Below are 65,954 nucleotides of genomic sequence, written 5' to 3' on the forward strand. Positions count from 1 at the left end.
AAAGCAAAAAAAATCAAAATAATTTAAATAAGACTTAAAAGTGGCAATTGATGGAGCTGACCTCACGTGGAATGGGAGACTATTCCAGAGTTTGGGACCTACCACAGAAAAAGCACGATCTCCTTTTCATTTTAAATGACAACGAGGGACCTTTAAAAGCCGTTGGTTTTTCTCAGAGGACCTGAGAACTCTAGAAGGAGAGTAGGGAATAATAAGATCACTGATGTACTTGGGGGTAAGGCCTGATAGGGCCTTGTAAACAAACAAGAGAACTTTAACATCAATCCTGAATTTAACAGGAAGCCAATGTAAGGATTGCAGTACAGGGGTAATATGGTCTCTCTTTCTCACCCCCATTAAAAGCCTTGCTGCTGCATTTTGCACTAACTGTAAGCGGACTAGCATAGTCTGGGGGAGACCAATATATAGAGAATTACAATAATCAATCTTTGATGAGATAAAAGAGTGAACCACGATTTCCAAATCCCCACTGGATAGAAAATGCCTTACTTTAGCAATTGATCTCAGGTTAAAAAAAGCTACCTTTAACAACGGCACCAATCTGTTTCTTAAAATTTAGTGATGAGTCCATAATTACCCCTAAACTCTTTACATGATCTTCAATCTTTATGGACAAAGAACCTAAATGATCAGGAAAAGTAGGTGAGATGGGAGAACCTACAATCAAAACCTCAGTTTTACTCTCATTTAATTGGAGAAAGTTGCTAGAAAGCCAAAGTTTAAGGTCGCTGTAACATTCCTGTACTCTGTCTAACGAGCAGGTTTTATCTAAGCTCACAGGAAGATAAAACTGGAGATCGTCTGCATAACAATGGTATGCAATACCATACTTCAGAAAAATAGAGCTTAGAGGAAGCATATACAGAGAGAAAAGCAACGGTCCCAAAATGGACCCCTGTTCTACCTTCATTGCCCGGGAATGTGGCCTTCGAAGGATTCAGCCTCGGAATTGGGATGTCTCCGGTTTCTGATGAATGAATCGACTTCTGTCAGCTTGTTGAATCCATTTTTATTTGGACAATTTCTACCATATGATGACTGAAGCAGCAGCGCATCACACGGTTTTCACGGTAACCAGATCAACATTGGGAACAGAACTCTACAAAACTTAAGTGAAAACATCCAATGATCATCCAATGGGATAAAAGCTTCTTTTCCCTGCAAACGATACCATGAAGAATGTTTATATTTAACCAAATCAAAAACAAAAGGTAAGCAGGTATCAGTGTTAATTTCAGTATTGTTACTGAAATTTCAGTTAATAATAAAAATAAAAAAACGCCATTAAAGGCTACAACTTTTAAAGTTAAAAAACGATAAGGCTTCACTATTCTAGGAGAATAGTGTGGCAGGTCCAATGAAATTCTTCCTGGCTGCATGTGGTTGGTTAGTCCACTCGTTGAGTTTCGTCCTATCAGTGGGCTGTAGCAGCATATATAAACGGGCTGGCTATGGTGTCACGCGTCACCGTCCCTTCCCGGCTCGTCATTCGGTCGCCATCCAGAGTGGCGTGCGAGCTTCCTGTGGCTGGCAGTTGATTGAGGTTGTCCCTCCTCTGTCAAAGGTTTGAGTGAGAAGTACGGCCAGTATGAGTGTTTACACTTCAATACGGAAGTGCTTAGTTTCCGCTGGCACACGCTGTCCTCCCGATCGACTGGACGAGCACTCAGTCTGCATGTATGCGTTTATCTGCCTGACTGGTTTGGTTCCCAGGGATCGCACCCATAAGGTGCATCAAGTACGGATTGGTGGCGTCTGCATGGCCAATTAGCTTTCTTGCGGTTGGACTGCGTGGAACTACTGTCCGAAGGGGCTGTTGCTTTGCTGTTAACAATTGGACTGACATCGTTGTCTTTCGTGTTTGTGTATTACGTGTGTGTGTGTGTGCGCGTGTGTGTTTGTGGTTTATATCTTTTTCTTTTGTATTAGTTGTCTTTGTATTTTGATTTAGAATTTGTAAGGTTTAAATTGAAAAGTGTGAACCCCTCGATTCCATTTGTTGTCTCCGTGAAGTGACAATTCTGAGTGTTTCAACTGTGACAATTCTGAGTGTAACTTCATTCTGTCGTTACAGGAGCTGAGTGCGTAAAGCAGGGGCGGATTGCTGTTGGTGGTCTTTCTCACGAGTGCTGTGTCATGAGTGGCGTGTGTACTTGTGTGTGAGTGTGTGTACGGGAAAGGTGACTTGCCGTGGAGGCCTTATGTGCCCTTTATCCCCTGCTCTGCCTCAGCTCCTTTTTCGCTGACTTCTCAGGTCGCTCTGTGTGTGTCTTGTTGAATAGTGACATTGTTGTGTCTATATTAATTGTTGTTGATTGTGTTTATTTTATATAAAGTATTTATCTTTAATAAAATGTATATATTTTTTGTATCCACGTCTCCTGCCACTTTACTGTGAACGAACCTGTGTTGCCTTTAATCAGAAATTCCATTGTATTGTCCCTGGCAAGATTCCAGGGTGGCATAGTCGCTAGCTGATCACCTCCAAGTCCCTCTGTCCGTGCTGCCACAATAGCATCATTGATAACACAACATTTTGTTCCCTCAACCAAGGTTATGTCAGTAACTGGAGACTTTATCAAGGAAACCTTAACATGTGAATGACCTGTAATAAATAAATAAGTAATGCATAAAATCAATGACGCACTTAAACGCGCTTATGCAATGCTAATTTGCTGAACTTTCGCTTAAAAGTTAGATGCTTTATAACTGTTCATGTTTGGAAAAAAAGTTAGTTTGATACAATTTAAATTACCACCATGTGCATTATTTTTCAGATATGTACAATCAATTTGCACATAATGTTATGAATGTATGCAGCTTGAAAACACCTAGGCTATCTGAAAATGATTGCTCTATTAATCATTGCCTTGTATTTTTGATAACCAACTTAACTTAAACTGTACATATTTATATATGATGTTTATATTAGTTTGTTCAATATTGTACTTTTATATTTATTAGAGCTCAACATCTTTACACATTGGAAATAAGTATCTTGTTAATGCTTGTTAGACATTTATCACATTTATCATAGAATTTACTAATAAATCATAGGGCCCTATGATTTGGCGATGTAGAAAATGCAGATGGAATCGTAGAATCAAGTGTTATATGTATTAATTTGATTACCACCTTAATTTGTATTAAATCAGACATTTTTAAATAAAAAATTAAAACATACAACACAGAAGTTTTCAATAATTACACATGTTTTTTGATTATTGGCATTTAATTTAAACATTAAGCTGGAGTCGAGAAAAATACCAATTCAAAAAAGGAATACAGAAAAATTTAAACTATTTCATATGGACCTACAGATCCCAGCAACTGGATGCATCTGTGTGAATCATGAATCTTGCTAAAGTGAATCTTTTAGCATGAAATTCTACTGTAGCCATTGTCCTCATTCTTTAATCTTGTATACAGACCAAGGAAGGTAATCAACTAACATTAAGATGTGTGACTTTTGCTAGTTCTCACAAATTAGTGTCAGGCTAAAAATAAAGCACAGGTTGACAAGACAAGGCAGGTTGTGAGTTCCAAAGTAACTAATCGAAAGAAGTATGAAATGCTATATCACTGATCTTGTGGATGCTTGTGGAATGTTTTATTTAGGTTTCAAAATAACACAATCTGTATTTTTAAATAGCACATCTCTGTCCCTCTCATTTATGTTTTATTTTAACACTTTACCAAAAATTTTTTTATGATGGTTATACATAGTAATATATTTTCACAGTGCAACAACAAAAATATTATTGAAATAGTCAAAGATTTTGTTATCGAATTTAACACAATTTCTAATAATTTTAATGTTTGTATGTGTTAAATAATTGTAATGAACCTGGTTGCTACTGTGTGTTGTACACTAGGTGGTGATGTAATGCCACTACCTCATTTCATACAAACCTTATCCATTATCTGAGAATCATTTTTGGAGAGAAATGTACTACTAATATACTTTTTATTATTATGCATGCAATGCATTATATAATTGTATTATATATTTTCCATGTGTCCACATTAAATCTAAAGTATGATTACCATAATGAGTGTGTTCTGACACGTGTTGTTTAACTCCCAATACTTTAAAATGTCTATAAATGCCAACATCAATGCATCGTTTTCATTATCTTCATGGCTCAGCAAATAATAAAGATTTTATCTGCAGCCAGTACTAATTCAGATAGAAAATCAATAAATGATTTCATAAAGTCTCTTTAGATTTTGGTATCTGTATCAGCCATCGAAAAAGCTTTATTGATCAACCAGTATTGTTGAATGTATCCATTTCTTGTTAAATTGATAAATCAGCTTAAGCAACTGAGAGCTTCACGGTAGAATCTGCCACATTGCGTCCCATTAATCCATCCACTAGCCACCTGTGAACATCTTTATGTCACTCTAGAAATAGGTACTTGAATATCGATTTTGCAAGATAAGGTTTGTTGGATAAGATTGAATATCTTTTCACGCACTGAATATATTTGTATCTTCTGTGATCTCCTTTGTGTGTTTGATAGGCATAACTTATGGATGTCACAATTACTTCACAAGAAATTTGAAAACAAGTTTTGCACAAATGGAAAGGATGGTTTTCTGTGATTAATGAAGTGGATGTTTAAGTGAGGACAAAAAAAAAAAGGGTTTTGAGACTTGTTTAAAATGTTTGTTGTGAACCCATTATTTAAAAAAAAAACACGACCCTGGTGCGATTGCTCTGTTAGTGCGGTTCATTTGAATAATCATGAACGCTGCCATCTGAACCCCGGTGCCACCCTACAAGGTGGCCGAGACCGCTGAAAAGATGGGTCTGTCCTCTTCCAAACGAACTCTGGTGCAGTTTGAATGAAATATGAACACAACACAGATCAAAGATATGTAAACGAACCAAAAACAGGACATGATGCCACAAGATGCGACCCTAAAAAGGACAGAATGCTCAAGCACTCCTGTTTTTTCCTCGTCATAGTTACCCATCACAGTTCGGTACAGGTATCAGAATCGCGTCTCTTCACAGGAGATCTTTTGATAAGATCACAGCAGATCAGATGTTTGTGACGGAGGGATTCCTGCCGCTGTTTTGACTTTTTTACACATTTTATAAGCTTTTCACGAGTTCTCAGCTGTTCAAAATACCATCATATGCAGGCTATGCACACACAATGAGCACATTTATCCCAGCACACAGCATTGCTTTTGATGTTTGGTAAGTTCCGACACGAAATATACGTAATAAAAGCCGACCAATCAGGTTGTGAACATATCACTATGCCTTTAGGTTCGGTGTCTTTAGGTTCTATGTTAAAACAACAGTGTGACCACTAAGAGGACCAAGACAACACGTTTATTGATTTTTTTTGGTCCAGACCAATCGAAACAAGCACACCGAACTACATGTGTGAACACACCCTTAATGACTGCCATAAACTGTATCACTAGTTGGATTAAAGTTAAAAGTTAAACTCCACAATTGTATAACTGAGATGATTGTATAAGTGACACTCTTGTATAACTCTATAACTGATTGTATAACTGACACTCTTGATAACTGATTGTATTACTGACATAACAGCCGTGGTGGTTATAAAGAGCTTTTCCCACTCTTCCCCACTTGCAACTGACAAGATGAAGGTCCTAGAGGGATTTCTTTCTTTAGGTTTGTTGACTGTTTTTTTGAGCTCCTGTAATGCAAAGCAACAGAAGTTCAGGAATCCTGTCCATCAGAAATCAGCTTCTGCAATCTCATACCAGAAGGTCTGGGAGAAATTCAGAAGTCAAAGCGAAGCTGAGCGTGATGAGTTTCTGAGTGGCTCGTTCCCAGTTGATTTTGAATGGTCCGTCTCCAGTGAGAGTTTCAAAGTGGAGGGTGGATGGGCTGAACACGGGAAGGGTGAGACCATTTGGGATCGTTTTAGCCATGAGGGCCATGTCTTTGACAAACAGACCACTGATTTGGCCTGTGATAGTTATCATAAGGTGGACTATGATGCGTATCTGCTTAGGGGAATGATGGCACCTAATTATCAGTTCTCAATTTCCTGGGCTCGCATTTTCCCCACTGGACACAGAGAAAGTTTGGTTGAAGAGGGGGTTGCTTATTATGACAAGATGATTAACACACTTCTACAATCCGGCATCGAACCTACTGTTACCCTGCATCATTGGGACCTTCCCCAAGCTCTACAGGACTCAGGAGGCTGGGTTAATGACTCTATTGTGGAAGCTTTCAAAGAATTTTCGGACTTTTGCTTCTCTCGTTATGGAGACAGAGTCAAAACATGGATCACTTTCGGCAGCCCCTGGGTAGTGAGCAACTTGGGGTATGGAACAGGGGAACATCCCCCAAGTATGAAAGACCCAATAATAGCCTCTTACAAGGTGTGTTTGTCAATCAGAAAAAGTACCATCTATTTTATGATTTTATAAAGTATATATTGGCAATGCTTTGCTTGTTTTCACAGGTGACGCACAATGTTCTGAAATCTCATGCTGAAGCCTGGCATATTTATAATGATAATTACAGGAAACTGTACAATGGAAAAGTGGGCATTGCTCTTAACTCCGATTGGGCAGAGCCAAGGAATCCCGTAAGTGATCAGGATGTTGCAGCAGCTGAGCGTTATTTGAACTTCAAGCTGGGCTGGTTTGCTCACCCCATATTTGTAGATGGTGACTATCCAGCCGTGCTGAAGAAACAAATAGAGAAAAAGAAAGGTGAGTGTGGTAAAGAGCTGGCAAGACTCCCCGTCTTCACTGAGGCAGAGAAACAAAGAATCCGAGGCACAGCTGATTTCTTCGGACTTCATCACTACACTTCCCGACTGATTAGTGAGAGCTTGGGTAGATGTGACGCTGGACCCAATAATGTTGGGGACTTCGAGGCTTATGCGGACCCCACATGGCCCTCCACAGCTTCTGACCAGATCCAGTCTGTTCCATGGGGGCTTCGGCGGTTATTGAACTACATTTATTTAGAGTACACATCCATCACAAAGGTGCCCATCTATATCACAGGAAACGGAATGCCAACTGAGTACTATGGTGATCTGCTCAATGACATTCAGCGTGTCGACTATCTCAAAGCTTACATTAATGAAGCAATGAAAGGTAAGTATTTTAAGGGAACTGGTCAGTGTTTAAAACTATGATTATATTAATCTTTTTAGTGATAACAGTTTGTGTGAAATCAGAGAGTTGGTGACCTAAATCTAAGATCTGTAAGGTATTTCTTGGAGATTCAATTTTTTTAAATATTTTAAGTATATATTATTTTGAGGCCAAAAAATGCCTTATAGGGAAGCCGTGTATAGGGTCTCTGATATCTCAAAAAGTTTATTGGCCACATTTTCTTATCAAGATAGCCTGGGACAAATGTCTTTTTGCATGGAAACATTGCTTGTGTAGACCTACTTTTAAGCCACTTTCAAGATTCTCCTAGTTAATCAATACTGATAAATGATAAAATATTGTACTGTTCTTTTGATCATAACAGGGACTTACACATCACATTTGAACTATTAAGCTTAAAACATGTCCTTGTCTTTTCATGGATGTAATTAAGGCTCCAATGTCACCCACATCTACAAATATTTGCACCCTGAGAAGACTTTTAACGGTGTAAACTTGAAGGAATCAGGTTTGTCTATCCAAAAATCATAATTATTGAAATATAATATAATAAACATGGTGTTTATTGGCTTGGGAATAATTAATCCTTCAGGGAGCTGAAAATATATGAAAATGTTAGATTCTGCAATAATTTTACAGACCTTAGTTTTAGGTCACCAACAACATCTGATTTGACACTGACTGACCATAAAACAATCTTCTACCAATGTAACAAAACCCTTGCCAAACCTTAACATCCAGACTTTATATAGTAATACAATATCACTATCTACTAACTACTTCTTTCTACTACAGCTGTGCATTTGGATGGTGTTGTCATCCAGAGGTTTACAGTCCAGTCTCTGATGGATGGTTTTGAGGGTCCTCAAGGCTACAGTCAACGATTTGGATTGCACTATGTGAACTTTGAAGATCCTGACAGGCCAAGAATCCCCAAAGCATCAGCATATTACTATTCAAAGGTGATTGAGCATAATGGATTTGCTGAGACTCCAGCAAGCTCCAAGATGCAAATCTATGGAAATAAAATTGAGAGCACAAAACTTCCTAGTCTGCCACCATCTGAAGTTCCTTCAAAATCCAAGGTTGTTTGGGAAAAGTTCTCCCCTCAAACCAAGTTTGAGAGACAGCTTTATCACTATGGAACATTTCCAGAGGGATTCCAGTGGGGTGTCTCTTCTTCAGCATATCAGGTTGAAGGTGGCTGGAATGCAGATGGAAAAGGACCAAGTGTTTGGGATACTTTCACTCAAAAACCTGGTATGATCCCAAACAATGACAATGGTGATGTTGCATGTGACAGCTACAATAAAATAGATGAGGATCTATACATGTTGAGAGCCCTAAAATTGAAGACTTATAGATTCTCCTTGTCGTGGTCTCGAATTTTTCCCAGTGGGAAAAAATCTTCTCTTAATCAGAAGGGTGTGGACTACTACAACAGGCTCATTGATGGTCTCTTGGCAAACAATATCACACCCATGGTGACTCTCTACCATTGGGACCTGCCACAGGCTTTACAGAACATCAACGGTTGGGACAACCCCGAATTAATTAACATATTCAATGAATATTGTGACTTCTGTTATGCAACATTTGGAGACAGGGTGAAGTTTTGGATCACATTTAATGAACCCCAGACAATTGCATGGTCCGGATATGGACTAGGTCTGATTCCACCTAACGTAAACCAACCTGGAGATGCTCCATACAGGGTTGCACACAACCTCCTGAAAGCTCATGCACAAGCTTATCACACCTATGATGAGAAATACAGGGCATCGCAAGGAGGTCTGGTATCCATTAGTCTAAACGCTGAATGGGCAGAACCCCTGGACGTCAACATCCCTCGAGAGGTGGTGGCAGCTGATCGAGCCCTTCAGTTCCAACTAGGCTGGTTTGCACATCCCATATTTAAAAATGGTGACTACCCTGACGCCATGAAGTGGCAGGTTGGCAACAAAAGTGAACTTCAAGGCTTGACAGAATCCCGCCTGCCTTCTTTTACTGACGAAGACAAAGCCTTTATCCAAGGAACAGCTGATGTATTCTGCATTAACACATACACAACCAAAGTCGTGCGCCATGTGACCAGCATACTTGATGTTGAGTCTTATCAGACTGACCAGGACGTTGAGAAGGACTTTCCAGATGGCTCTGAAAATACTGCCGTTAATGACCAGAAGGCTGTTTCTTGGGGACTCAGGAGACTTCTTAACTGGTTAAAGGAAGAGTATGGAGACCCTGAGATTTATATAACAGAAAATGGTGTAGCTACAGTCCCTGCCATGACGGTTGATGACACTGATCGAATATTCTTTCTTAAGACCTACGTTGATGAGGCTCTTAAAGGTATGTTAACTATAGTTCTCATTCATGACAGTGCATACACACGTATTTGTTTGATTACGAAAAGCTCTTTTTTGGACATGGTTCCAAATTTTGCATGAAATTATTTGCTCATGAATACACAAATTGTACAAAATGTATTAGAGAAAATAGCTTAATGTTTGTAATGGTGTTAAATTGTGCATTTGACACATTTACATGTATTGTCTTTTTTAGCACACAACCTGGATGGAGTACGTATTAAGGGTTATATTGCTAGCTCTCTGATGGACTCCTTTGAGTGGCTAAATGGCTACTATGTTAGCTATGGACTTCACCATGTGAACTTTTTACTTTCAAATCGGCCAAGAACTCCAAAGCGCTCAGCTCACCTCCTTTATGATATAATAAGAAATAATGGCTTTCCACTGACAGTGGAGGAAGAAATGTTATATGGACATTTTCCAGAGGGATTTATGTGGAGCACAGCAACAGCTGCATATCAGGTACAATCCATTTTAACAAATTCAATTTTTAATCATATTTTAAATATATTTTTAAATCATATATTTGCTTAAAATTATATATGTTTCATGTTATGCTTTAACACCACAGATAGAGGGAGCCTGGAGAACAGATGGAAAAGGTCTCAGTATTTGGGACAAATATACACACACTCCCTCAAGAATAGCTAATGACGACAATGGTGACATTGCCTGTGACAGCTACAACAGGATCGCTGATGATGTCGATAATGTAAAAAAACTGAGGGTCGGCCACTACCGGATGTCTGTTGCATGGCCCAGAATTATGCCAGATGGAACAAACAGGAAAATTAATGAAGCTGGACTCAACTACTATAATAGGCTTGTGGATGCACTTTTGGCAGCTAATATCCAGCCACAGGTAGACTATTTTTTAAATAATTTGCATGCTAGAAATGCACTCTGGTACTGGTAGCCTAAATAATTTTACAAAATTTTGACAGTCTATTAATCATTTTGATCTGGCAGGTGACCTTGTACCACTGGGATCTCCCACAAGCACTCCAGGATGTTGGTGGCTGGGAGAATGAAACTATTGTCGATAGGTTCAGAGACTATGCTGATGTTGTGTTTAACAGTCTGGGGGACAGAGTAAAGTTCTGGATCACTTTAAATGAACCCCTCAATGTTGCTTTGGCAGGATATGGCCATGGAACTATGGCACCAGGTATCATTCGCCATTAAAATTATTATTTATTTTTTTTTAAATGTAATTAAGCCCACCAATTTCTGTGTTCACAGCTAATAATGCAAAATAAGGTTTTTGATGATGGTCTATCTGTGTCCAGGTATAAATTCCAGACCGGCCACTGCACCATATGTTGCGGCACACAACCTCATCAAGGCTCATGCTGAGGCCTGGCATCTGTATAATGACAAGTATCGTGCAAAATATGGTGGCCTTATCAGCATCACTCTAAACTCTGACTGGGCTGAACCAAGAAACCCATACAAACAGGAAGACGTGGATGCTGCCGTGCGTTATCTTCAGGTACAGATTTGTGATTCATCCATACGAACAGTGTGTAACCATGTGCATAAATCCACAATAAGCCACTCCTCTTCTTGAAACAGTTCATGCTGGGTTGGTTTGCTCATCCTGTGTTCAATGGAGATTACAGTGATATCATGAAAGACAGAATTCGAGAGAGAAGTTTAGCGGCTGGCCGACCTCAATCAAGGTAATTCATATGTTATCTTCTTTGTGAGGAATTTAAAGCTTTGTATTAAAAAGTTTTCACATTTGCATTTCACATCTATCAGGCTTCCAGAATTTACCCCTGCTGAAGTAGCGAGGATTAATGGTACTTATGATTATTTTGGATTCAACCACTACACTTCTGTCTTAACCCATTACTTGGACTACAAAGACTACGAGGACTATGATGCAGACAGGTAGCCTTTTAGTTTTATTCGGCAAAGTCATTCTGTGTCAGGTCCAATTTGTTTAAAACCTACATCAATGTTTATTATGTCAAGTCAGATTTATTTGTATAGCACTTTTTACAGTACACATTGTTTCAAAGCAGCTTTACAGAAAATTGTAGTGTTCATGAATAAAATATCTTTATGTCTTAGACACATTTAGAAGATTATCGCTGTGCAATAATATAGTTTACATTTTGTAAAGATATTATAACGCAGTTGAGATTTCCTATATAATATATATATAATATATATTGCAGATATATATTATGAGCAGATATTATATATTATAAGTGAGCAGATATGCATACAATGTATGTATGCAGATAAAGAATTGACACAACTTTTTGTAAAGAGTTTGGCAATAATATAGTTACATACTGCAAAAAAATGTTAAATTATGTTGCCATCTATTCCAGGGGTGTAGGAGTTGTATCAGATCGTACATGGCTGGAATCTGGATCCTTCTGGTTGAAAGTAAATCCTGCGGGATTCCGAAAAATTCTGAAGTTCATTAAAGATGAGTATGGAAACCCTGCTGTTTACATAACAGAGAATGGTGTATCAGAAAGAGGGCCAATAGATCTGAATGATGTCCCCCGTATCCACTACTATAATACCTATATCAATCAGGCCCTGAAAGGTAATCAGATCGAAAAGGACAGCATTAAACAAAAGATTTCTGTGATGCGTTTCCATGCATTATTAATATTATTGTTTGTTTTCAGCGTGCTTGCTGGATGGTGTGGACATCCGTGGCTACACTGCCTGGTCACTAATGGACAATGTGGAATGGGCGGCGGGTTTTGAAGAAAGATTTGGCTTTTTCTATGTAAATCGATCAGATCCCAGTTTACCACGTATTCCTAAGGAATCTGTCTGGAGCTATGCTAAAATAGTGTCCTGCAATGGCTTCATTAGCCCAGGAGAAAGTCCCCATAAATGTCAGATCCTTGAACCTGAAGGTACAATAAATCTATCTATCTATCTATCTATCTATATACTGTATATATGTCTGTCTGTCTGCTTGTCTGTCTATAAATAACTGAGTCTTTTCTGGTTTACAGAGACTAATCCTGCACCACCTCCTGGTGAAGAGCTGTTTTTGGAAGTGTCAGGTCCTGATGCTGATACAAGAAACAAAAAACGTCCAGTAGAGGAACACATTAACCTTGATAAAACGGACAATTTCTGAACATGTGCTTTAAAAGTCTTAATATACATACATATATAGAAATATATATTTAATTACTTAAATTTACAAGTTGTGTAAATATAATTAAGTGAAAAATTATGTAATTCATAAAGCTGAAAAAAACAAAACAAGAATTTATTCTTTACATAATCAGATGTTACTGGTAACTTCAACATTAACGTGTGATTAGTGAAGATATGAACCAATGAGGAGCTATCCTTAACTACGACTGGAGTCATAAGGATTTCAACCATTTTCTGATTTTTATTAACTATTTTATTTCATAACTACTTTTCTCTCCAGGACTACAGTATGTAGAGTTTGTTTCTGGTGGGACACTCATTAGTGACTCTCAATCGGTGCAGTAGTTGTGTTGCTACGGTAATGCTGGCATTTTAATCTAATTAATGTTGACTGCTTTGATAAACCGAATTAATAATTAAAGACATGTTTGTATGTATGTTGTATTGGGATTTTTCATGATTAACTGTATTTTATGTTGTTTAAATGTATGCTTCTACTAGCATTAGCTTATGGACGTGCCCTATTTTACATTTAAAAATGCCTTGTGTCTTAACAGATATGTTTGGGCTTTATTTGAGTCCATATGTTTAATTGTATAAATAAAAATAAAAGAACTACAAATAATTTGCATCTTTGGTTTTTGTACCGGTGGTGTAAAGGAATAAGGATGTGTATGTTACCTGAGTGTATGTTTATTCATATTTTAGTTAATGATTTGTAAGTGCATTATTGTGTCATTACTTTATTTTGAAGGCCACATCATACTTTACTCATTATTAACCATACACCAACATCATCTCATTGCTTGTTAATGCATTACTTTACTTGAGGGGGCACGGACCAATCACAGCTCATGACAAGGAGCCCACCCCCTCCCCATACAGCTGTGATCCACAAAACGGCATTTTAAAAGAACACGCCGACTTATTGAGACTTAAGCTTATTCACCATATCCCCCAGAGTTAGATAAGTCCATACGTACCCTTTTCATCTCTGTAAATCATTGGAGTAAATCACTCCGCCCAAGTAGCAGTGCTTCATCTTCTGAGAATATAGTTCCCAGTAAGTATACGGTTAGAAGATGGCTGTGTCTCATGTGACCTTGTTATTTGTACACACTGTACCATACAAATCACAACATGATTCAATATTCCATATTCTATTCAATATTCCGTTTCACTTGGAAACATGTCACAACACTGGAGAAAAGTCGTTTGCAACTTCCGGTTCACGGTGACTTTGAAGCACGCTCTTCCCCGTGTTATGCAAGTAGAGAAGCTTAGTGAGATACCCCACTCTGTTCTCAGAGAACCCGGGGTTACATGAGTAACCTAACGTTCTCTTTTAATCAATCGCTCTGTATCTCATTATGGGAATAAATATAGCCAACTCCCGAACTGCATGCTTTCTGAAGCCGCCGAACAGACCCGGCAAGAAAGAAAGATAACCTTTCAATTCTCCAAAGAGCCATAGAAGGCGCACTGATATCCAGATGGTAAAATCTGCTAAATGTATGAGGGGAAGCTCCGCACAAATATCTCCCACTGAAATCCCCTTAACCCTTTGGGGTCTGAGGTGTTTTCTGGGCCCTGGAGGTGTTCTGGCATGCCCTGACATTTGTGCTTATTTCTGTTACTTGTAACATTTTCTTGTTGAGGAGATTAAAAGAATGGCTTTTTGATTGTTTGGATTTATTTACAACACAACATAATCCAAATATACATAACAAAGGACCAAAAAAAGCACATTACTGAACACACTGATCTAACAGAACTGAACAGTCACACACCTTTGTGCCATTCCTAAAACAGTTCCTGTTCAACATACCTATCATTTTTATTTTACCATGTTCATGTACAGAGACTTGTGTGAATGTTTACTCCTGTGAAATGCAGGCAGTCTATAACCATAAATCATTAAAAAGGAACACTTAAGTACACTACACACACAAAAAAAATAAAAATAAAATGTTCTCATGCGTTTTTGAAATGAGATTGGAGTAAAAACATGTATCCTAATGTTTGGAGCATTTTGATTCAAATGCACAGCGTGCATGGGGCCAGGGCGAATTCAAATGCTCACACAGATTTAATTATAAAAGGCAAACCATAAATAATCCAGGCCAGAGATCAAGGCAATAATCCTTTAAACATGGAAGGGAAACCAGGAACATACAAGAAAAAACCCAGGTAAACCACACACTTCACCAACAACAACTCATAAAACCTAACTGTAGAACATAAATACACAAAGCAATGAGTGGATATTAACAGCTGGAACTAATGAAGGTGACCATGGTGACTAATATGACAACACAGAAGAATGGAAATCAAACACAGGAAAGGAACAGACACAATGGAAAAATCAGAATAGATTTCAACATTAAAAAGTCCTTTAACAAGACAAAACAAAAAACGTACTCGGTTACTAACGTAACCTCGGTTCTCTCTAGAAGAGGGAACGAGTACTGCGTAAGATATCTTACGCTAGGGGAAAATCCTTTTTCCGCGAGATATTGAAGCCAAAAATTATCCTAAATTTTGTAATAATGCAAAACGCGTTGCGGCAGCATGCAGACATAGGCGAGACAGCTCGCGCGCCTATTGGCTGCTCTGCGGCAACTGCAGCAGCCTATCGAGCGAGGCCTGGCGTGACGCCAGACCCAATCAGGGCACTTCGCGCCCGCTGCGTCACGTCCCGCCGAAATGGGCGTGGTCTAGGCCTATAAATACCGCTCGCAGGCAGCTATTATCTGGTTTTTCATCATCGAAGCAACCAGAGCGTGTGCATGCACGGCAAGATACGCAGTACTCGTTCCCTCTTCTATTGAGAACCGAGGTTACGTTAGTAACCGAGTACGTTCTCTTACGAGAGGCCTCTCGTACTGCGTAAGATATCTTACGCTAGGGGACCCAATGCAAAACGCCGTGCATGCTGAGATCTGACACCAAAGACCCAAGGGCGAAAGCCCGGGGTACATATAGTGCACAATCACTCAGGGAACTCACAGGGAGTCCGGGAAGAGGGAGGGGCGAAGCCGCACTCTTCCACATATGGCAGCGTCGCTGAGACGCGAATTTCATCATACAGACAGGGCGGGGTACGGCCTGAACTGATGGGGGAATGTGGGTCTTACACAGTTTGCCCAGGCACATCTCGTGCTGCTACTTTTTTTACTGTCGAACATTGAGCTGTGCCCAGTAGACGCAGCATTCTGAGCTGCTCGCATCAGGTCAGACAATACTGGTAAACTTAGACCGACAGCAGCCTGGCCTGCAGGGCGGGAACCTCTAGGTTATAAAACCTTATAAATGTAGACGGGGAGGCCCAGCCTGCCGCCATACAAATATCTTGCAAGGCAATCCCACTTGACCAGGCCCACGAAGAGGCCATGCCTCTCGTGGAGTGCGCTCTGACACCCAACGGGCACTGCATGCTCTTGGAGGCGTATGCCAGCGCTATAGCATCAACTATCCATCTGGATAGGCTCTGTTTCGACGCGGCTAGTCCCTTAGAACGTCCGCTAAACGAAACAAAGAGCTGCTCCGTCTGTCTGAAACCAGACGAGCGAGACACATAAGCTCGTAATGCCCTGACTGGGCAAAGGAGGCTCGCGTCTCTTTCCTCATCAGGGACCGGTAGGGCTGACAGGGAGATAACCTGCGCCCTAAACGGTGTGTTGAGGGATTTCGGAACATAACCGTGCTTAGGTTTGAGTATAACTTTTGAGTCATTAGGCCCAAACTCCATGCACGCCGCGCTCACAGAGAGCGCGTGCAGATCCCCTATGCGCTTCACCGAAGCGAGAGCCAGCAAAAACACCGTCTTGAAAGACAGGTGTTTCAAATCAATTGACTGTAAAGGCTCAAATGGCGCACCTTTCATGGCTTCCAGAACCGTAGAAAGGTCCCATACGGGGACTGAGGGAGGTCTGGGAGGATTCAGTCTCTTAGCCCCTCTAAGGAAGCGGATGACTAAATCGTTCCTTCCTATTGACTGACCAAGCGTTGTTTCTGAGAACGCTGCTATAGCCGCCACATAAACTTTGAGCGTGGAGGGGGCCCTGCCCCCATCCAACAGCTCTTGTAGGAAGGAAAGCACCTCCGCCACACCACAGTCTGTGGGTGACACACCACGGGCTGTGCACCAGCCCGAAAACACTGACCATTTCGAGGAATAGAGTCGTCTCGTAGACGGAGCTCTAGCCTGCGTGATCGTGTTTAATACTCCTTCAGGGAGTCCAACATGTACCCGTTGATGGCCCAGACATGAAGGGACCATAGTTCCGGGTGAGGATGCCAGATCGAACCGTGGGCCTGTGAGAGGAGGTCTCTCCTCACTGGTACTGGCCACGGGGCAGTACTCGCTAACTGCATCACGACTGGGAACCAAGGTTGGTTTTTCCAGAACGGTGCCACCAGCAGTACTGAGCATCCTTCTTCCCTGATCCGTTCTATCACCTGAGGCAGGAGAGAGACGGGGGGAAAAGCATAGAGCGGGCGGCGGGGCCACACATGGGCCAGCGCGCTCCTGCTCTTGGAGAAAAATTCCTGACAGTGAGCGTTTTCTTGAGACGCAAACAGGTCTACTTCCGCTCTGCCGAATTTCTTCCACAGCAGTTGGACTGTCTGTGGGTGTAGAGACCACTCGCCTGCCGGAACATTGTTCCTGGACAGTCTGTCCGGTCCTATATTCAGGAGCCCTGGCACGTGCGCTGCTCTGAGCGAGCGCAGGTTGCACTGAGCCCATACCAGGAGGCGTTCTGCCAGCCTGTACAGGTTCTTGGACCTGAGGCCGCCCTGGCGATTTATGTAGGACACCACAGACATGTTGTCCGAACGGACCAAGACGTGGCGTCCTTTTATCTGGGGACAAAAACGCGTCAGCGCGTTGTCTACTGCCAGCATTTCGAGGCAGTTTATGTGCAGGAGCTTCTCCCGTTCCGACCACTGGCCGAAGAACGGTCTGCCCTCGAGCAGCGCTCCCCATCCCGAGGTGGACGCGTCCGTGGACACCACTTTCACCCTCGAGGAAGTCCCCAGGCTTACACCTGATTGGTACCAGTCGTTCGCTCTCCAAGGTTTCAGAGCTGTGACGCACTTCTGATTGACTCTGAGGCGAAGCGAACCGGATGCCCACGCTCTGCGTGGGACTCGCGCTTTCAGCCAAAACTGCAGCGGGCGCATGCGGAGCAGGTCCAGCTGGAGCACTGACGATGCTGAGGCCATGAGACCTAGCATCTTCTGAAATTTCTTGAGCGGGACAGACGCGCCGCAGCGAAACGCGTTCGCTGTGCGTTGAATGTCTACCGCGCGCTGTGGCGATAGTCGCGCTATCATGGACAGCGAGTCCAATTCTGTGCCCAGGAAAGATATCTTCTGACTGGGTAACAGAGAGCTCTTCGCCCAATTGACACTGAGACCCAAATCCTCGAGGTGATCGAGTAAAATGGTCGTGTGTTCTATGAGCACTGCGCGAGATTGCGCTAGAATCAGCCAATCGTCCAAATAGTTCAGCACTCGCATGCCTCTCATTCTGAGGGGTGCGAGCGCCGCGTCCATGCACTTCGTAAATGTACGGGGTGCCAGGGACAAACCGAATGGCAGGACTGTGTACTGATATGCCTGGCCCTCGAAGGTGAATCTCAAATATCGCCTGTGACGTGACGCTATCTGTATTTGAAAATACGCGTCTTTCAGATCTATTGACACAAACCAATCTCCTTGGCGAATCTGCACAAGGATTTGTCTGGTCGTGAGCATCCTGAACTGTCGCTTCACAAGCACTTTGTTCAGTTGCCTTAGATCTAGTATGGGTCTGAGACCCCCGTCTTTTTTCGGTACCAGGAAGTATCTGCTGTATAGCCCTCCTTCGCTCTGAACTTGAGAGAGAGGCTCTATGGCCCCTTTGCTCAATAGTTTCGCCACTTCGGCTCGAAGTAAATGTGCTACTTCTGTTTTTACCGTGGTCTCGACGCGCGCCACATAGCGGCGAGGGCGTCGGCGAAACTGCAGCGAATAGCCTCTTTTTATAATGTTCAGCACCCACTTCGAAACCCCGGGCAGCTTTGCCCATGCGTCTGCATGGATAGCTAGGGGTTGAATACGAAGCGCGCTCCGCTCGCTCAGCGATGGAGAAGCTTCGGCGTGCTGCAACACAAGCATCGCGCTCGTGACATTTGAGGCATGGGGCGCGCTGATAACAGCGGGCAGATTGCCCGCGCTCGACTCCTCTGCGGTGGTCAGCCGCGAGGGGGAGGGCTGGGCGGTTCCCGTGGGAACTGTCATGTCTATGTGTGGATGTGGGCGCGGGACAGCGGGCACATTTATCACACCGAAAGCATCGTTCGCTTGCGTGAAGCGAGTGCACGTTGGTTTCGTTTTTACAGAAACCGTGAGACATGCATAACGCGGTGTTAGTGGGCACTGGGTAGTGGGCACATTCACCATGTTTGAAGCGCAACCGATCTGAGTCGGTTTTATGTGCGCGAGCCCTGTGTGACAGGCTGTGCTTGTGTGTAGGGATGGGCACTGGGCAGTGGGCATTCTTACTACACATGAAACACCATCGGCCGTGGCCGGGACACCAGAAAATACACTCTTTTGGGGACTTATCTGGGTAGCCGTGAAAACGGCATTTGTGTGCAGGCAAGCGGGTGACAGAACCGACTTGTTGGCTGCAGAAAACACTGGAACAGTCACATTTGCTGGAACTGGACGAGCGAATAGCTTTGGTGTGAGTCTGGCCGCAGCGGGACTTAAACACCGTCGTTTTCCTAGCTGTGCTAGGACGACTTCGGGGCCTCGGGCTTCACCGTAATCCTAGGTCGCGAGCCACGTACAGCGGGGCGGCGACCGGATGAGCGGGAGCGCGGTCTCGCACTTCGGGCCTGGCGGCGCTGCGAAGTGGTGGCAGTGGACGGTGGCTGGGGCTGTGAGCTCTGTGCAGACGGTATCGCACGGCCTGCTGCAGAGCTGGAGCGCTTCGGGAGGAAGTGCTTCATAGCCTGTGACGCTTTCTGTACCTCTGCGAATCTCTCCGCGAAATCCTTGACGGAGGATCCAAAGAGGCCTGTGGCGGAAAGCGGGGCGTCGAGGAACGCGGTGCGCTCAGACTCGGCCATTTCCGAGAGCGTCAGCCAAAGATGTCTCTCAGTCACGGTGAGAGAGGCCATATTCCGTCCAATGGCTTGCGCTGCAGACTTAGTAGCACGGAGAGCGAGGTCCGTGGCACTCCTTAAGTCCGGCACGCAGATCGCGTCAGGTCCTTCCTCATCCAGCTTACGGAGGAGATCGGCCTGGAAGATCTGAAGCGTTGCCATGGTGTGCAGCGCTGACGCAGCTTGCCCGGCGGCGGAGAAAGCGCGGCGGAGCAGGCTTGACGTCGTGCGGCAAGCTTTAGAGGGTAGGGCCGACTTAGCACGCCGTCCAGCAGAGGGCGGGCATAAGTGGGCCGCTATCGCCTCTTCGACCGGCGGCAGCGAAAGGTATCCTTTGTTCTTGGCATCGTCAACAGCGGAGAATGCCAAAGAAACAGCAGGACGCACTCTAGCCGAATAGGGGCGTTCCAGGACTTGGCGACTTCTTCGTATAACTCAGGAAGAAAAGGCGCCGGTCTGGACGCAGGCGAAGCGCGCTCCCCAGGCAGGAAAAATCCATCCAGCCGGTTGTGAGCGGGCTGCTCAGGCGAAGACCACTCGAGGCCGAGGCTCGCCGCGGCCTGTGCGAGTACTCGCATGAGCTCCGTCTCGATGGACGCTCTCTTGCCTGACGACGTGCGGGCAGGGGGCGCGGGGTCCTCAGAGCCCACCCAATGCTCACTGCCTGACGCCAGGATAGAGCAGGAATCATCCTCTCCCAGCAGGGCTTCCTCATCCACGATGTCAACGGAAGCGGCGGCAGACGGCGGCCGCTGTCCGTCAGGAAGCGAGGCTGACGAAGCCGGGGAAGCAAGCGGGCGAACCGGCGAGCTTTGGCGGCTGAGGGAGGGTTCCGGGGCCCGCTGGGCACGGCGCTTTTTACGGCGCGACGCCGCGGCGGGCGGGGGAGCAGTCTCGGTGAAGAAGGCTAGGCGAGTCCTCAGAGTCGCCATTGCCATCAGCTCGCAGTGAGGGCAGCCGCCGTCAGCGAGCGCGAGAACTGCATGTTCCTCACCCAGGCAGGAAACGCAAACCACGTGGCGGTCCCCGTCGCTGAGTGTGGCTCTGCACGAGCCGCAGGAAGGCATCTTTAAAAAGACGCTAGCTCTTTTAGAATGTGTGTCGCGGCGGCGACACACACACACAAAAGTACAGTGTAATAAGGAAAGGATATAAGCGCCGGAAAGCGCAGCAGGAAGGCAGGAAGGCGGCGCGGCCAGCGACTTCAGTGACTCGTCCCGCTGAAGGTGCTCTCTCTCAGACGGCGCGGCTTCTTCTCCGGCTCCAGCGATGCGTGTGCTTCGCTTGAAGGATGAAAAATCAGATAATAGCTGCCTGCGAGCGGTATTTATAGGCCTAGACCACGCCCATTTCGGCGGGACGTGACTCAGCGGGCGCGAAGTGCCCTGATTGGGTCTGGCGTCACGCCAGGCCTCGCTCGATAGGCTGCTGCAGTTGCCGCAGAGCAGCCAATAGGTGCGCGAGCTGTCTCGCCTATGTCTGCATGCTGCCGCAACGCGTTTTGCATTATTACAAAATTTAGGATAATTTTTGGCTTCAATATCTCACGCAGAAAAAGGATTTTCCCCTAGCGTAAGATATCTTACGCAGTACGAGAGACCTCTCGTAAGAGAACCAGGATCATTACAACAGCACTTGCAGAGAGCATTCACTGAAGCGATCAAGCCGGTCCTCACTATGAAACATTATTGTTACCACATAAACATCGATGTTTAAACAGATATCCACGAACACATTATTTCATACACTCAAAAAAAAAAAAAAAAAAATGAAAGCTTGACTTTAATTTTTCCTTATCAACAGGTTCCATAAAATGTAATTATTAAAGTTGAAAACAAATATTTCAAGGTTATCTAACTTAATGGGGTTGTTTTAGGGAGAAATAATATTTTTTGACTCAAGCCAACTATTATCAAGAATTTTTGCTGAACAAGAGACGTTTGAGTTTAACTATGTTATATGGACTAACAAAATTTGTTTGGAAGTTGCATATTACATATTTATCTACTCAAACTAAACTAATAATTTAACAACAAAACAATAAATTCAAGCTTAATTAATTAAAATAAAATGCTTTCTCTAACTTTAATTTTTACTAGTTAGGTTTAACTATAGTTTGTCAGCAAGTTCCACACAAATTACTTAAGTAAACTCAACTCAACATTTGTTAGTTCCTTTATTCAACAACACAACACTACAGTTTATAAAATTCTGTTTTACAAAAGAGAAAAAAAACAGTTAAACATATCCATGAGTGGCAGCATTTAAAGGCAGCATTTATCTTTACCTTAAAAAAAAAAAAAAAAAAACTCTGGACACGCTTTACATGCATGTCACCCAGAACAGTGGTGCGTGTCACAAAAAAACGAAAAAAGTTATATAACCTTTCAAGTGTTTTTCAATTAAATGGTTTCAAGTGTTTGTTTTTCAATTACCGTATTTTCCGCACTATAAGGCGCACCGGATTATAAGGCGCACCTTCAATGAATGGCCTATTTTAGAACTGTTTTCATATATAGGGCGCACCGGATTATAAGGCGCATAGAATAGAAGATACTGCAGTCAAACGTTTGACTGGGTTTGCGTTATGCAGTGGTCACCAACCTTTTCAAGCCTAAGATCACATCCAAAGTCCAAATGTAAACCAAGATCTACCACTTGCAAAAAAATATGAAAAAACAAGTGGCTGAGCTGTAAAACCTTGTTTATACTCGACGCGTCCGCATGAGCGCGAAGGTAATACAAAACTAATATCAGTCTGCTCGGGCAGATTCAGCTCAAAGTCGTGCATCTTCGGATGCGGAGGCGCGCGCGCGGCAAAATGACGTCATTGTGACAGCGCGCGCGCCTCCGCATCCGAAGATGCACGACTTTGAGCCGAATCTGCCCGAGCAGACGGATATTAGTACATCTCATCACACCGGCACCCAGTTTGCGCGTCTAAATCAGTTGTATGGTCTGGTGTTCAGTCTAAAACAAAACAGTTGCGTCAAGTATAAATGCCTCGTCTGTTTGGGGAGGTGCGCGCGCAGTCAGCGGAGGCTCGCGCTCCGGTGCCAGGCGAAAGTATAAACAAGGTTTAAGTCAGCGGTTGTTTTACAGACATTAATATAAGGCGCCAGATCCATATATAAGGCGCTCCGGATTATAAGGCGCACTGTCGTTTTTTGAAAAAATTAAAGGCTTTTAAGTGCGCCTTATAGTGCGGAAAATACGGTAAATGGTTTCAAGTGCAAAGCAGGCCTTTATGTTAAGCTCCACAAACTTCACTCATTTTGTTTTTAAGCATCTGTACACGCTACATGACAAAGAAACATGTCACCAGAACAGTGGTCAGCATGTCACACACACACACACACACACACACGCACACGCACACACACACACACACACACACACACACACACACACACACACACACACACACACACACACATACTTGTTTTTGTGGTATAGAAGGACACTGATGCCCAAACAAGTTTGGTGGTGGTATATGGGGACACCCCTTTCCCAATGCCCTACAGTGATGATACAAATATCAAAAATTTTGTTTTAATCTGCAGATCACAAATCTGACTTCAAATGTTCTATACACACAACAGAACAGAAAATATGACCATATGATATTTTGGTGGTACACAAGGACATTCCCGCCCATCCTAAAATGTTCCCGCCTATGACATAATTGTGATTTTTGGGGCCCGACTTGATTATGAGGACACTCTTTTTACAATACACTAAATATGTCATTTCAGTGGATTACAGGGACCAATGTGTTTTACTGGTACATGACCACACACACACACAAACCTGACAACACAGTGTATTACCAAGACTAAGGTGATTTAAGAGGACTGGATCTTAAACACAATACACAACTGCATAATCCAACATTATAAGGACGAGTGTGTTTAATGGTACATGCCCACACACACACACAAACCTGACAACACGGTGTATTACCAAGACTAAGGTGATTAAAGAGTACCGGATCTCCAATACAATACACAAAACAACTTGCAACATTACAGGGACAGAAGTGTTTTAGAAGTGCTTTAATTATGAATTCAATAATATCATCATAAACATTGAGATTTTTTCAGTTTTACCATGTAATACAATCATGTCATGCCATTTTAAGGGGAAAGTGACATCCACAAACTTAAAACATGGTCAATAAAACTTGCACAACTGTGTGATCTTTCAGAAAGCATACAGTATCATTACTGTTTTGACATATTAAAATGACAAACAGATGAACCATTCAAAACTTCGAAAAGATTGACAAAACAGCCCTTGGAAACAGGCACAATTTAAAGATGTCATTAAACAGGCTTTGAAATGTATGAACTCACTCAACATGCAATATATGCTGCAACATGTAGAGAAACCGACTTACAAGGGACGGTTTACCTAAAAAGACAATTCTGTTATATCCAGAAAATGTAAACAGAATTGTCAAGTTTCAAAGCAGAATTACAGAGATAACAGGAAAAGTATTCAACAAAGTTAGTTTGGGCTGTACATCAGCTCTAGAAGAGTATAGTGTCATTAGAATACAACCATCATTGCAAGTACAAAAGCTCTCATGTGTTTAGAGAATACTAAAGCATGTATTCTTCTGTACAGAGAATGAGAGAGAGGCAGAAATTGAAAACCCACGGAAAGGATCCTCAGCGGTCTTACACTGCTGGCATTCAGTCAGTGTGGCCAGTTTTCCTTTGGTTATACACTCACCGAAAGGATTATTAGGAACACCTGTTCAATTTCTCATTAATACAATTATTTAATCAACCAAATCACATGGCAGTTGCTTCAATGCATTTAGGGGTGTGGTCCTGGTCAAGACAATCTCCTGAACTCCAAACTGAATGTCAGAATGGGAAAGAAAGGTGATTTAAGCAATTTTGAGCATGGCATGGTTGTTGGTGCCAGACGGGCCGGTCTGAGTATTTCACAATCTGCTCAGTTACTGGGATTTTCACGCACAACCATTTCTAGGGTTTACAAAGAATGGTGTGAAAAGGGAAAAACATCCAGTATGCGGCAGTCCTGTGGGCGAAAATGCCTTGTTGATGCTAGAGGTCAGAGGAGAATGGGCCGACTGATTCAAGCTGATAGAAGAGCAACTTTGACTGAAATAACCACTCGTTACAACCGAGGTATGCAGCAAAGCATTTGTGAAGCCACAACACGCACAACCTTGAGGCGGATGGGCTACAACAGCAGAAGACCCCACCGGGTACCACTCATCTCCACTACAAATAGGAAAAAGAGGCTACAATTTGCACGAGCTCACCAAAATTGGACAGTTGAAGACTGGAAAATGTTGCCTGGTCTGATGAGTCTCGATTTCTGTTGAGACATTCAGATGGTAGAGTCAGAATTTGGCGTAAACAGAATGAGAACATGGATCCATCATGCCTTGTTACCACTGTGCAGGCTGGTGGTGGTGGTGTAATGGTGTGGGGGATGTTTTCTTGGCACACTTTAGGCCCCTTAGTGCCAATTGGGCATCGTTTAAATGCCACGGCCTACCTGAGCATTGTTTCTGACCATGTCCATCCCTTTATGACCACCATGTACCCATCCTCTGATGGCTACTTCCAGCAGGATAATGCACCATGTCACAAAGCTCGAATCATTTCAAATTGGTTTCTTGAACATGACAATGAGTTCACTGTACTAAAATGGCCCCCACAGTCACCAGATCTCAACCCAATAGAGCATCTTTGGGGGGTGTCGGGTGTCTGGAAACAAGTCATTATCTTGTGTGACCATCATTTGCCTCACGCAGTACAACACATCTCCTTCGCATAGAGTTGATCAGGTTGTTGATTGTGGCCTGTGGAATGTTGGTCCACTCCTCTTCAATGGCTGTGTGAAGTTGCTGGATATTGGCAGGACCTGGAACACGCTGTCGTATACGCCGATTCAGAGCATCCCAAACATGCTCAATGGGTGACATGTCCGGTGAGTATGGTGGCCATGCAAGAACTGGGATGTTTTCAGCTTCCAGGAATTGTGTACAGATCTTTGCAGAATGGGGCCGTGCATTATCATACTGCAACATGAGGTGATGGTCGTGGATGAATGGCACAACAATGGGCCTTAGGATCTCATCAAGGTATCTCTGTGCATTCAAAGTGCCATCAATAAAATGCACCTGCGTTCGTTGTCCATAACATACGCCTGCACATACCATAACCCCACCATGGGCCACACGATCCACAATGTTGACATCAGCAAACCTGTCTGCCATCTGCCCTGTACAGTGAAAACCGGGATTCATCCGTGAAGAGAACACCTCTCCAAAGTGCCAGACGCCATCGAATGTGAGCATTTGCCCACGCAGGTCGTTTACAATGACCAACTGCAGGTCGAGACCCCGATGAGGACGATGAGCATGCAGATGAGCTCCCCTGAGACGGTTTTTGACAGTTTGTGCAGAAATTCTTTGGTTATGCAAACCGATTGTTGCAGCAGCTGTCCGGGTGGCTGGCCTCAGACGGTGTTGGAGGTGAAGATGCTGGATGTGGAAGTCCTGGGCTGGTGTGGTTACACGTGGTCTGCAGTTGTGAGGCCGGTTGGATGTACTGCCAAATTCTCTGAAAAGCCTTTGGAGACGGCTTATGGTAGAGAAATGAACATTCAATTCACGGGCAACAGCAGGTGGACATTCCTGCTGTCAGCATGCCAATTGCACGCTCCCTCAAAACTTGCGACATCTGTGGCATTGTGCTGTGTGATAAAACTGCACATTTTAGAGTGGCCTTTTATTGTGGCCAGCCTAAGGCACACCTGTGCAATAATCATGCTGTCTAATCAGTATCTTGATATGCCACACCTGTGAGGTGGATGGATTAACTCGGCAAAGGAGAAGTGCTCACTAACACAGATTTAGACAGATTTTTGAACAATATTTGAGAGAAATAGGCATTTTGGGTACATAGAAGAAGAACTTTGAGTTAGATCTATAATTTTGTTCAGTGTATATAACTGGCTTAAAACCATTTTTCTTTGGTGAAAATACTAACGTAAAATTGCACCACAATATATATTGGTTTAAAATAATAATAAACATGTTCATAAACACAAACTTGTTATGCTGGGTACACACCAAAAGATAATCAGGCTGATTTTGGGCCGATTTCCCCCTTCTGACAATCCTAGCTGTGTCCCGATTATCTTGATGGTTATAGATTATCTTATCAGATTTTCCCTTGGTGTGAGGTGTGTTAAGAGTGTCCGAACCTGATCGGAAGAACGTCGGAGCCGCCCTGATCACGAATCGCAAATATTCAACATGTTGAATATTTACGATCAGAAATCCTGAAATGTGGGGGGAAGCCCACGGACAAACGCGCGCATGCTCTGGAGATTATCACGTGAAAGGAAACAATATCCAATCAGAAAGCGAGATGAAGGAAGACGGAAGCATAACAAACGCAGTCATGGCGCAGCACAAAGTGAAATTGATGTGGACAGCAGAGATGGAGGATCAAGCTTGTTGATTTGTGGCACAAATGTTTACACAACGTGTTGTGTAAAACTTTTCCAAACACTATCATTGCAATTTCTTCCTGCATATCGTCCGCCATGCTTATTCTGAGGTCTCTAGAGTGTTAACAGTCGAGACTCTGATTGCATGGTCTTTAGGGTTGGGTATCTAGAACCGGTTCCAAAATGCCAAAAACCGGGGATTCGATAAGACGTGCGCACTTCAATTCCGCTTATCGATTCCTTACTTTGGTGATGCTCACATGCGCGAGGTGAATGGCAGTGAGCATTTGTTTACAGTTGTATTGATCTGCCAGGACCTGCCTGCCGCACATGCGCTGTACGTTATATTTACGATGGCGGAGCGCAGCAGACGTTCAAAAGTTTGGTTAAGCTTTTCAAAAAAAGATGAAAATACAGCGAATTGTATCACATGCAAGAAAGACATTTCATGCAAGGGAGGAAGCACCTCCAATATGATGAAACATTTGCTGCAACACAGGGTCAATTTGAAGGAATGCAGCGCATTTGATTCGGTGCGATCTCTCAACAGCAGTACCACAGGTTTCCACACACCAGATAAAGCTACTAGCAGCAGCAATAGCAGTCTCTCACACTCAGGTACAAAACTAGAGCCGCATAATTCTGGATAAAATGAGAACCAGTTTTGTTTAAAATAGAGATCATGAATAAATACATCAGACAATTAATACGAGTCGAGTCTATAATTCCTTAAAGTGTTATATATATACAGTATATTGTAAATTAAGATGCATTGTCACAGTTTTACTGGTAATAGCCTAAATGTAACAAGAATAAAAGGTAGAAAAAAGTATTTGCTCTCTTTTTTCTCTCCAATAAATATTGGAATCGAAACCAAGAATCGTTAAGAACCGGATTCGATAAGCAGAATCGGAATCGTTAAAATTTAAACGATACCCAACCCTCACGGTCTTTGTCACATCATGGCACACCACACACTATAGGAGCAAAACGGTTAAATCTAGGATTTTTTGTCCTCATGTTTGTGGTCTATCACATTTTGAAAATCTTATAAGATGTAAAAAATCTTTTGGTGTGTACCCAGCATTAGTTGACACATACCAACATTACTGGAGACGCCTGCAGCTCCAGCAGGAACATCACCTTCAGAACCGCTTTCATCAGGATCACTGGCATCAGAGTCCGTCATACTGATCTCATCTTAAAGAAAAAGAGACATTTAAAACAAGAACATCTTCAGTTTAACCTGTATTCAGAAGTCATTTATGAAACATGACAAATGGCACCGTTTAATAATAATAATCATATTAATAACAACTATAATACTTCACTAAGATCACTATTATTAGAATTATCGCCTAGACAGTGATATACTAATACTGTCAATGAAAAATTAATATTTTATAATGAGTATATTATTTTACAATAAGAGGTTATAATACTTTCTTAATTTCTTCACTTAAGCTGTCATACTGGCAGAAACCTGCAGTTTAATTGAAAACAGGTTTATAAACGCATCCTATTGCAAAATTGTATTACCACAAAAAATGTGGATATAATGCGAATGTGAAAATAGAGAGTAACTGGTGCTGGTTGCGTTCCCAAATGCATGTTAAACTTATGGCACATGCAGAGATGGAGTTCACTGCATTCATTCCCTGTGAAACGAGGCATGGAAAAAGCCAGATCATGAGCTGATCGAGCGAGCAAAGTGTGCTCTTCAGTTTGAAACACGCAGCACAACAGACTACAGACTTACTCTCTTATCGTCTTTTGCGATTTGATAAGGGCATTAAGCCATGTTGTGCTTTTGATTTTAATATGTTTGAGAGATGCTTTGCCAAAGCAATTGCGCAAAAAACAAAGACAATTTATGTTATTATGAGGCGTAAAAATATTTTCGGTTCTTTTGGTTCAAACTGTGGAGGGACAGATTAGACTGTGGTGGGTCACTAGAGTAAAGGTAATTAATGGTAACACTATGAATTTTACTCCTCCCAAAAATGCCAAATAATAAACAGGTGAGAACGTATTTTAGGCTATATGACACGTTATAGTGAGATATGACAGCGCTTCTGCAACACGCATCACTGCAGATGAGTAGCTGAGGATCTCTTCAGCATGCTGATGCACAAAATACAAACTAAAAATAAATTAAAGTAAGTCGCAGATGCTCAACACACAGTCATCTTCATTAAAAGTAGTGAGAATAAATGATTTTACCAGTGCTGATGCTACTCTCTCTCCTATTGATCTTAAAATGAGCTGATACAAAAAATGCTGCTCATAGCGGTAGCTTTCGATGACGTGAACACCGTTAAATCTGATATAGCGCGGGAAATGAAGATCGGATTTATGTCTGTTTTGTGCAGACACATTTATGTGGCCAAGTGTAAATGGAATTGTTTTGACAATGAAATGACCAGGTGTAAAACAGCCCCAAAGATGATGTGAAAAAGTTCTTACTAGACTAGCATTTCCTAAAATGATGCAATGCTCTTTTTATTACCATCTCAACACAGTCTTGATCCTCCAATGATGATTGTTCCTTCTCAGGGCTCACCTGAAAGCAAGGCAAAGAAATAAAAAATAAACATCTATTAGATACAAAGGATTCAGAGATTCTCCAAATGAAGCAGCACAGATACTTGACTCCATTAACACTGACTGATCACTGTCATAAAACATAAAATTAAAACAATTTCACATTATCAATGATATACTTGAGCAAAAGGATGACGCCAAACTAATTCAGGTATGATGGGACATTTCAAACAGTGACTTAAGATTTAAAACACTGTGACATAAGTTGTAATCAAGTATAAAGTTAAAACCCTATAAATATATGGTCATAACCAATCAGGGATGCATGAAAATAATGCTCATTATTAATGTTATCATTGTCAATCCGATAAGAAAATTAGGCCGCTATATTAACACTAATAAATAATGGATTACTTCCTTCAGCTTCAGATGTGCGCTGTTCACCATGATGGTTTTGAAATGTTTGAATCACAAATCTGTGAAATCAGCGCATTGTTACAGGGAGAGTTCGCTTGTGGAATTGTAAGTTGTAATATTTTTTATTTTTGTTATATATCTGATTTATCTCATATAGGATGCATTTGGCTGAGTTAATGAGTGCTGCAGTAAACACTTCACTGTAGGCCTACCGGTGGTCAGCAAAACATTAATTATGATTGGGACTGTCATATATACATAACACTATAATGAGCAAACTATTGCATTAAAAACGTCGTGAATTCTTTGGGTTTAGTTGCTGTGTTTCAGCGTGTAGTCCTGGGAGGAGCGCATCCACAACAGGAGTTTCACTATGTAATAGTTGATTACTATTAATAATAGCTCAAGTTAATCTGTGCATGATTTTGTGCAAGTATAAGTTGTAATATTGTGTTTATTTTGTATAAATATCTAATTTATCATATATAGGTTGTGTTCCGTTGAGCTAAAACCATCTAACAAAGCCTCAGTTTAGGGGTGTTCCTTCAGCTCTTTAGGCCATTTCATTTTAAGTTTAATGTTGTCTAATAACTTGTTTGCATTTTAATTTCATTTGATTTATTATTATTATTATTATTATTATTAAGGCAATAGATGGTTTGGTAAAACTTCACAATACATATGTTATTGCATTAACTAACATGAACTAACAGAGAGAAAAACTTTTGTTAATGTGAGTTAATAAAATATGTGAGTTCATGTTAGTTCACAGTGCATTAAATTAACAGATACAACACTGGATCCTAAAATGTCTTGGAAAATGTTGAGATTAACGTTAAGTAAGATAAACATTAAGTAAATCCTGTAGAAGTATTGTTCATTCATTGTTAGTACATGTTAACTAATACTAACAAGATGAAACCTTTTTATAAAGTATTGCCATTTTTTTATAAAGAAAGTTGGAAATATGAATGTAAAATTCATTTTAGAAGCTAAGAAACCTTACACTGGTTCAAACTAGGCCACTGTACTGTATATGTTTGATTTATGTTGAAGTGTTTGGGACATTGGCTTTAAATGATGTGCATTTCGTTTTTGTAATCAGGCTTTCAAAGTATATCAAATTTTGGATTTAGATTCATCGGCTAATATATCAGATATCGGCTTTCGAATATAAAGAATGATCAGTTATCGGCCCAAATGTTCATATCGCTGTATCCCTAATTTGATTTCCAAAAAAACAATACCTTCTGTACATCTCTGACTTCTGACTGGGACGGGGACGGACTCTTCATTTCGAGAGTGGAGGGTTCAACCTCACTGAGAGTCTACAAAACATCACATTAGACATGAAACAGTGGTGTAAATATGTGAACACTAGATCTCACAGATGTCTCTGCTTCGTTTGCTCGTTCTCTTCCAGCACAACTCTCACTTACCTTGTCTAGTCCCACAGTAAGAGCAGCACAATCACTGCCTGATGACCACTGGCTCTTATGGCTCATCTGAGAATATGAAATTAAGCATTACATACAGAAACACTTCACCTAAGAGTTTAAAAAAAGCATTATAAATGGAATATATAAAGGATAATGTACAGTCAGTCAGTAATTAATACAAAATAAACTGACAGGATAATAAGGGTCCTGATACACAGCTACCTATCAATAAATATTTGCACATGAAATACTGATTTGAGATAATATACAAGATTACAAAATAGTTAAAGTTTTCAAATCAATACCACAAGGTAATGTTCACGGCTTTTATGCATCACATTACATGTGTTTTCATTCCAGTGTGTCAGGTTGTGTGTAGCTTTACACCAGTTTTATGAGGACACCGTTTTATGAGGACATCATAAGAGCATGATCCTGATGTTTGACTTGACTGAAGAATCTCAGTGTGTTGTGTAAGTTTAACAGAATACTGGTCTATGAGGACACTAGATTTATGAGGACATCATAAGAACATGATCCTGATGTTTGACTTTGACTGAGTGGGTTGTGTAAGTTTAACAGAATACTGGTCTATGAGGACACTAGTTTTACTGGGACACTGGTAACTAGATACATTTGGACGGCACTGAGTTCAAGTGTGTGTATGTATGAGAGTGATATGAGACATTGCGCCTGTGCTAGATGTACAGTAAGTGATCGTGACTCACTTCTTACACACACAATCATAATTCAATGACTGATAACAGTGGCAAATAATCTGTTTCTGAGGAAACAGAGTTATTACATTAACTTATTGGATACCTTTAGAGTTGCTCTATCTTGTTCAGGTTTCATCTGATTCTTCAGAGTTATCATCTGAAAAAAAAAGTAGTAAAAATATATAAAAAAGACAAATAAATACTAATTTTAGTATCACTTATTGAAAGCCAAACAGAGGTTGCTATTTTTGACCAACTTCTTCAATGATTATATTTAATCTGACAAGCACAAATAGTTTTCGCTATTGGTATTAGCCACAATGAGCTGTGAATTATGGGTTATCAGTATTGATCCTAATATTCCATATGTGTGTCCCGGTAAAACTAGTGTCCTCATAGACCAGGATTCTGTCAAATTTACACAACACACTGAGATTCTCCTGTCAAGTTAAACATCAGGAACATGCTCTTATAATGATGTCCTCATAAAACGGTGTCCTCATAAAACAGGTGTAAGACACACACACACTTGACACACTGTAATGAACATGCATGTAATGTGATGCATTAAAGCCATGAACATTAACTTGTAGGGCTGCACAATGTATTGCTTTATCATTCATACCCATCTGTGGTAGTGACATTGCAGTATAGGCCTCTGTGAAGTCAGGCTATATAAAGACTCTGCCGTGTTATTTTACAGTTGATTCCTCAAGTTCTGTACCTAAATGCTGTTAGACTTACCTGGAATATATGAGGCATTGTTTATTTCACATCTTTGTTAATTTTTTTATCTCTGTTTGCAATTTATTATTTTCTATGCAGATGCAAACCCCTACAAAATCACACCAATCATTCTAGAATGATTAATTATTTCCAAATAGAGCTATTCAATTAATTTAGTGAAATTGCTTTTCATATTGAAAAACTTTTGTTAATGTGAGTTAATAAAATATGCGAATTCATGTTCGTTCACAGTGTATTAAATTAACAGATACAACACTGGATCCTAAAATGTCATGGAAAATGTTGAGATTAACGTTAAGTAAGATAAACATTAAGTAAATCCTGTAGAAGTATTGTTCATTCATTGTTAGTTCATGTTAACTAATACTAACAAGATGAAACCTTTTTGTAAAGTGTTGTAATTTTTTTATAAAGAAAGTTGGAAATATGAATGTAAAATTCATTTTAAAAGTTAAGGAATCTTACATTAGGCCACTGTACTGTATATGTTTGATTTATGTTGAAGTGTTTGGGACATTGGCTTTAAATGATGTGCGTTTCGTTTTTGTAATCAGGCTTTCAAAGTATATCAAATTTTGGATTTAGATTCATCGGCTAATATATCAGATATCGGCTTTCGAATATAAAGAATGATCAGTTATCGGCCCAAATGTTCATATCGCTGTATCCCTAATTTGATTTCCAAAAAAACAATACCTTCTGTACATCTCTGACTTCTGACTGGGACGGGGACGGACTCTTCATTTCGAGAGTGGAGGGTTCAACCTCAAAGTCTACAAAACATCACATTAGACATGAAACAGTGGTGTAAATATGTGAACACTAGATCTCACAGATGTCTCTGCTTCGTTTGCTCGTTCTCTTCCAGCACAACTCTCACTTACCTTGTCTAGTCCCACAGTAAGAGCAGCACAATCACTGCCTGATGACCACTGGCTCTTATGGCTCATCTGAGAATATGAAATTAAGCATTACATACAGAAACACTTCACCTAAGAGTTTAAAAAAAGCATTATAAATGGAATATATAAAGGATAATGTACAGTCAGTCAGTAATTAATAAAAAATAAACTGACAGGATAATAAGGCTCCTGATACACAGCTACCTATCAATAAATATTTGCACATGAAATACTGATTTGAGATAATATACAAGATTACAAAATAGTTAAAGTTTTCAAATCAATATTTCAATATTTAAATGCTACCACAAGGTAATGTTCACGGCTTTTATGCATCACATTACATGTGTTTTCATTACAGTGTGTCAGGTTGTGTGTAGCTTTACACCAGTTTTATGAGGACACCGTTTTATGAGGACATCATAAGAGCATGATCCTGATGTTTGACTTGACTGAAGAATCTCAGTGTGTTGTGTAAGTTTAACAGAATCCTGGTCTATGAGGACACTAGATTTATGAGGACATCATAAGAACATGATCCTGATGTTTGACTTTACTGAAGAATCTCAGTGTGTTGTGTAAGTTTAACAGAATCCTGGTCTATGAGGACACTAGATTTATGAGGACATCATAAGAACATGATCCTGATGTTTGACTTTGACTGAGTGTGTTGTGTAAGTTTAACAGAATACTGGTCTATGAGGACACTAGTTTTACTGGGACACTGGTAACTAGATACATTTGGACGGCACTGAGTTCAAGTGTGTGTATGTATGAGAGTGATACGAGACATTGCGCCTGTGCTAGATGTACAGTAAGTGATCGTGACTCACTTCTTACACACACAATCATAATTCAGTGACTGATAACAGTGGCAAATAATCTGTTTCTGAGGAACACTGGTCGCATGGCACTGCTTAAGCATGGAAACCCTGAACTCACCTTTATAATGATTGCTGAATCTGCCCTGGAGCTCATCTGTGTCTGTCCTCCTCCAGATCTTGATCTTCTCCTTCACTGACTCACTTCAGCCATCATCCCATGTGTCTGCGCGCATAGAAAAAGACTCTCATTAATCACGACCATTGCATTTCATTTGACATATTATTCAAAAAGCTTGTTTTAAATAAATTGATCAATTATGGTAAACAGCATTCAAGTTATTTTAATACTTTATTATTATATGATATTTAAGGAATATGTTAATTGATAATAACTATTCATTCATAGATTTCATTCACAATTGATACATTATAGGCAATAATAGTGACAGTATTAATAAGACTGAATCAGACTGACAGTTCTAATAATATTCAGAGTATATTTTATTATAGTCAGGAGTAATAAGAGCACATATTTGTGTCTTAATGTGTTTAAAGCAAGCATAACTGTAGTAATATTAACAGTAGCATATCAGGATACTGTACTGGGTGAAATAGCCTCCCCTTCACATACTGTAGTCATGACAACGCGTTATTATGATGGCTAGACTATTTTATGAGATCAGAAAAGGTAGCAGTTACAAATAGTGCAATCGAAAACGAGTTTAAAATGACAAGCATCGCTGATTCCCTCATGTCAGTCTGTAAACAGAATCACTATAGGTCCGCTAGCACCGTTAGCATCACGCGCTAGCTGCTTTCTAACTGTAAAACGAGCAGCGAAGAGCATACAGAACATGCACAAACAAGCCAACCGGACCCACATGCTATTAGAGAAGCAATTAAACAACATTATAACTTACCTTTTGGATAACAGTTGCCTTCATCAGGTCCACAGATGTCTTCTCAGGTGCAGAGTTTGTCCAGTCCAAACAGGAAATGACGTGACGACGAATGACTACACCTCTGATTACGTTGTACTTATCATAATATAAACGGGATTTTATTTATTTATTTATCATATATTTAATGCAAAATTAATAAATTACAGGCAAAAATACTTAAATAATTAGTATTTTGCATTAAGTTGCTACACATTTTAAAGCTGATTGAAGCTCCGCCCACTGGCGCCATCTTGTTTTCGCGATCTCCCGCCTACCGGTACCGATCTGACCAATCACTAAAGCTGATTGAAGCTCCGCCCACTGGCGCCATCTTGTTTTCGCGATTTCCCGCCTACCGGTACCGATCTGACCAATCACAGGCCCCAAAGAATACACTTGTGTAAAAGATGCAAATTTTTGATGACGCGGGTGTAATACCAGGACCTGGCTACAGGGGCGCACTCTCGAAATCAGGGATACACTGTGTATGGTAAAATTTCAGGGTTTTGTGGTATGTAAGGACATGGCGCCAAACTTTGAGAGGGAGCTTCTGGAACGTAGTAAATGACATCTACGCTGTCGGATTTATGAGGACATGGCCTCTGTCCTCATAAACCCAAATGTCCCCATAGTGCTGGTGCGTATTCAGGTCAAAAGTCCTCGTAAACCACAAAAACAAACACACACACACACACACACACACACACACACACACACACACACAAAAAGGTATATAAACTCCCAAGTCGTGAAGCACTTCAACACCCTCAATCACTATTCCAACATCAGTGGTGGTGGCGGTAACACCTCCCTCAGCATTAATGCTTTAGAAAAGAAAAGAAAAAACTAGAAAAAAAACTCTGGACACGCTTTACATGACAAAGAAACGTCACCCAGAACAGTGGTGTGTCACTAAAAAAAAAGTCAATTAAATGGTTTCAAGTGCAAAGCAGGCCTTCATGTTAAACGCCAAACGCTCAATGTTGGTTCACTCTTACAGTTTGTTTTTAAGCATCTGTACCTTGGTTGAGAGTCTGGTAGCATCCAGCTGGAGGAAGATTTTCTGAAGCACCTCAAAGAACGCTTTCAGTTCCTGAGGATAACTGAGGTTCATTGCGTATATGACACCCATTAAGAGTGCACATGCAGAAGCGATGTCTCCCATGTCGTGAAGCACTTCAACACCCTCAATCACTATTCCAACATCAGCTGGAGTGGTGGTGGCATCACCTCCCCTCTACATTAATAATGTAAATGCCAAAGACAACTTGTTCAAGGTCCCTCTGGGCAGCACAGCCATCTGAATCCTTTCCACACACAAATAGGACAACAATGAAATCGCCAGCCAATTACATAATTCCAAAGAGCTCATTTGCATTGCAGTTTTCTCCGTAAATGTTTTAAAATAGTGCTTGATTACTAACTTTTGGTCCAAACTGATTCCTCACAATTTGTACACTGGCCACTTTATTATGTTCACCTGTATGATCTGATGTCATCTTATATAGCAGCTCAGCCGTAAATTCTACTTTTTATAAGATTATATTTTTTCAATTTTTAAGATTAAATTATCAGAAACGTGATTTGTCTAGACCAAAATTGCCATTCTTACAAACCATATCCCACAATGTTAAATGGATATTGTGATATTCTTAAAAACCCTAGGATATCCCTGCTGAAAAATCCAGCTTTAACCAGCCTAAGATGGTCAGGCTGGTTTTGGCTGGTCTCCCAGCCTAGCTGGTTTATCAGGCTGGTTTTAGAGGGGTTTTGAACACTTTTTTAGCTGGTCAGGCTGGTCTTAGCTGGTCATTGTTGGTCTTAGCTGGTCAGGCTGACTCTATGTCTTCTCTATTTTTCCTGCCACTGGGTGTTGTGACAAATAATGTAAGCAATTCCAAGTACACTTGAAATAATCTTCAGAAGCACAGGCAACCATTCAAACAAATTCCTTTTATTTGATATTGCAGCCCCTTAAAACAACCCATTGATATGCTAACAGTAATGCACAAAATTATTAATTGAAATGATTAAAATGCTAAAAACTATAGAAGTAACTGTAAAGGTGAACAATAACAGAATTATAGAAATACATTTTACTTTACATTTTTCTTTTCTTTTTTTATGACATCTTGTATTTTTGGGGTATGTAATACCCCACTTGCTTCTCCCTCTTCTCTCTCTCTGTCCTTTTTCGGGTTCTCTTTGTTTGAGCCAGTCACTGAAGCAGACTTGAAAGATACATTTTAGATAAGATAAGATTAATTTGTCACTTTTCAACTAGTAAAACTTAGAAAGGTAATCAACTAATGTAAAACCCTTTTTACTAAATTGGCAATGGTAACAAAGTATATGAATGAATGAATATAATGTAAATGACATTACATCTCAAAACTTGCAGCTTGGAGGGTGTCAGGGGAGGCTTTGCAGAATGTTTATTCATGGGACACTCCTTTCCTGACACACTTCTGCTCTTTAAAGTGTCTGTCCCCCACAGTGCCACAGCCATCTGTTTAACATAGAGAGAATCCTTCGTAGCTGAATTAATCTTCTTCAATGCCTCTTCTCTGATCCAAACATTGTTTCCTATGTGGATCTTCAAGACAAAACATAAATGAGCTTCAATTGTATAAAAAATAAAATAAAAAAACTCTTCAAAATATTTATGTTCTACAGAAGAAAGAAACTTAAACAGAATATATTCCAGTTGGTAGCTATAAATGTTGTGACGTTACTTTAAGTACTTTGGCTACCACATAAATGCTGCATTTTTTATTTTTTTTTAAGATCTTAGAGTTTTTCTCGATTGGTTTGGCTCATTTCTTGAAACCGAGATGACATTCTCAAAACCATAAGGTCATTTGGCCAAACAGTCTTACAGTTCTGCTCAACATTATAGCTCACTAGCAAAATCAAATATCTTTCCCCAAACTCTTCTTCCATGCTTCAAAAGCAGATTCCTTTCCCATATAAAAGGTCAGTACAGTCAAAATAGCACAGATCCTTCTCAATTGCCTTGGCACATGTGCATTCATTTAGTGCTTTTGTCAAAATAACCTGGATGGTTTAGCACAACACCATGGATCCCCTGCAAAAGCTCATATCTCTCCCAAAACAGTTTATCCATGTGTCAAAACTAAATATCCTTCTCATATAAATAGTCAATGCCCCCAAAATGCATTATACCTTTGGCATTGTTTAAGCACTGCAAGTCAAAATGCTTAGACGTTTTGTCACTGAGGCACAGGTCTAGCAACAGAATACCACTATGAAGAAAACTAAAAGATTTTACAGTAAAATCAGCCTCCAATAAACCACTCATACTCAAGGAAACTGTAAACATTTTTATTCGTACAAAGAAATGTTAACATTAGAGAACATACTGTGAAAAGAAAACATATACAGGATTCTGTAAATGTGAACAGTTATAAACACAAACAAAAAAACAAAAAAAACTCTAGCCTACCATACTGTAAATAAAGTTTCAGAACTATATGTGACAGGTGGATAATCTGGAGTGTTTGTTTTGGTTCAGTGGAATGGGGTAACTCTAAGTGGTTGCGTATATTTTAATTGGCAAGGCACGCCCACTGGCGTTGAACTGCAGCCGGATAGTGAGAACACCTGTGCGGCACAATTATAGATGGTGCGTTAGGTTCTAGGGCATGATAAAAAGCCTGTTTAAGCGGAGCATTGTGATTCCTCTCTGTGTGGTGCCCAGTAATAGGATACCGGTGTATTTTGCTTTGCATCTTCTGGTGAGCGGTTTGCTTTATTGTCCTTTTCAGTCGCAGATTATTATGATCTAAATATAGCCCATGTTTGTCATCAGGAAGGTGTGTGCGTGAAGTGGCAAGTGCAGGGAGTATAACGTTCGCTTTAACTTAATTCCCCTACGAGGTAAGAAACATTATGATCGGTTTCCTCTTCGGGGGTTAACTCAATTGAAAATAATGTAGCCTATTCACGTTTTTATTATAGGTGCGGCCCAGGAGCGCTAGCTGCTGTTCTCTTTTGATACTACCATTGGTGAAATTGATTCGCTGTCCCGTTCGCCTGACTGACGCGGAGTGCTTTGGATTACGGTTCCGACCGCGCTCGTTGTGAGCTCTGCTCGCATATGAAAGGTCATGCTACTGCGCTCTGGGAGCTGTTATATCCAATTACTATGCTGGTAGCGGAGTCTATTTAGCGCCACTTGAACGATCTTAAATATTAGTTTTAATGAGGAAGTACAATGTCATTGTGACCGTGTAATTTTCTTTTTCTTTTTTCTTGTTTTGATTGTTTGTTTTTGGTAAATCTAATTGCCAGTAGCCCCTACTGGAAGTGCAATTTCATTGTGACTGTTTGTCATTTCTTTTCTTTTTGTTTTCTGGTTTGTTTGTTGTTTATAAATCTAATTGCCAGTTTGCCTCTATTTGACCACAGCAAGAACTGCGATAGTGAAGCTTAACCGAAGGGGGGAGTGTATTTTCCTTCTTTTTGTATTTGTTTTATTTTTGGGTGTCACCGGCTTTAAATATTGTTTTCTCACAGGTTTGCTGTGTGGGTTGTCCTTTCTGTGAAAGTGAGCTAATTGTGGTCTCTTGTTTAATGTGGGTAACTAATTGGTAAACTGTGAATGAGACCTATTAGATGTTTTTAATTAAATAGTTTTCCTGTGAGCAATAAATATTGTACTTTTGTAAGTCACGTCTCTGTCTTTGATGCAAACCGAACCAGCAGGGTCCTTCTCATTGTGGTAATTCATTTGGTTTAAATTTCCTTTTAGTGGTATTTTTTTTATTATTTACTTTCCTGGGTTGAGAGGTAACCTAGGTGGCGTAGTCGGAGTTAATAATTTAGCCAAAGGTTACATATAGTACAGTAATATTTTCAGTGGTCGCCATTGTCACCCTCTCTTTCCTGGCCACCATCCTCATCCTCCTGGCCATCGACGCGCTGCTCTCTGTTAGGCCATAAATTCTCATCCACATCGCAACGGATATTTTCTCTTGCGATGCAGCGAGGGAAGAAACGGAGTGAATGTCTCAACCATCCCCTACATTGATCCCCTGTGATGTCCTCACATGCAGCATCCATTGCATGCAGCAGGGCCCTCTGGTCTTGAGCCTGATGCTCATACACCCTCCACCTCCAAGCTGAAAAAAACTCCTCAATTGGATTTAGGAGAGTAAGGTGGAAGAAACTCCATTAGCATCCGGGGATGGGTGGTGAACCAGGTTCTGATGCGTGGGCCACGGTGGAAGTTCACATTATCCCACACAATGACATAATGTGGTAGCTGAGGTCCTTCTTCACCTCTCTCATTTTCCGGGATCAGATCAGTATAAAGGTGGTCCAAAAAATTGAGGAGCTTTTGTGTATTGTAGGGCCCTAAACTGGGAATGTGTGTGGCCACACCTCTTTCTGATATAGCGGCACACATTGTTATATTTGCTCCTCGCTGGCCTGGGACATCCACAGTGGCTCGGTGGCCAATGATGTTACGGCCATGCCTTCGACCTTTGGCCAGGTTGAAGCCAGCTTCATCAACGAACACTAGGATGTGAGAGGTTTCGTTGCCTTCTAATGCCATCCCAGCAAACAAGGGACGTCCCCCGGACGTTTCGAACGTCCCCTCAGGTCCGCATTAGGTCCGCTTTGTAACGTTCCCGAGCGGACGTTCGGAGGACGTCCGCATTTGGTCCGCTTTGTAACGTTCGCTGTCGGACATTCCTTCGACGTCCGCATTCGGTCCCCTTTGTAACGTTCGCTGACGGACATGATGACTGGGTTAATACTCAATAATTCTGTTAAATAAGGTCTTAATAATAATTGTATTTTTTTTTTTAAATGAATAATGTCTGAAACCATGTAATTTACATTAAAATATTTTCCACAACATTACTATCTATGACTTTAAAATACTGTCAATTTAATGTGTGCTTCATAATCACAGTGCAAATATTCATGCAACAGTGAAAGAATCAATCCACCATTGTGCAGTTACTGTAACCGATTAAACATTTTAATTAATGTATGAAAATGCTTATTATTGGCTCTATATCACATGAAATTGTATACATTTACATATCTTTGTTTGCATCCTCCCATATATGCTGTTAAATAAATGTCACATAGCAACACAAGCACATTAAATCAAGGAAAAACAAACTTGACTGTACAACTACAGCCCAAATGGAAAACCATTTTATTATTGCTAAGGGTTAAAAAAATGCAGACTAATGCAATTATAACATCGACAGTCGCTGAATCAGATGAAAGCAATGACTTCAAGTCCAGGAGAGGCCAAAAAGGATGGAAATGAGTCCAATTGCTGAAATTACTGGAAAACAAAAAGAAAAAAAAGATACAGGTAAGACATATATTCTCATGTAATCTTTGGCAATATCACATTCTACACCCATAATTTAAACTGTTGGTCAGGCTGCAAAATGTGACCCATGCATAATAATGGAAGGAAATATAATAATATTCCAATAAATATATTTTTAGAATAATACGTCAGCCCAAATTTTAAAAGAGGCACACTCTAAAACTAGTTTTATGTATAAGGGGGGGAAATTATAATTAGTCCTTAAAAGGTCTAAAGTAAATACAACCTCAGATGAACAACAACACTTTTTATTAGGGCTGTACGACATTGAAGAAAAATGTGATATGCGATAACTTATAGAATGCTTAAAGTGTGTAAAATGAACTTAAATGAAAATATATTTAAAATGAAATAACCTACATACATGTTTCTTTTTGTGACGAGAAAACAAAAAGCCTGTTTCCTTTTTTAATTATATGATGTCGTTATGTTGCTGTCTTGATGCCAGCCAATCGTTGCATTGCTGATCATGGTTTAAACTTTAGAGTATTGATACATAAATACAAATGTACACAGAAGGGCACATGGGTTTCTGGGCGAGTGACTTACCCAGAGGTGGACAACCTCTCTCTACGCACCAATGACACACACTGTGCTGAAATGACAAGACGACAGAAGAATGAGGACATTGTATGCTTTATGGCTGCAATATAAGTTGCAGGATTCCACATCTACAGAAAGGCCTACAGAAGAGTCTGCACAGACAGAGGAGACATAGGCCTACAGGTGGGCAGTGTATAGCCAACTTTTCCTTTTTATTTGTTGCATGAGGCATGTGTCTAATATCTCTTGTTGCAGGCACTTGACCACTGGCTTTTCTTTACAAAGAACAATTGAAATTAAAGCTGCAAGCAGCGATGAAAGGGCCCTCGCACCCGTGCCATCGTCACTCGTTGGCTTTAGGAAGACAGAGCATGGTTGGGCAATGTGCATTTAAGGAGGTATACAGTATATAGTAGTTGCTAGCATGTTTAGTATGTTTTTAGCATGCTTAGTACACAATAGGTATGTGGTTAGTACTGCATTACTGTGTTAACCAGTTCAGTTTCTGTTTGCAGTAGGTGGGGTTATATATCTGAATATTGCTTTGTAGATGTGTTCAGTGCAGGACTTTTATCAAGTATGTGAAGTTTGGGGCAGATTGGATATTGTATGTTTGAGTTACAACAACTTCCTTTAGCATTTCTAGCATGTTTTATGATGTTTCTAGCATATTACATATTAATTTTGGGGTAGATTGGACATTGCATGCCTGAGTTACAGCAAATTCATATTTAATTGTAGTAATAGTATGGTTTAGTACTTATAGTGTTTACTAGTATGTTTTAGCATGTTTCTAGTATGTTGGTAGGATGTTAAGCACCTACAGGCATTTTTTTTTATATGTTATTAGGAGTCCACAACAGTGTTTAACATGTCACTTCCTGTTGCCAGCAGGTGGCGCTTTGACTGTAACTGAATATGAGCATTGTCATGTGTTCAAGACAGAACGCTTATCAAAAGTGTGAAGTTTGGCGCAGATTGGACATTGCCTTCTTGAGTAACAACAACATCCTGTTTCATTATATTAGCATGCTTTAGCACTTAGCTTAGTATTGCTAGCATGTTTTAACATGTTTCTAGCATGTTTAGAAGTCAATGGTATTTTTAACATGTTGCTAGAACGGCATCAACGTGTTAAACATGACACTTCCTGTTACCAGTAGGTGGCGCTATTACTATAACTGAATATTCTCATGTAGATGTGTTCAGGCCATGACTCTTATCAAACGTGTGAAGTTTGGGGCAGACTGGACATTCCGTGCCTGTGTTACAGCAAATTCCTATTTAATTGCAGTATTAGCATGCTTTAGCACTAAGCTAAGTGTTTGCTAGCATGTTTTAACATGTTTCTAGTATGTTGTTAGCATGTTTAGCACATGCTGGAACTTTTTATATGTTATTAGGAGTCCACAACAGTGTTTAATATGTCACTTCCTGTTGCCAGCAGGTGGCACTATGACTGTAACTGAATATGAGCATGGTCATGTGTTCAGGACAGAACGCTTATCAAAAGTGTGAAATTTGGCGCAGATTGGACATTGCCTTCTTGAGTAACAACAACATCCTGTTTCATTGAATTAACATGCTTTAGCACTTAGCTAAGTTTTGCTAGCATGTTTTAACATGTTTCTAGCATGTTTAGAAGTCAATGGCATTTTTAACATGTTGCTAGAACGGCATCAACGTGTTAAACATGACACTTCCTGTTACCAGTAGGTGGCGCTATTACTATAACTGAATATTCTCATGTAGATGTGTTCAGGCCATGACTCTTATCAAATGTGTGAAGTTTGGGGCAGACTGGACATTCCGTGCCTGAGTTACAGCAAATTCCTATTTAATTGCAGTAATAGCATGCTTTAGCAATTAGCTAAGTGTTTGCTAGCATGTGTCTAGTATGTTGTTAGCATGCTTAGCACTTGCTGCCACTTTTTTATATGTTATCAGGAGTTCACAACAGTGTTAAACATGTCACTTCCTGTTGCCAGCAGGTGGCGCTATGACTGTAACTGAATATGAGCATGGTCATGTGTTCAGGACAGAACGCTTATCAAACGTGTGAAGTTTGGGGCAGATTGGACATTCCATGCCTGAGTTTCAGCAACTTCCTGTTTCATGGCGAAACATCGAAATTTGTCAGGCCGCCGAGGACCCGCCCTTCGACGAAAACTCAAGATCTTCGCAATTTAACGTCGCAAAGGCCTTAAGATTACACTCACCAAATTTGAAGATGATCAGATTAAAACTGTAGGAGGAGTTCGTTAAAGTACGAGGCATGAAAATGGCAAAAACTGCACAAAAATCTGAGAAGAAGTTGAAAATGGCTGACTTCCTGTTGTGTTTAGGGCTACGCTCCAAGAGACTTTTTTGTAGGTATTAGGTCCTTACATGTATGTACCGAATTTCGTAAACGTACGTGGAACAGAGCCGGAGGCGCACTCCGTTGAACTTTTATAGGTGGCGCTATCGAGCCATTTTGCCCCGCCCAATTCTGAAACCTATATCAGATGTAAATTTTCGCCAGTTCTGACGCGTGTGCAAAGTTTCGTGAGTTTTCGAGCATGTTTAGGCCCTCAAAAATGCGATTAAATGCGGAGAAGAATAATAATAATAATAAACAGAGCAATTCCAAGAGGGTCCTCACACCATCGGTGCTCGGGCCCTAATAAAACTCAAGGAACTAAGCATATTTGTCTTGTCTTTTATTAAACATCTAATGTTTCAGGTGCATTAGGTGTGCAACCCTCAGACTTTTCAGACACTGAAATCTTCCCTTTAGTTAGCCAAAGTTCATTTCATTGTGTGCCCTTGTCCTGGCTAGAGCTGCATTGTAACTGGTTTGGGTCAGGGAATGGGGTCATAAACACCTGTCTGCTGGCAGGAACATGTCATAATCACCTATGAAAAAATGCAGTTCTGTTAGGATCAGCATAAGTGTATGTAATACAGTGAGCTTGATATTTAATTGTGGAACTTTCCTTACCACTTTCAAATAATGTGCATAAATGTGAATCTCTGAAAATTCTTAAGTCATGCACAGATCCTGGCCATTTTGCTTTCACATTTGTGATATGGAAGATTTTAGTCAAATGCCTTTTTTATTTGATATAATATTACTAATCTGGAATATTAAGAATCACAATAGTAACTGGGCTGCACATTTACATTGTGAACCCCCTTTCTGTTCACATAATCCCCTTCATTGAGGCCTTGATGGCAGTAGTCTATCTATGGTATCAATCACGTTAAAGGGATACTCCACTTTAAAATGAAAATTCTGTCATCATATACTCACCTTCATATTGTTTCAATCCTTTATGAATTTCTTTCTTCTGCTGAACAGAAAGGAAGATATTTAGAAGAATATCAGTAACCAGACAGTTTCTGGTACCATTGACTTCCATAGTATATTTTTTTCCTGCTATGGAAGTCAATGAGACCAGAAACTGTCTGGTTACTGATGTTCTTCTGATATTCTTCTAAATATCTTCCTTTCTGTTCAGCAGAAGAAAGAAATTCATAAAGGATTGAAACAACATGAGGGTGAGTATATGATGACAGAATTTTTATTTTAAAAGTGGGGTATCCTTTTAAGCCTGAGTGACATATACTGTAATCGGCATGGTCATGATTGGAAAAAAAACTGCTTAAAAAAAACTGCTTTACAGCACCTAGCCAATGAAATGGGACTTCGATGATGTCACGAAACCCGCGTGCACTGAAATACTGTCTATCTATGGCAATGAAACGCTAACATGGCTTAATGCATTAGACTGATATTAAAAGAAATAAACGATATTATCATCTCGAGTTTTGCTACTATTTTACCTTCATACAGTAAGTCCAGGATGAGCTTCGAAGAATCAAAGATCATGCCAAATCTTCAACAATCAAATCCAGCTAACTGAGTTAGCGACGTACGAAGAACGGGCCCCAGGGCCCATCTGTAGTTGTATACACGGGTTTTCTGTTTACAAACATTACAGGGTGCGTGCACATACCAGAGGCAGAAAGCCTTAAACTTAAGTACTGAAGCTTTCCTTATTGTTTGTATATAACTGCTGACTCAATAAAATATGATTTTAGTTGCATCTGTTTGTCTGCCTTTAATTTTGCAGTGTTACTGTGATATATGTAAGAATTATCATGTCACACCATGTCCTAACTACAAGCGATGCCGCAGCATGTAATAAAAGGTAACTTTTCCATGTTAATCAGAATTTTTGTCCTAACCAGCCGTGACAGCGCCACACAACAATTCTATTTTAGAAGTGGTTTCTATTTTTCTGCAATATTTAACAGTGTCAGTTTATTAATTAATTTGGCATACCTGCAGCTGATTCCAGATCAGGCATGACACTAGGTCTCTCATCAGGAGCCATTGATTCCTCCTGTCTTCTCTGTCGTTAATACCTACGACAAACAGCAGATGAAGGCATATCAACATAAAAATATCAGCAAACTACTACAATCTAGGCTGTTTTCGAGAGCAAACAAGATATACAGACAGGAAACAGAAACAAAAATGAGGTCAAAATATTTATGACAAAAAATAATGGTAATGGTAAAAAACAACAACGACAACAGACAGACCTTGTCAACTTTCAGTACTGTTTCTGGTGATGCTGATATGATGGAATATGGAGGTTTGCACAAGTGTGCTGGATGCCCCTGCATGTTTTCTGTTGTACTGAAGGGTTCATTATAAAACCTGTGAAATTTCCTGCACATATTGATAATGTATAAATAAATAAAAATTTGTAAGGAAAACAGTTTAATTCTCACTTAATTCACATATGGAGGCACTTCTCTTACATGTTTCGATAGATTTCAACACTGCATTTTCAAAATTATAAAGCTCCTTTAACAAAACAAATGTGTAACGTAAAACGCGTTAGTCAGCTCTTAGGAAAACGCTCACAATCCCACAAATTATCATACTATGATAAAACTATAGATTTCCACATATTATTCCATATCATACTACTTACTTCTCTCAACCGTTTGTACACCATGGTATAGTGGTTTAATGCACTAACAAAAAAGCAGTTTTCGTGCTTTGCAAAGCCGAATGCTGCCATCAGTAAACTCGCGTCTGTGGCTAGTTCTTCGCTTGCATGCATGCTTATTGGTAACTCGCATATCGCCACCTATGGGTTGTTGGATATGTATTGTGTTATCTATGTTTCCCTAAGGTACCCAACACTGACTGGACAACCGATTCATTTTAATTGTAAATTAATTTTGTAAATCTAGCCAATTTAACATATTTATATTCTAAAGTTTATATATAATTTATATTTATTAAAATATTGTGATATATCACTTTCTTGACAAGGTAACGCAAGGTATCATTATAAAATGTACATTTAAAAAATAAAAATAAAATAATATACATTTGTGCGCGTGCCAAGGTGCCAATAAGCCCGCGAAACTGGCCAGCGGGCATATATAAGCAGGGGTTGTGACCACCGCGCGCAGAACCCGGTTTTCATTCTAGATCTACATCCATATCAACAACATTTCTGAGGTAAAGTACTTTTTACTTAACCAATGTAGTTAAATTACTTTTAAAACATACAAACCCCATACAAATGTAAATGACACTTAAAACTTTGAAGAAAGTAAATAATCAAATCGAATTATAGCATAGGCTACTTTAGGCCACTACTCAGTGGTTAACCAGATAAACAAGTAAGATAAATAACGGCCGCTTTCACCTAATGAACATTTTTAACTGTCACAAAATGTATTGACTGTGTTTTCCAGTAAATGTACCACTACTTTTCACATAAACAATGGTTTTCCGGTTGGTTTCCCGTCCGCTATAATTAAATACCATTAAATGCCGTTACGTCTGTGACGTCATTTGGGATAGAGAAAATCCGCTCATATTGAAATGAACTTTTTCGTTTCATCAGTCATTTCTGTGATGTTTTTTTTTAGTGTAAAATAAATAAATTATACAATTATTAATATTACTATCTTCACTTTGTATGGAAAGCGCGTTATTGTGGCTTGGCTGCGAGCGCGTGAGCGCTGGTGGTGTGCGCGCAGGGCTCACGCGCTCGCAGCCAAGCCTATGAAAGTGCGTGGCTTATAAAGATGAGGTCAGATTCCCGATTTATCAATCTTTGTATTGATAATTCAATATTCAATATCCGCCCCGTCTGAGAAGCCGTTTCACTTGGATATACATCTGTCTGTCATATTATTAATACCAGTAGATCTAATAATATGTATAAATATAAACATTGTTTAATACATATTGTTTTATTAATAACAATAATTATTGTATTTTATTAATAATACATTAATAATAATAATATTTTATTTTATTTAAATGATTAGTCAGTGTTAATAATTATTCTTTCCTTTTTTTCAGTATATATTGCAGTCTGATTATTGTAAGTGATACATCTAGCAGTCATTCTTATTAGTCAAAAAACATTGCATTAATTCATAGATATATCTCACTCATATTCAGCCATGTTTCTTCTTTCTCTTCCCTTTCCTTGTCAACAGCAGCTACAACACCCCAAAGGCTCTTTTAAGAGCCCTGCACACAGCGACTTTGTATTTTGTAAGTATGTTTTGAATGCCTATACCAGATATTTAAGTTATGTCAGATATTGGCCTGGGGACTATAGATTTCATGATTCAATTTGATTCACAATCTCTTGCAGTTTCTGATCTCTTTTTCAATTCATGATACAAATGCATTTACCTAAACCAACCCAATGATTATCTTTTTCATTTATTAGATTTTACATCGGTTTCCTCCTGCCCTCCTCTATTGAGTTTATTTTCTTGCCATCTTTTATATCAAGGTAAATCATATTTTTTAGCTTCACTTCAAGCTTTTTTTTTTTTTTTTTGTCATTTTAGACTTTTATGTAGTCTAAGACTTTTAAGTAACACTTTGTGTGTTTTTAATGATGGGTTACCATTTGTACAGTGAATTTTACACAATAATCAAAATAATTCAGTCAAAAAATGTTAAGTGAGAGGTTGGCTTGATGACCTGATTCAATTTCCCAAACTAAAGGGATTTCTATGCTCTGATTGTCTCTGACAGACATATTTCCCAGAATTTGCTGCTTGAATTTCTCTGGCAGCCCAGCAACCACTGATCAAGGTAAGTGAAAAATATTAAGAGTGGTGACCTTCATTAAATTGTTGTTAGAAAAACAGAAGCACATTCAGACATTTCTCTAAAATATTTACAGGCTTAACAATGAAAAGAGTGAGGACAAAATACATTATTCGTACGTCGCTAACTCATGCAATCATGACCATGCCGATTATGACTTAAAGTACCGTATATGTAATATTCCTGAGGGAAGGCTTCACTAACGTGATTGGTGTCATATAGACTATAGGCTAGCTAGACCATAGACTGCCATCAAGGCCTCAATGAAGGGGATTGTGTGAATTCCTTGTGTGAGTTCCTTGAGTTTTATTTCAATTGTTCTTTGTAAAGAAAAGCCAGTGGTCAAGTGCCTGCAACAAGAGATATTAGACACATGCCTCATGCAACAAATAAAAGGAAAAGTTGTCTATCCACTGCCTCTGTCTGTGCAGACTCTTCTGTAGGCCTTTCTGTAGATGTGGAATCCTGCCACTTATATTGCTGCCATAAAGCATACAAGTATAAATTAAGTACAGTTATTTATGCACTTGCAGGTAGGCTAGTTCCTCCATATGACAGTTATCTGAGAGGGTTTATTCACTGTCCAGTGCAATGGAAACAAATGGACATTACAAAGTCTTATACTTTCTTTCCATTTGATGTAGTTAGGAAATGTCCACTTACTGCACATATTTCAGCCACCACTTTCTTGGGAACAGATACAAGTGTTGGTGTATTATGTAAAAGTGCACAAAAGAGAAAATATTTACTATAGGGGATCAAAAATGTGATCAATAACTCATGGCAAAATATTTTACATTAACATAAGTTTATCAGTTTTCACTTTCACAAGTCAAAGCAATTCATCATTAATCAAGATTTAACAGCTGAAATGACTAAACCAGCCAATTGGATTATAGGCCTTAATTTAATGCAGCAAAAATAATTTTACAATGTAGGCTACTAAGATATTTTTTTTTCAGCCTTTTTCTTGGTTGCTTTTATAAACAGACAACCATTTACTTAACAGTGTCTTTTATAAAAGAGACTTTTATAGAAAAATTACCATTATGCAGAATATTTTTGTACTTCACTTTTATTTTTTCCCATGTTCTAGTGTGGTGACTCTGACATTACAATGAACAAAGTAATTATGCAATAATTAAAATACAAAAATATAGGCTAATAAGTGATAAAAACATCTAACATGGCCACTTCTAACGGATTTAAATTGTCTGCTACTTTTATAAAGTAGCAAAAAAGTATCGATTTGTAGCCTACAAAGCGGAGCTCTAGCAGGTGTCTCCAACACGTCGCTCGCATGCTACTGTAGCAATAGCTCGTAGCTTGATATGAGCTAGTTCGCCAGAGGCCGTTCACATATCGCGTCTTTTGCGCGCTCAAGTTTGTTCAAATGTAGGTCATAATTGAAGCGACGCGCTAATTTTTTTACCAGGCACAACGAGATGAAAAAAATGGTCCCTTGATGGTCCCTTTTGAACATTTTGTTGACTATAAGTAGCCTAACTTTGCAACTACATGTCAACTAACTCTCATTAGATTATTAGTGTACTGTCTGCTTAATATCTGATAACTCTTTATTGTGATGGTCCTCAAACAGACACTCTACTGACTATAAGTAACTTTGCAACTACATGTCAACTTATTCTAACCCTAACCCTACCAGTCTACTAATACTCTACTAATAGTCTAATGAGAGTTAGTAGACATGTAGGTGCAATGTTACTTCTAGACAACAGAATGTGTTAAAGGGACCATCAAAATAAAGTGAAAAACCTTTTTTGTCAAAAATTTATTTGAACTTGTACATGTTAGTAGATAACATGTTGCAAGACACTCTTTTAAAATCTTGCCATCATTTTTAATGGTATTGCAATGTTTACGTAAACAAAAAGTGCATATGCTAATCAATTTGTTATTTACTGTTTTTCAACATAAAACTTGTTGAATTGACTTCATTCTGTAGTATTAGTACTTTTTGAACAGATTCTGTGATAACCGTGATAATTTTGGTCACTTTAATAATCTCATCATTTCCTCTCTAGTTATGATCAACTATGATCAACTAAAATCAACAATTGTGTTTTTACAGTATAATATGCAAAAGTACAATTTTATATTAAAAAAAAATTCTACCTCTCCCTCTCTCTCACACACACATCAGATAATCCTAGATAGATAGAAAGATAGATAGATAGATACTCTAATGATACCGAGGTAACTATCTATCTAACTTGGATAATGCGTCGTGTAGGTCTTAAATTTCAATCTTTATGGTCTTAAAATGTCTTAAAAGGGTCTCAAATTTGACTTACTGAAACGTGCAGAAACCCTGTAATAATACCAGTAACAGCGCGAAATAAACATGAATGAGCATCTGAAAGTGTGTTAAAAGATAGAGTACAATAAAGTCCGTATCATGTCACATGGAATCGCTCAGTCAGTGTTTCAACCGTGGAAAGACGTTAGTAAACAATGTCATGTAATGTCACATTTACCTCAGAAAAAACATCCAGTGACCATAAACTCGTTAGTCAGCTAGAAACATTAACTAGAGAGGAGCATTTTGTTAAATATATGCACCATATTACATACTATATTCATTATAATTTGTTTATGTTCTTCAATATTTAATGCATGTTTGAATAAATCTGTAAAGTTTTTTATGACAGCCACCATTTAAATTTTTATATAATTTCATATAACTTTATTATTATAAAAAATAAATAAAAGTGTATTTTTAAGTGTTTGTATACAAATCAGTTAAATTTTACCTTCAATATTATAGTAGGCTAATTAAGCCTATAGGCTACAACTGACTCCCATAGTTTACAATAATAGTTAAGAGATTTGTTTTCCTTGAGAAAATTTGCAATGTATTGTGCCTGATATCCAAAATAATCGATATTGAATCGAATCGAAATCGAATTGTAAGGTTGTGAATCAAAATCGAATCGAATTGTGAAATTTGTGTCAATACCCAGCCCTAGAATTTATGTATAAATAATGCATATCTTTTTGGAATTATCTTTACATCTTTATAAATTGTTTACCTGAAAAAAAAAAAAAAAACATGTGTCACGACTAAGTTTTATATGCTATACGTCACATAATTTACACACTTATTAAGTTTGATATAAACAATATTAAATATTATGATGTAAAAAAACACCCAACAGTGTGCCTACATCGTTTAATGTATCTTGTTTTAAATTGTTGTTTATGTATACATATATATTTATTTAATTGTTTATTTCTGTTTTCTCAGCCTTTGTACTTCTGGCCAATATGTCCTCCAAAAAGGTACGTTCAGTGCCAATCAATTTATATGATTAATAGTTTGATGAAAAAAAAAAACACAGATTAAATCTAGAAATATACAGAAAAAACGTAATTTATTCAATTATTGGCAGAGACACCAGTACAGTAGGTGGATGACATCCAACGAGCGTAGGAGGCAGTATAATAGAATCTGGGCAAGAGTGTCAAGGGCACAAAAGGCAGCAGCCAACAAGCAAACGATCAGTTCAATTGAGATGGCCAGCATTGACAGTCACAACCAGCTCTTTGAGGAGGAAAATCCTAGCATGTTTACAGATCCAGCCCTGTCAAGTTCTGAGAGCGAACCAGATACAACCACTCTCAGGGAAGAACTTTCAAAATGGGCATGTATGTTTCAAGTTAAGCATAATGCTGTGGATGCTCTCTTAAACATCCTCAAAATACATGGGCACGCTGAACTCCCCCATACTGCAAGGACACTCTTTGGAAATGAGAACCATTATGAACTTACTACCAAAGATGGTGTCGAGAGTGTACAGTTCAATGTGGCAGATCAGCTCTCAAAACATCTGAGCAGATATCCTGCAGCTGTGACAGACCATCTGCAATCACTTGATCTCTCCTTAAATGTTGATGGGCTACCATTATTCAGAAGCTCAAACGTGTCCCTCTGGCCAGTTCTTTGTTCCATTAATTTGTCACCAGCATGTATCTTCCCCCTCTGCCTCACCACTGCAGCATCCAAACCAAAAACACAAGACTTTGTTAGTGAGACAGTTCAGGAATTGGCAGAATTAATACAGAATGGTCTGACCTGGGAAGGCAAGCATTTAAACATCAAACTGAGATGTGTTACCTGTGATGCTCCAGCCAAAGCCATGGTCAAGTGTGTCAAGCAGTTCTCTGGTTACTATGGGTGCGACAGATGCACCCAGAAGGGATCCTGGGATGGTCGGGTGTTGTATCCTGATGTTGACAATCTGACCTTGAGGACAGACCAATCATTCAGGGAGTGTTGGCAACCAGAACACCATCAAGAGGAGAAGATTTCGCCTTTCTCTGTCCTCCCAATTGACATGATCAAATCATTCCCCCTAGATTACATGCACCAGAGCTGCCTTGGGGTCATGAAAAAGTTGCTGCTATTGTGGACAAGGGGTAGATCAGAGCACCGCATGTCATCAGGAGATGTGACCCGTGTTAGCAATAGGCTGGTGACACTGAAGAAAACAATTCCTGACTGCTTTGCTAGAAAGCCAAGGGGATTGCAAGAAGTTGAGCGTTGGAAAGCAACCGAATTCAGACAGTTTGCACTATACACCGGGAAGATAGTTCTGAAGGGAGCACTACAAAGACAACTGTACGAACACTTCTTGTGTTTTAGCACTGCTCTGTGCATCTTAGTGAGTCCAGAACTTACAAAGGCACAAGTGCCTTATGCCAGCCAACTCCTGCAATACTTTGTGGAGAAAGGACGGGAGCTGTATGGAGAGACATTTTTAGTGTACAACGTCCATTCATTGCTGCACCTTTCAGAAGATGCTCAAAACTTTGGCTGTCTTGACAACTGCAGTGCGTTTAAATTTGAAAACTATCTACATCAGATAAAGAAAATGGTCCGCTCTGGAAAAAATGTCTTAACTCAGGTAGCAAATCGTCTGGAGGAAACATCAAAGCTGAAGCAAGCAAACAAGGAAAAAGTGGTTTCATTGAAAGGCCCAAACAATGTGTTTGTTTTAAGCTCTGAAGAATGTTGTGAGGTGGTGTCAGAAGGGGTGGACAACACAATGTTGTGCAGAGTGTTCACCAATTTACAGCCATACCTGATGACGCCATGTGATTCCCGTCTTTATGGAACTTATGTCGCAAGCATTAGGCACTCACAAATGCGTTGCCTTGACAGAAAGGCACTTGAGAGGAGGGCATTCATGGTGGAAGAACATGGTGGAATCAGAATTGTCGTGTCTATCCTTCATACTTTGTAGGCTGTTGAAAGATCATGTACATAGTTATTTATTAGTTTAATTTAAAGACACAGCATTACAACCAAATCAGCAAATATGACACAAGACTCAAGCCTATCTGAAGAACATTTTAACTACAAAGACGAAATGAGTCTAGAACTTAAGAAAACAAAGAGGATGAACAATATCAACAAATGGATCTTACACAAAACAGCCATAATCCTAATATATTCAAGAGGTTAGAGAATGTCCTATGGATCTATTAATAGCTAATTAGAAACATTTCAACATTTTATATTTGAACTTTTCTGTTTAATACAGGATTATTTACGCTATGTTGTGCTTCATTTCGTTGAGCACAATGAAGTGGAGGTGGCTCCATCCAGCTGGTTGGAGTTAAATAATGAGGTAAGACTAAGTCAATATATATATATATATATATATATATATATATATATATATAAACATAAATATTAAATACTACACAGTATTTATTGTATTATTTATTAATATTATTTATTGTAAATGTGCAAATGAAAACAAATACATCTATTTTCTGAAAGGTATTGTATTGCTACTGGCCTCACTTGAAAGCTCGTATCATGGTAAAAAAATGTGCCATACCAGACAAAATGCTGTGGTCTAAATATCAAGTCAGAATATTTTCTGACACAGGTAAAGAATGCAAATTAATGCCATACATATTTATATAAAAACTAAATATAACTAAGTATATAAAACTGGCAAATATTTCTATAATTACTTTGCTTTGTGAGCAGATGATTATGATCTGGCAAGATTTCGGGCAAGAAGGGCACAAGAAACATCACATGTTGAGGACTCTGATGAGAACAGGGGGAGAAAAGTAATTCCCCCAAGACGATTCAGAGGTACTTAGATATGTTATAATAAATAGGTTAAAGATCTTCCCTACTTTATTATGAAAGGTAATATTTAACTTTTTTTTTTTTGCAGAGGAAGAAGTCTTGGCCAGTAGGCCTGCACGATAAATCGTTATAAAATCGCGATCTCGATTCACCCAGTTCACGATTAAATTTTTAAATGACTTCGATTTAAAAAAAAAAAAAAAAAAAAAAAAAAAAAAAAAAAAAAAAATCGGCCTTTATTTTGAAAGGACAGCTCTCACAGGGCTTCACCCTCAGCCAACGACAAAGCACCTTTTATTCACGTGTTTCACTCATCAGTTCAGCGCTTCACCCTCAGCCAATGACAAAGCGCCTTTTAGTCTTGTGTTTCTCTCGTCGAGCGAGCGCGGTAGTTCGGAAATAAACAAAATGGATATTGATGAAAACCCAGGTCCTAGTGACGAGAATCAGCCAACCACTCAGTCTCAACTTGTTCCGAAAAAAGGCTCACATTCGGTGGTGTGGAAGTATTTTGGATTCAAGCAAGAAGACGAGGGTCAATCTGATGTGATTTGCAAGGTATGCTTTGCCCTTGTTGCAGCACCGCAAGGTAACACCACAAACCTTTACCAGCACCTCAAACGTCACCACAAAGTGCAATATGAAGCAGCCGTACAAGGCAAGAGATCCGAAAGTCGTTCAAAAACGCAGACATCTATTACGGACACCTTGCACAATGCGACGCCATACCCACATAACTCCAGTAGGAGTAAGGAAATAACAGAAGCCATTGCTTACCATCTAGCGAAAGATATGGTTCCAATATACAACGTAGAACGTGACGGATTTCAAAAGATGATCCATACATTGGACAAACGCTACTCAATACCATCTAGGGCTGTCAAAATTGCTCAAAAATGACGTTCGAATATTCCCTCTAAAAAACACACGAATATTCGAACTATTCGAACATCTGGTTGCGCATTTTGTCAATGCGCAACCAGTTATTGACTTATTCGCATTACGTCAATAACAGGACAAATTAATACAAAGAGACATACATACATACATTTGTATAGGTAGTTAATTTAAGTTTAAACATATTTGACAATGTATTACCAACACAACACCAAGTAAATAAACTAATGGCCAAGACCGCAGACCTCAGTCTCGCTCACTCGCAGGCACTCTTTCTCTCTCTCTCGCGCGCCCTCGCGCTCACGCTCTCTCTGCGCATAACGGTTTAAATTAACAACAATAAGCACACGTTGAGTGCTGATCAAGAGTTTTGTGCAAGCAATTTAAGGTCGCGACTCTTGTCCCAAATATAGCAGGCTTCATTCAGTGATTGAAACAAATTTATTAACATTAAAAGTTTTACAGTATAGAACCGACATTGAACGATCCGAGCGAGCTGTGCTGTGGTAAACATGGAACATTTCTGTTTAACGTTAAATAAAATGAGGCACACAATTCCGAGAAATGTGACAACAAAGAACTTTTACCCTGAGCCTGAGGTTCATAAAAAATAAAGCGCTATTAAAAAAGAAAAAGGCTACTTACATTATTGGTGCTTGTATTAAAAAAAGGAAAAACTTACTGCAATTTATTCCATTGTCTTTTAGTGCACTGTTTCAGCAGTGACGCTGTGCTAGACAGTGCGACTCGTGTGACCTGTCCCTCAGGCAGCGCGCGCGCCCACTCGCAGAGCAGACAGCCGCGCCTCTGCTTCCGCGGGCGTGTTTTTCCATATTCGAAATTCACATTCGAATATTAATTTTAACGTTCGAATTTCTGTTTTTTAAAACTATTCGAATATATATTCGAATTTAGAATATTCGTTGACAGCCCTAATACCATCCCGCAACTATTTTTCATACGTTGCACTGCCAGCTATGTACAAGAAAGTGCGGACTGTAGTCGAGGCAGAAGTGCAGCAAGCGGATTATTTTTCAGCAACGACGGATTTATGGTCCAGCCGAACAATGGAACCGTACATGAGCTTAACTGTCCACTTCATCGCGACTGATTTCACCATGAAGAGCAAGTGCCTACAGACTGCTTTTTTCCCCGACGATCACAAAGGTGAGATCTTGGCACAGGGACTGAAGGATGCCCTAGCATCTTGGAGTTTGGAAGAGGAGAAAATGGCATGTATAACAACCGACAATGGATCAAACATAGTGAAGGCAATCTCCATCAACAACTGGACCAGGCTCCAATGTTTTGGCCATAGGCTACATCTGGCAATTGGTGAGTTGGTGTGTGTGCGCGTGTAAGTTAACTGACTGTGAGTGTGTGTCTGACTGACTCTGTGTGTGTGTGTGTGTGTGTGTGTGTGTGTGTGTGTGTGTGTGTGAGTGTCTGTGTCTGACTGACTCTGTGTGTGTGTTTAACTGTGACTGTGTGTCTGACTGACTGTGTGTGTGTGTGTGTGTGACTGTGTGTGTTTAACTATGACTGTGTGTGTCTGTCTGACTCTGTGTGTGTGTGTTTAACTGTGACTGAGTGTGTCTGTCTGACTGACTCTCTGTGTGTGTGTGTTTAACTGTGACTGTGTGTGCGTGTGCGTGCGTGTGTGTGTGCGCGCGTGTGTGTGTGTGTGTGTGTGACCAAGTTAGCCCTTGTACTCTAGGGCATATTACTACTACAAATAAATAAATAAAGTTATTTGTGATACTACAGACTAATAGTTTGTGTTGTACTCATTCAGATTTGTTGTATTTTTCTTCTAGAAAATGCCATGAAAGATCCACGAATTGACCGCGTCACAGGCCTTTGCAGAAAGATTGTGAGCACTTTCAGTCACAGCTGGCTACGGAGGAGAAACCTTGCCATGGTCCAGAAAGAGCTCAAACTCCCTGAGCATCAACTGAAAACCGAGTGCCCAACAAGATGGGGATCAAGACAAGAGATGATTCAGAGGATCCTGGAACAGCTTCCAGCCATTTCTCAGGTCCTCAATGATCGAAAGGTTAGACACCTAGTGCCCACGTGGCAGGACATAGAAGTCCTTGAGGCTATGAACCACACCCTAAGTCCTCTGGCTGAATTCACCGATGCACTCTCTGGTGAACTATATGTCAGCATATCCTCTGTGAAGCCGGTTCTCCACCTTTTCAAAACCTCTGTTTTGGCTGTGCAAGAGGATGACACGGAATTCACAAAATCAATCAAGTCAAACATCCTGAAATATCTGCAAGAGAAGTACAGTGATCCCCAAACTCAGGATTTACTCGACATGGCCACTACCCTCGATCCTAGGTTCAAGATGAACTACATCAGTGAGGAGAAGAAAGCCACAGTTAGAGCGAGACTGACAGACGAGATGACTATATTATATTACTTAATATTGATTGAGATTATTAATTCATTTTAAATCCCCAGCCAAATGCCTCCCCAGCACCCCCCATGAAGAAGGGCCGAAAGACTCTGGGAAGTTTCTTCAAAGCAGCACAAGGCAATGACGACAAGTCCTCTTCTCTAGAGCAAGCAGTGTCCACAGAGCTGGAGGCATATCTTCTGACATGCAACATCGACAGTGAAGATGACCCCTTAATCTGGTGGCGGCAAAATAGCAATGTATATCCACGGTTGTCTGTTTTGGTGAAGAAATACCTATGCATTCCAGCTACCAGCTCACCTTCTGAGCGGCTGTTCAGTACAGGGGGCAACATTGTGACATGCCACCGTGCATCACTAAAGCCAGAGCATGTTGATAGACTTGTTTTTCTGGCCAGGAATCTTTAAGTGCCATATTCAGGGTCACATATAGGGTTATGTGAGAGGCCTATGTCCCAAAGAAAATATCATTTAATTTACTCTTTTGTAATGGCCAAATTAATATTCATTTTCTTTTGTCATTGACACCTTAGTAGGTTGGCGGATTTGTGTTTTATTTATGCTTATTTATGTTACAATTTTTAGAACCTAATTGAATGGCCAATTGAATGTTTGTTTTCTTTTTTCATTGAAGCCTTCATTTACAGGTGTGTGGAGTTGGCTCAAGAAACATTAAACTACTAAAAGGCCAGCAATTAATAATGTGCTGCTATAAATGCTTCAATTAGCCTATTTAGAGCCATGTTCAGGGCAGGCCATATTCAGCGCAGTGCGTTAAACTTCTATTTTCGGTAACCTACTTGAATGGCCAGTTGAATGTTAATTGTACAAAAGGCAAGCAGTTAAAGAGTGTTTCTTTATTCATTGAAGCCTCTATGTTTACAGGCTTGTGGTGATGTGCAATGTTCTATAGGTGCCAAAACAAATATTTTTGGTACTTCCAATTTGTTTTGTTTTGTCATAGTTCATGTGTGCAATAAACATTACACTTCATGAGAAAAAAATCGTTGTAGAGAATCGTGATATCAATTCTAAGCTAAAAAATCGTGATTCATATTTTTCCCAGAATCGTGCAGGCCTATTGGCCAGCCAGCCCAAAAGGGCCAAACAGACCCAAAGCTGTAAGCATAAACTATAACTGAAATGAGAATGATTATGAAAAGCCAAAATTTGTGTTCTATATATTAATGTTTGATAAAATTTTGTTTTGCAGTTCATGAGAATGTTGGGTCATCTCAAGGTGAATTCATTGTGGTGTTAAAAAATGTTTTGAGGTTATAAGATTTTTGAATGAATGATTCAAGGCCTGAATACATCTGCATTTACTTCTATTTAACTATATAACATAATTCTTTATTTTCATTATTCCACTTGGCCTGGAAGATGACATTACCAGCTTACAATCAAAGAAAAAGAAAACAAAACCCCAAAAAAGATTAAGATTAGCAGAAACTATGCTTGAGTGTAAGTCGAAAATATCACTTTTGAAAAAAGAAATATGAAGTCTATTGCTTACATGATTGTTGTCACTGTTGTGTTTTTTCAGCTGAGGAGACTGAAGGTAAGACCACTACTATTTTGTTTTTATAGGTTTAATCAATGTGATGTATTTTTATTTACTCAATTCATTTCTTTCCTTAGATGAGGAGCTGCAGCCAAAAAGAAAAAAACAAAACCAATCTTGTTTGACGTTGCCCAATGCTCCTTCTTGTGAGTACATTTTGTTATTCATTTCTGAAGGATCATTAAGAGTGTTCTAATTCAGCTTTGTCATCCCATAAATTAATTACATTTGAAAATAAAATAAAAAACAAGTACATAATTTTTTGTATAATTCACATTATAACGATTTCAACTTTCATATTGATTAAATAAATGCAGCCTATGTGAGCAGGATAACAGAAAACTTCCTCATTGTAACATTGAAACTTTTTTATTTACTTTTTAAACGTTTTGATTTGACAGTTCCATCTGCTTTAACACTCCAACCACAGTCCAGTTCTACAAGCCAGCAGATTCAAGGTATGAAGAAAGACTTTATACACTTACACAATATGCTAAATATGTGCAAGCATTGCGTGATTATAACAGTCACACTGTATTTAATTATGGGCCCCTTTAAATCAGCTCTGTTCAATCTGTCTAGAAATCTCTCAGCTTTTTGATGGTTTGGAGAGGAGAATACTCCTGAAACTAGACCAAATCCATGCCGACATTAAAACTGCAATTGGACTGCAGTCTGTAAGCCAGCCAAGCACCTCTGCCTTGGACCTATTCGACGTGCTGGAGGAGCCATGCAAGTCAGTGGAGGAATTGGAAGAGCTGTGCGAAAAGCTGAAAGCAGTTGATTTCCGCAAGAAGATTGTATGTGCTGAAACAAATGCTGTTTTATGTTATGCTATGAAATTTCTTGCCACTTTTCTTTGATATCTGATTGTTGTTGTTTGTTTGTAGATTCAATATCTTTGTCTTCAGAGTGCAAGCAGTTTGGGGGATGGCATTAGAAGAATGCTAAAGAAAATAGGAGTAAATTCCCTTTGGGCTGAATACAGCTACAAAGGGAGAAAAAGTAAACGTGCATTTCAGCATCTGCTGATCAATGATGTGATCATACGTAAGTCCAAAACATTACTCATGAGATCCTGTCTCCAAGGTTGTAAAAAGTGGAATCTGATACAATAATTCTCTTTGGTTGAAAATTTTAATTAAAACTCAGCATATAAATTTTAGTAATAATGGTCTGTTATGTGAACACGATGGATGTTTAATAATACTATCGAAATAGTACTTTCTACATTTATCTGTGATCTAGTTCTAATTACTGTGAACTATGTATTATTTGAAGGTGCCTGCAGTAAGACGTACCCACACCACAAGACCCAGAGTGTGGAAGACATGATAGCCGTGACCCTTAAACATGCTCCACATCGTGAAAGAGCACAGAAAAATGTTCAGGTAAGAGGATTTCAACCAAAAACTGACAATATAAGTAATTTTATTTCAGGGAAAAAAAAGAAAAGCCAACTCCTACAGCTAAGCTTTTTTATAGTTGTCATGAAATCTAATTTTACCATTCGTATTTTTATATGTAATATTGTAGAGTTTATTATAAATGATTTATCTGTGCACATAATTATTTTTTTTAAATTCAAGTACCCTTATAATCTTTTATCAAATATGTTACCCTTCCTTCCCCCCTCGAAACGACTTCTCTTCTCTTCCGGTCAAAATCTATTACTAGAGGGCGTGTCAAAAACCTGTCAGTGTCACTGATCGCAGCCAGCAAATATGGTGGTTAGGTCATTTTTTGGTTGCGCTCCTCACGTCGTTTTTCCTATCCCTAAACAACCTATAAATAACTAGATTAAGAAAGGAAGAGTTAGCCTACCATTCGGACACGTCGCGATGCTCTCTTGGTTCGTATGCTAGCAGCTGTCCTTGCACTGCACACACGAAGCAGTAATCCTTTCCAGAATGTGATCCTTTTTTTTCTTTTTGTAAAACTGAAATACAATAAACAAGAAGTGAAATTACAACTTGTATTCAATTCGTTTGATATAAATATAAACGCGTGCACTACAATCTGCACGTGCGTAACGTATACATGTGATAGAAAACTTCCTTACATTTTCGTATTGAAAGTATTGAAGAGGAAATATTATGTTACCTCATAATACTTTTAAAGATCGTTCACAAATAGTAAATAAACTTACACTAACAGGTATATCTTTTCTCCAAAGACCGTTTTGCGTCGCATTTAAATCGATGCTGCACGTTGAACTGCTGCTGAACTAATAAATAAACACTGCGTATGTACAGAAAAATAACACATTTTATTTTGGTAATTAGTTTAACATTTATGACCTAAAAAACTGTCAAACATGAAATGTTTAGTTTAGCTACTTACATCCCGTAAACAGAAGCGTCGAGTCGTCCTGCTGCTAGAATTTCGCGCTCATCAGCTTCTTCTGTGAACATAAAGCCCGCCTACTTTGATTTGATTGGTCATCTCAAATATTCTAACGTTGACGAGCAGTGACAGACCATGTGACAGACCAATGAGGCTCAGATGAACACACCCCTGTCCTCTGTTTCTAACGTGCGCTCTGCTTGGCGCCGCTGCGGATGGAAGATGGAATCATCTGGTCCGATTATAACAAAACTGAAGCGAACACAAATTTGTGTAGCCTACACTTAATCACATGTTTTTATGAGGCTAGGTAGAAGTTTAGTCCCCCTGAAAAGGGCCTGGTGACACCTCTGGCATCAAGATGATTCTTGTGAATTCTGTTTAATCAAATATAATGTATATATTCAAGCATGTCTGGCAACGAATGACATGTCTGTCAATGCAATTACATGTCTGGCAACGAATGACATGTCTGTCAATATACTGTTGTCAATTGTTAATAGGATATATATATATATATATATATATATATATATATTTATTTATTTATTTAATTATTTTTTAAAAATAGATAAAAAGAGGATACATTTTTTTTTTTGCAAACGAATTATACCATATAGCCATCATACCTTATGTAGCCTACGCTAAATAAGTGCCCACATAGTCATAGTCAAGTTTATTTGTATAGCGCTTTTCACAATACAGATTGTATCAAAGCAGCTTCACAGTATTAAATTAAAATAATACAACAAAGTTTGTTTCAAGAGGAATTTATTGATTGATAAAATTAAATTAAATATCCCACGCAAAACATGCACGCAAAAAGTGCGTATATAGCTAAAAAAGGGGTTCGATACCCAGGGAGAGCTTAATGTGTTTTTCTTTTTTTTTATATAAATGTATCAGGCTACTAAAAAAGGTGCGTCGGCACGTAAAGGGTCATTTAGGTGTAGAGCACGCAAAATGAAAGCATACACTCGTGCCATACCAGGAGACTTCCCGAATTCATAAATCTCTATGATTCTGTGCTTGTGTGCAAACAGACAGTAGCACGATGGGTAACAACTTTATATTACAGTGTCCTTGTTACATTACAATAGTAACATCAGTTAATAATTATGCATAATTATATGCAACTAACCCTCAACCAAACCCTAATCCATACCCTAACTAGTAAGTAGCCTACTCAATTAATATTAGCCTACTTAAATATATAATTACACTGTAACAATGACACAGTATAACCGCACAATGTGTTCGTGAATAAAATATATAGGGCGCAATGATCCCCATAGCCTATTTAAAAATATTTAAATTATCTTAAAAAAATTGATGTATAGACCTAAAGTTTTAAATTTTGTTTTACTTTGTTTTAGGTTCCAAGCATACGAGTGGAATCAGATGTGGAGGAGTAATAACGCGTTTCAGCTGTAAACCTGGCAACACGCAAACACATACACAACATACACGCACTTTTTTGTTAAATAAAAGTATTTTGTTTCCTGATATTCCTTGTTGTGTGTTTTTTCCTTGGGTAGTTTCAATTTTGTGTTATTAGACTGCTTAGTAAAAAAGGATAAAAGGATGTTAAAAGGACTTCTAATGTACGTTCTGTAAAGGTCCCCGAATGTTTTCCAAACGTCCCACGAAGGTCCCTCGGGACGTCGCATGACAGTCCTGCAAACGTCCTGCGAACGTCCCCCGCGACGTCCTGCGAACGTCCCCCGCAACGTCCTTCTAACGTTTAAAGAACCCTACACGAAGACGTCCAGAGGACGTTCGCAGAGGACGTTCAGGGACGTTCTAGGGACGTCTTTTTGTTAGCTGGGATTATTCTCTACAATAGAATAAAAATAAATCTAATCAGTCAAGTAGAGACAGATACTGCAGGGAGGATCTAAAGTACTGTAAAAAGAGGGAGTGAAAAACTGAAGACAATTTCTAGGCAAAATGCTCTAGTCACACAAAGCTGGATTCTGAAGGTAAAAAGGATAAAGCAAAACAAAAAAAAGTGGTAACCATGTCTTACTGTAATAGTGTTACAATGATAGACAACCAGTAGTTGACTTACATGCACATACTGGTACCGCAGCTCTTTCACTCTGTCAGAGTTTCTCTCAAATGGTACCCTGTAAATCTGTTTCATGGTCATCTGATGTTTCTTCAATACCCGGTCTATTGTGGAGATGCTGATAGAGTTTATATTTTGGAACATTACATTGTCTAGAAGGATTGCATTACGAATCTGTCTCAGTGTGATGGCATTATTTGCAATGACCATGTTGCATATTTCTTGTTCTTGTTGTTCATTTAGAAGTTTTCTTCTGCCACCCACTTGAGGCTGTCGTCCAATCCTAGACATACAAGTCAAAGGTCAACACTGTAAATTTGTTACAAAATGAGTTACCAATGTAATTGTACTGCTGTTTTATGGTACTAAAAGTGTGATGCACTGCACAGTGACTGGAATACTATTCACAGTATTTCCTCCATTTTTTTTTCTTTGTCATTTTTATAGTATCATATAACATCACATGAAGATATTACAGTACTCTAGGCCTACACACACACCAACACTGAATAGTTCAATAGAATAGTTCTGTACCTGTTTTCCCTGCGAAAGGTTTGGATGATGGAGGAGACTG

General features: G+C 39.6%; 2 protein-coding genes and 1 long non-coding RNA gene across 3 annotated transcripts; 1 reads left to right on the forward strand and 2 right to left on the reverse strand.

Moving 5' to 3' along the window:
* Window positions 1-5,652: 5,652 nt before the first annotated feature.
* Window positions 5,653-12,671, forward strand: LOC309497253 (lactase/phlorizin hydrolase-like; the record flags this gene model as incomplete). The annotated part of the gene is made up of 12 exons (XM_082167483.1): window positions 5,653-6,405; window positions 6,489-7,134; window positions 7,951-9,507; window positions 9,721-9,989; window positions 10,099-10,389; window positions 10,497-10,695; window positions 10,817-11,019; window positions 11,103-11,209; window positions 11,292-11,423; window positions 11,873-12,096; window positions 12,182-12,418; window positions 12,521-12,671. 12 exons carry the CDS (start codon window positions 5,653-5,655, stop codon window positions 12,646-12,648), a joined length of 4,746 nt encoding a protein of 1,581 aa, XP_082023609.1. The 3' UTR covers window positions 12,649-12,671.
* A 14,671-nt stretch (window positions 12,672-27,342) lies between these two features.
* On the reverse strand, window positions 27,343-36,587 carry LOC309496778 (uncharacterized protein). Its single transcript, XM_082166901.1, has 7 exons — window positions 35,045-36,587; window positions 34,072-34,150; window positions 33,897-33,973; window positions 31,735-31,800; window positions 31,543-31,623; window positions 29,844-29,897; window positions 27,343-28,534 (listed from the first exon to the last, which is right to left on the reverse strand). The coding sequence occupies exons 1-7, from the start codon at window positions 35,078-35,080 to the stop codon at window positions 28,520-28,522; spliced, it is 408 nt and encodes a 135-aa protein (XP_082023027.1). The 5' UTR covers window positions 35,081-36,587; the 3' UTR covers window positions 27,343-28,519.
* Window positions 36,588-53,321: 16,734 nt separating this feature from the next.
* Window positions 53,322-54,775, reverse strand: LOC309496806. The gene is made up of 2 exons (XR_014205249.1): window positions 54,084-54,775; window positions 53,322-53,959 (listed from the first exon to the last, which is right to left on the reverse strand). It is a non-coding gene; the product is annotated as an uncharacterized lncRNA (long non-coding RNA).
* Window positions 54,776-65,954: the final 11,179 nt, after the last annotated feature.

This window comes from Leuciscus leuciscus, assembly GCF_965113295.1.
Source record: "Leuciscus leuciscus genome assembly, chromosome: 4".
Lineage (NCBI taxonomy): Eukaryota > Metazoa > Chordata > Actinopteri > Cypriniformes > Leuciscidae > Leuciscus > Leuciscus leuciscus.

What these genes read in the sequence shown, in the direction of transcription:
- LOC309496778 (XM_082166901.1), bottom strand. Translation starts at nt 35,080, where the DNA reads ATGAGCTCCAGGGCAGATTCAGCAATCATTATAAAG. An exon ending in AGACAAGGTAAGTGAGAGTT is followed by an intron (nt 33,974 to 34,071) that starts GTGCTGGAAGAG and finishes GATGTTTTGTAG; the next exon opens with ACTTTGAGGTTGAACCCTCC. An exon ending in TTACTGTGGGACTAGACAAG is followed by an intron (nt 31,624 to 31,734) that starts GTAAGTGAGAGT and finishes GATGTTTTGTAG; the next exon opens with ACTCTCAGTGAGGTTGAACC.